Source organism: Lethenteron reissneri, chromosome 24, assembly GCF_015708825.2.
Source record: "Lethenteron reissneri isolate LAM-NWPU_2019-01 chromosome 24, ASM1570882v1, whole genome shotgun sequence".
NCBI lineage: Eukaryota > Metazoa > Chordata > Hyperoartia > Petromyzontiformes > Petromyzontidae > Lethenteron > Lethenteron reissneri.
This window is the reverse complement of record NC_083802.1, coordinates 15786825-15855204: the sequence shown is the minus strand read 5'-3', so window position 1 is coordinate 15855204 and position 68380 is coordinate 15786825. Positions and strand designations below refer to the sequence as shown.

Sequence of the window (68380 nt, the reverse complement as noted above, 5' to 3'; positions counted from 1 at the left end):
GCTTTAAATCGAAAATTATTATCATCATGATTATGAATGCCAATTATGGTATATACAAAAAAAGCCGAACCGAGTCTCAAGACGTTTTATTTGATTCCGGAGGGCGCGTGCCACAGTTGGGTTGTTTGAAATGTTTGTAGTAAATTGGTGTTTTGGCTTCATGCGGGAGGCAACTAGCGTGCCCGGGGGAAAATCCCACCACACACACAATTATCTAATTCCAAGTAAAATCTAAGCAGAACTCCAATATCTTTCTGCGCATATACACACACACACACACGCGTAAATAAATACAGCCATGTCCATATTGCATCGCCACACTAATATTACCGAGTAGCATCTGTTTTTAAGCGAGGAAAACTCTGGAGCAGGCTTCAACCTCCTGATTCTCATCAGCAGCAAACGCCGCTTGGCTTTTTTTCTGGCTCGCCGGCTTGCGGGCTTGCCTCATACCCACCCGTGTTATTGGCACAAGGCAGGAAGCATAGGTGTTGTGCGTTTGACCACCCGAGGGCACACGCTCTGGACGAAATTTCTAGGAATCCCAAATATGCGGGCGCCGCAAACTCTGCCTGACGAAGAGGCCAGTGCCGGTCCGAGATCACTCCCCTCCCTTTTGCCTTCGGAAAGCGGATCACTCCGCCCTAAACAGAGAAACGCGCGAGACGACACGTGGGGGAATTTCAGGCAATACTTCGTTGTGGAGACCGGCGCACACGTACGCTCGCTCTGGCCCAACTGGGCCCACCCTGGGCCGTGAGACTCGCGCAGAATCGCCGATGATCTTGACGCGGTCCTCCCGATCGATTTATTTTGGTCGACCTATTGAAGCGTCGCTTCGTCTTTGGCTTGACCATCTATCCCTTCCCCTCTCTCTCTCTCTCTCTCAAACGTATGTACGTATGTTAGACTTATGTTGCACCGTATGTAGCCAACCGTGATAATCGGAGGTGCGGGGAGAAGGACAATAAATTTAAATCAAACAAACAAAAACAGTTCTAAAGACGTGAGTTTTCGGTCTAAATTTAAAGGTGCATTGCACCCAATGGCTTCCTGACATCGGAGGTAAGAACGTTCCAGACGGCCGCAGAAGCGCATCGGAAAACGCGCGATGCGGTGAGCGCCGTTTTTGTTCGATGACCAGAAGCCAAAAGCCTCTTGCTGCTGCTGCTGCTCCTGCTGCTGTTGCTGCTGCTGCTGTTGCTGCTGCTCCTGCTGCTGTTGCTGCTGCTGCTGTTGCTGCTGCTCCTGCTGCTGTTGCTGCTGCTCATGCTGCTGCTGCTGCTGTTGCTGCTGCTCCTGCTGCTGTTGCTGCTGCTGCTGCTGTTGCTGCTGTTGCTGCTGCTCCTGCTGCTGCTGCTGCGAGGATGACCGACGTTCTCGCGATGACGACGGTTTATTTTCCTTGACGTGCGACGAACCCGAAGCACTGCCCGCAGCGTGGAAGGACTTGAGTTTGTAAAGTCGCTCGCTCGCTCGCTCGCCCGTCGTAGTCGTGCGTCATTTTCTTGGGAAGGAATTCGTCACGAGGCTGTCTGTGGCCCCTCTCAAGCTCCGTGCGTTCGTTTCTCGTGACGCCGACGGATTTGCCGGTTAAGCAATGGCAGTCAGGGGTAGGACACGAACATATCCTACTCGGAGTCAGTGGGGGGGGGGGGGGGTGGCAGAGGTCGCAACCGGGTACCCGATACCCGTACCCTACCCGAAACCCGGCCGGGTACGGATACCCATTTGCGACCCTGGTGCGGCCGGGTACGGGTAAGGAATAAAAACCCGTTTGCGACCTCTGGGGGGGGGGGGGGGGGGTCCGAGAGTAGAGATGAGGGGCTGGGGGGAGGGGTTTGCCCACTCCAGTTAGGGGGGGGGGGCTTGAAAGAGGTGGGGGGCTGGGGACCCCCCCAACCTCCTCCAACCGTCCCACCATATAACTGTAGGGCCCTGTAAGTAATTCGAGAATTTGAAATGTCGCGACCGTCCTCCGCTTCGGAAGTAGCCGAGAAACGCCTCTGCCCTGAGTAACAGTGACTATTCAGAGGTCCCAACAGCACGGGGAGGTTGTCGCGGTTGTGCTGTTGCACGGATCTCCGACGTGCTGTAGTCGGCTTGTACCGCGTGATGTCCGACGTTTCGCTCCACGTGCAAAATTCAAACGAGTGAAACAGGACAAAATGACCCCCTTATTAAATAGAGCTATGATTTATTTGGTTGTTGATCGGATCACGTGGCCTCTGTAACCACAAGAGACGCTGCTTTCGCAATGTTTTTGATCGTTTCTGGAATGAAATAGTCTGGATCACGACAATGGACGATCCCGTATGAACGTAGCCAACGATTCAAGACGTTCATTACCATGCGTGTATGCGTACAACGTTGACCAACATTGTTCGGTGCTGCTGTTGCTGCGTTGGCAGTGGTGCACAAACAGCAACAACAACAACTCAACACGTTCCGTGTCAATAATAACAACACTGGGACCCCACGGTGGCGAGATGTTGACGACCTCGCCTGCTATGCAGGAGGTCGCTGGTTAGATCCGGACCCTGACGCCCGTACAGTTTAAGTTTGCATCTCTCTCTCTCCCTGCGGTCGCGTGGATTTTTCTCTTGAGTCCTCCGGTTTTCCCCTCCGCAATTAGATTCAACATGACGCGTTTAGAGTATTTGGCTGCTATACATTTCCACGTGATGAGCCACTTCGTTGAGCTATCATTTGTGGCCAGGTCGCTTCTGAAAAGACCTATATAACTCAGTGTGCCTTACCTGATAAAATAAAATCATTCAAACTTTCGTTTAAGTAAAAAGAGAAGAAGTATATAATCGGCGACGTTTCGGGGTGATGACCCTTCCAGGCCGACGCGTGGAAGAGTAACACTCTCAAGAAAAGCTCTCTCAATCTCTTCCGACAGCAATAGAGCGAGTACGTAATTTATGGGGCTGCACCTGTTGCCCTTCTAAATGACGCGGGGCCACTAAACTGTCATCCTCCTTGGAGGTGATGCTCTTTAAATTGCTGTCACGTGAGCGATTGATTGATTGATTGCTTTCCCCCAGAGCCGGACGAGAGCCGGTTGGGACCGGAATTTTGTTGTCGCTGTTTGTTTTCTAACTCTCTCTCTCTCTCTTTCTAACCACAAACACGCGGACGAACAAGACAACTATAGGAAAGGTAAACACATCACTTTAAAATATATATCTAAACATATCTTACCAGGTGAAGGCTACTGAACTAGAAGCCTCTTTTTCAGCGGAGTGGCTTATCGTCGTGTGGATAGCTGCCACCCCCCCCCCCACGCCTCCCCACTGCTCAGTCACGGCCTGGTCACATGCTTCCGAAACGTCGTGATTTTTTATTTTGTTTTATTTTACTTGTATTAATTTAAAAATTTTACCTACGTGACTTTACCGAAAAAACCTAAGAATATGGTCACATCAGTTTCACATCATTTTTATTAATTAGGTATAACCCTGTGAGCCATGCGGCTCTTGACTCGGGCGCAACCGCAACAAACAAAAACATGAACAAGAAACATCTTAAAGTGACTCCACGCAACAGAAAAATCCAGGGAAAAACAGCAAAGTCTTCCATCAGTGTCACCAAGCCACCCTGAAGGAACCCCTATAACTCCAACCACCGCACCGACTCCCCAGTGATCATCCTTTGGTGTTTCTGCAGATGAACGCGTAGAGCTTTTCTTCTCTCTCTCTCTCTCATTGCTTGACATCGGATGGAGCACTGTTGTTGCTGCTGCTGCTGCATCAACATCGTGCGGGCGAGGGCGTTCCATTTCGTTGAGCTTTTTTTGCAGAGTTTACTTTAGTGGAGGTTTAGAAACCCTCGACGGAGGGACATTTGCCGCGATGTGAGTGTTGCCAAAAGGGGACAAAGCGTGGCTTCCTTTCTTTGTGTCGCTGTTGCGGCTGTTTAATTTCAGCTGCCCTGTGGCTTTTTGACCCGAAGAATGCCGGAGGGCTTAGACACGCGCACAGGTTAATGCGTTGATTGATTCACGGATTCAAGCAAAATATTTTCCCCGTCCACATTTGTTTTAGGCCACGTATTGATACTGACAGAAGTCAATCAGAATCAGAATATGCATTCACCCCGGAGGAATCCGATGAGCTATAAAGGTCTTGTTTTCACAGGTGTCCATTAAGGGGTGGGAGGGGGGTCAGAAAGTGACAACGGCAAATTCTAGATTTGAAGGATTCATACTCTCTGTTTTTTTCGGTAAAGTCACGTAGGTAAAAAAATTAAAATAAATTAAATCACGACGTTTCGAGCGCAACACAAGTGTCCTTCTTCAGGTGGGGACAACTTAGCGAAAGCACACACTTAATTTATTTTAATTTTTTACCTACGTGACTTTACCGAAAAAACCCCAAAAAAGTACGACAACGGCAAAGTGGCGTCGTCAAGAGCCTCCACTGGCCCGGATTGAACGACGTCCCGCGCGCGTGGCGATGGAACAGCGGAATCGAGACGCGCGCGGCGCCACTTGGTACACCATGGCATCGCGCCGATGGCTACGCGCTCGGGGGAGGAGGAGGCCTTCGTGGTTGACCCAGCAGCAGGGCGTTGCCGAAAGGTTAACGACGACGCGGTGACACGTGGCGACATCGCTGCCGGACGGCACTTTGCGTGGTCGTTAGCGCAAATTGCAGCTCACAGTCACCGAGGAGACGCAGGGACGAGCCGCCAACAATGGACCGAACTCTGCAGTTCCCCTCTCTCTCCATATATATGTATTAAGATGTGTCCGGCCAAATCGTGCGTATTTAAACACGTGGGGTGGGGGGGGCGGAAGCGCAGCACCTGGAGTAAACGCACGCGTGCGAGGCGCCAACACTCTATCCCATACAGAAGGGGCAGATTACATGAAGCACGGACCGCCCCCCCCCCTTATCTGCTGCGCCGCCTTCTCTCTGACGAACCCGGGGCTACGCACACGCGAATGGAGTTTCGCAACATTGGTGCGCGCGCGGTGTGATCCACTAACCCCTCGCTGCTGCCTGGAACAGTTGGCAGATGATTCCGGGCAGCCACGTGCAGCAGCAGCAGCGGCGGCAGCAGCGTAGCCACCACATCACGCAGCACAACACTGCGCCGCACAGGGACAGCCCCCCCCCCACCCCCCCCCCCCCACTTTGTCTAACGATGACAATTTACGATGCACCGCCACTGCCGTGTCCTGCGCGATTGTGCGCGTCAGCGAAACGTCGTGGACACGTTACTTTGAAGAGCACAGGCGGAGCGTCAGGTGTTTGACCTCGCCGTGACAGCGCCACGAGATGTATGCGCGCATTGTGGGAGCTCGTGCGTGTGTTGATTTATTTCGATTTGAGAGCGCACGCGCGCACGCACGCGCGCGCGAGTGTTTGCGTGGGAACACGTGGTGGTAGCTAAGGGAAGAAGAAAAAAACACGATCGATCAATATCGTTCGCGCACTGCATTCTTTAGCTCGACTCCGATGTTATGTTGCAGTCGGCATGGCCGGTGCGTGTGCGCGTGGGTTGTTGATGTGCGCCTCTGACAGAATCATCCGGAGTGCGCCCAAATCTCTCGTCACATCTCGGAAGCTAAGCGGGGCTTTGGGCCTGGCTGGGCCAGGTTTGGACGGCTGACCACTGTGCACCATGTACGCAGAAGGGTGGCTCAACACGTGGGGACACAAAGGTTTATGATATTTATTTTAACAAATCACAATTGGTTATTTTGCTTTAACAAGTGTCCAAAACGGACTTGTATTAATGCGCGCGTGAATTATCTTTTGCAATGAATTTAGGATTGTGTTTACTTAAGATCACAGGTATATATGTGCGGTCTGTTACGTGTGTTTGTACACCAGTGCCAACGTGGGCAGCGGCCGCGTCACCAACTGATCATAATGTGTTTGCTGTACTCTTACGATTGCACTCACTGGATCAAGTGCAGTGATGGCTAACAAAATCCACAACACGTTGTGTGTACAATCCGTGGCCTTCATAAAAAAATTGACCTTTGAATCGCCCTGAATGAGCCCGATCTTGCCAGAGAGCGTGAAGCTCTGAGCGCAGGGGTTGAGCCTGGTTAGGACTCGTGAAAGACCCAACGCAGGAGATCCCCTCTGGGTTTTGATCTTCCACGAAGCTCACGGTCCACCCTACATCGCATCCACTGCACGAACCATGGCAGACGCGGGCACCTGATGCACAAATGTACAAAATAAAAAAACTGTGGTCATCCAGATCAGCCCGTGACAACGTATGACGACGCAATGCCCGATGCACAAATACGAAGGAGACATCGTAGCGCTAACAGCCCGCCCGCTGCCCCTGACGCTGTTGTCTGGTCTTGACCACCTGAATGTGAAATTGTGATTGTTCCTTCGCATTTACATCAGCCGTGTTAAACGAGAAGACGGACTTGCATGGGAGACGGCATGTGGGTATCCGGTCTCGTATGATGTTTTACGCTGCAAGGTGGCCAAGAGAGAAAGGTCCAGCAATAAATGATTGAATCTATCTGTGTGGAGCTCTTCGTGTTATTGTCTTCTATGCGCAGTGGGCTTTCTTTGGGTGTTCGCTCACGCAAAGTGAAACACTCATTAAAATGGAATTGGCCAAATATCCCAAGGGTTCTAAACAAGCGTCTTGAGACTCAGGCTTTTACCGGGTAGATAATTGCCCGTGTTATTTACACACCAAGACAAAGATCCCCCATATAGCCTCTCATAGACTGTTGGGGCAAGTGCTGTTAGCGAGCACCGATAAAGGATGACACGGCACACAAGGGGGTGGATAACCAACACCACGCCCGGCCGCCTTTATCTCCCCCAGTGCGTATGTTTATACACTGCACTAGGTACTCATTTGAAGGCTGAGTCGACCTAGAGGAGGCCTGGGACCGGTTCCGATATTCGTCACTGCATGATGAAGTAGGTGTGCGCATCGGCGTGCTGTTGATGTTCTCATTGTTCCACCATCAGTCGCGCCACGGCGTGAGATGTTAACTACCTCGCCTGGTACACAGGAGGTCGTGGGTTCGATCCAGACCCTGACGCCTGCTGCTCTATATTTGGAGTTTGCATCTCATCATCACGGTGGCTAGGAGATGTTAACTACCTCGCCTGGTATACAGGGGGTCGTGGGTTCGATCCCGACCCTGACGCCTGCTGATCTATATTTGGAGATTGCATCTCATCATCAGGATGGCTAGGAGATGTTAACTACCTCGCCTGGTATACAGGAGGTCGTGTATTCGAACCCGACCCTGACGCCTGCTGCTCTATATTTGGTGTTTACATCTCATCATCACTGTGGCTAGGAGATGTTAACTACCTCGCCTGGTATACAGGAGGTCGTGGGTTCGATCCCGAACCTGACGCCTGTTGATCTATATTTGGAGTTTGCGTGTCCCTCTCTCTCTCTCTCCGTGGTCGCGTGGATTCTCCTCCGGTTTTTGTCGCTCCACGTTGAGAATCGCCGTGAGTATGTGGCTGCTGTTCATGTCTACGTGATGAGCCAGTGGGTTGAGCTGTTATTTGTGGCCAGGTCGATTCGTAAAAATAGCTGCATAGCTCCGTGGGCCTTACCTGGTATAATAGGTTCAAGTTTAGTTTCATAGTTTAGTTTATAAATAGTTGAGCAGTTCGGATCTCGAATAAGATGGGGTTTTTTTTTTCTCGGACCCTTCTGAAAAAAAAGAGCCGTAACACTTAGTGAGGCTTTCCTAGGTAGAGCAAGTATAATAAAATAATAAAGTACGTTTTACTTTTCAAGTTGACTGTTTTTGACGGATGTCTTGTGTTTTTTTTTTGTCATATTTGATCGTCACGTGGACAAATACCGCCCCCTAGCAGCAAGATTACATCCTGACTGGAGCAGACCAACCTCGCCTTATATGAAGAGGTTTGAACCTTTCTGGCAATAAAACAAACACCAAACAGAAAGCTTCGGCAAGGAATCACGTCTGCATTAATCGCATGTACTTGCGGTGAACATGCAAACAAAGACAACATGCTCTGATAGTATATGCATTGTCGTTGGAACTGATTGCACCATACCAGAGACAGCTTTCTTTAGAGGCTAGTCTCAAACGGTGTTAGACCAGCGGACGCCAGAAGGCGAACAGCACAAAGACAATGCCACTCTCAGGACATTGAGAGCTCGGGGTGAGCAGCTACATCACGGGACCTCCCTTGCCAATATGTTTTGTTTGTATGTTCACCACAAATGTATTTTGGTAATGCAGACATGATTCCAGTTGCAAAAGGTTTTTGTTTGGTGTATTAACATCTTAACACAATTGTTTTATTGCCAGAAAGGGTGAAACCTATTCTGATATTTTGATACTGGCAACGGAGGTCCCAAAACTTTGCCTTATACTGTATGCGTAGTCATCTACATCATTAGACCTCCTTTGCCATTACCAAAATATAATAATAGGGTTTTTCCCCTTTTTCTGGCAAAGGAGGTCTAATGATGTAGATGCTTACCCCGAGCTCTCATTACTTTTATAGTGCATTGTCTTTGAGCTGTACGCCTTTTGGCGTCCTCTGGTCTAACACCAATTGAGACGAGGCTCAAAAGAAAGCCGTCTGTGGTTTGGACCAATCAGTTTCAAGGACAATGCATATATTATCAGTGTGTTTTTTTGAATTTTGACCACAAGTATTGTGGTTAATGCAGACATGATTCCTTGTAAAAAGGTTTCAGTTTTTTTGCCAGAAAAAAGTGGAAAACCCTATTATTTAAGTGTATGCGTAGTGTTTTGCATTGTATTATTTAACATGGCCTATGGAAGATATTCAGTGGCGTGGTAACTACACGATCAGCTCAGAGGGTGCGGTAATCGGTCAGGTGGGGCCTCAATATTTGATTTGTCTCGCACCGAGGCTGTTATATATCGCAGACCTTCTTGCCCTGATCACAGCGCCGTTACGCTCACGGTCTCGAACATTTAGCGCTGCAAGGGCGCTTCGTCTGCGCACAATGCCGCCACTGGTGGTTGTCAAGGGGGCCCCAACTCGTAGCTTTGGCTACCAGTGTGTGGGGGGGGGGGGGGGCAAGGCACCTCCACGCTCGTTACACTACTGAGGATTTTGTATCGGGTATGTTCACTTGTATTTGACAACAGGAAATGGGGCACACGCTGGCGAGTGTGAATAAGCAGTGTGCGGAATTAGACTGACAGACAGGAGGAGGAACGCGTGGATCAGAGAGCTTTAGCAGGTTCGAGGCATTGCCGACCCGATCCCTGAAAGCGAACGGTGACGTCACAGGGTGTTCCGCGTGCAATGTGACGTCACTGTTCTCCGTGCGTTGTGACCCCCCCCACCCGTTCAACGTTAAACGGGCACGCGTTTAAAGGGTTGAACACGGAATGAGTAACGGTGCGATCTGCTTTTGCCGATCGTGCATTCTGTGGCTCGTTCGCTCAGCCCCTTGTGACAATTATTGTACTTTTGAGCTATCATTTGTGGCCTGGTCGCTTCTAAAGAAATGTAAGTTAATAGCTCAGTGGGCTTTGCCTGGTAAGAAACAACATTTTTTTGTGTATTTCTTTAAGTATTTTTGTTACCTTTCCTATACTTTGCACTGCTATCGTGTTGTTGTCTTGTTTGTTGTTATAAAAGGTGTGACCCGCCCCTACTGGACATCCGATTCCTCCTCGTTTCTAGAAATATTCTGATTCTGATTAAATTGATTATCCCGTAGGTACCTACTGTACATAGCAATCATCGCCCCCCCCCCCTACTGCGGCAGCTTACCATATTCTTGCGTTTGGCAATATGGTTCAGGAGCTCGATCCCATTGTCGAGGTCTGCTGGCCACGGCGAGCTGTTGAAGGAGCGCAGACTAACAGCGGCTCGCTGTACGGTTCCATAGTTTGGGTTGCATAGCCACAATCGCACTGTTCTGGCTGATGTCTCTCATTTTCCACTCACGAAGGAGACATGCGCATCGGCCTCCCGTTCATGATGTTCTAGCGCTGACGACGCCAGTGTGCTCGAGGAGGAATGTCAAAGCCGGGAGGAGGTGATGGAAAGAAAATGAACGAGGCTCAGTGAGGCCTTGCTGGGTAAATCAATAATAATACACAATAAAGTGCATTTGGACGAACATTTTTTACTTGACTTGGTGGGTGAGTGAGTGGGTTAATGAATAAATCAGGAGGTGAGTGAGTGGGTGAGTAGGTGAGTGAGCGGGTGGGTGAGTGAGTGGGCGTGTGAGTGAGCAGGTTAATGAATGAGTGAGTTGGTGAGTGAGTGGGTCAGTAGGTGAGTGGGCGGGTGAGTAGATGAGTGAGCGGGTGGGTGAGTGAGTGGGCGTGTGAGTGAGTGAGCAGGTTAATGAATGAGTGAGTTGGTGAGTGAGTGGGTGAGTAGGTGAGTGGATGGGTGGGTGGTTGAACGGGTGAGTGAGTGGGTTAATGAATGAGTGAGGAGGTGAATGGGTGGGTGAGTAGACGAGTGAGTGGGTGAGTGAGTGGGTTCATGAATGAGCGAGTAGGTGAGTGACTGGATGAGCCGATGAGTGGGCGGGTCAGTAGGTGAGTGAGTGGGTGGGTGAGTGAGTGGGTTAATGAATGGGTGAGGAGGTGAGTGGACGGGTGAGTAGGTGAGTGGGTGGGTGGGTGAGTGAGTGAGTGAGTGGGTGGGTGAGTGGATGGGTGAGTGAGTGGGTTGGTGAGTCAGTGGGTGAGTGAGTGGGTGAGTGAGTGAGTGGGTGGGTGAGTGGGTGGGTGAGTGGGTGGGTGAGTGAGTGGGTGGGTTCATGCCAGTTGAGTGTTGGTGCGTGTGACGTGAGCACCCCCTGCTGTCGTTTCTGTTGTTTTGACTCCGCGAATGAGACGGCGATCTGGCTGCCTCGGTGAGAGCGGAGGGGGGGGGGGATCGGAGTTCGCTGTAGCGAACGGAGGGGAGTCGAGGAATGATGGAAAGAGAGTTGCGTAACTCGAATGGCCAAAGCTACGAGTTGGGGGAGCCCCTTGGCAACCACGGTGGGACATGTTGTCAATAGTGCAGAAGAACATACACTTAATTACATTTTTTTTATGAAAATGCTTAATTTACGTTCCACGTTTTATTTTAATCCATACTCTTTGGTTCTTTCGGTAAAGTCACGTAGAAAGAAATTCAATTGAATAATAATCTGTGTTGTATTGCATTATATTTCCAAGTTTACTATGTTCATTTTACCTGATTATGGTTGCTTCTGCTGCAATCGAAACGTCGTATTAAATTATTATTTAGTGTGTGTGTGTAACTTGCCAACCCACCCCCAGTGGAGTTCTGTGAAAAAAGCTTCATAGCTTATCGGATTTCTCCGGTCTAAGTAAATTATTCTCATCACCTGAACGTACGGTTACTGAGTGGGCTTTACCTTGTAAGATAAAAAAATTTTTATTTAGGTTTATTTTATTTTTTATACTTTTAAAGTGATTTGTTAACCTTTTTGCCATACTTTTCGCTCCTGTCGTGTTTTTTTGTATTGTTCGTTGTTGTAAGTTTCTGGCCCATCCCTACTGGACATCTGTGAAAAAAAATAGCTTTATAGCTCATCGGATTCCTTCAGTGATAAATACATATTCTGATTCTCGATTTAAAGCTTTCGTGGCTGCAGGGATTCATCTTCTTGGTTCTGTCGGTAAAGTCACGTAGAATGGAAATAATAAAATAATAAAATAAAGCACAATAAAATAATTATTTTATTATGTTTTATTTTTATTAAAATAATTATTTTATTATGTGTTATTTTTATTATTTTATTATTCATCTTCTTGGTTCTTTCGGTAAAGTCACGTAGAATGGAAATAATAAAGTAATAAAAATAAAACATAATAAAATAATTATTTTATAAATTATTATAAAACAATTATTTTATAAAATAATAATTTAATTATGTTTTATTTTCAATAAAATAATTATTTTATTATGTTTCATTTTTATTATACTATTATTTCCATTCTACGTGACTTTACCGAAAGAACCACGAAGATGAATTCTGATTCTCACTTACCATCGCTTCCATTGGCTGTGCAGGGGGGGTGGGGGCGCTAAGATGGTGGAGGAAAAGGGGGTGAGGGGCGTGGTCACATATTTAAATTCTAGAGCTTTCGTTCGCCACGCCCCCGCTCTCGTCCAATCAGCGCGCGGCTCGCGCCTATCCTCGCTAGGCATTTCGGAGTCGCCCTCACAACATTCGAGGGCCTCGAGCGGAGCGGTCAACTTAGCGGCGTTTCGTTGTTAAAATTTAAAACCTCGGTTCGACCCGCTCGGGTTTTGTTCTAATTGCATTGCTAATTGTGCACAGCTTGCGCCCTCGTGTCGTCGGCCGGAGTCTGCGCGGACAGGTCTGTGAGCGTCAATACGTACCCATCCCTCCGTTAACCCACGACCTTTCGTCGTGACAGTTCTAACACATTGTGTACTGTCGGAGTTGGTAGTAGGACAGTGCGGTGGTAAATAACGTTACATTCACAATAACAACATGTGGCGTTGTTGTCAACTTGCTTGTGCGTGATGCTAAGAGCGTGTGGATGCGTAAGGTACCGGTGGAATGCGTTATCAAGAAACGCGAAACAAATAGTCGTTGTACAAATTTTACAAGTTAAACTTGTACAAGTTGTACAACTGAAGTTGTTATGGTCGCTTGGCTGTAAATATATGTTGTAATGTAGCGATACGACGCGCACTGTAGTGTTAAAGTATGGTCATGATTACAGGTGTACAACACAATAGCATTGTGGCAATAATGTCAATATAACAGCAGCAATAACAACAGCATAATGCAACATTGTAACATAACGCAACAGCAATAGTGTGTCACAATAACATACCTTTAAAGTAACAACAGCTGTAGAAGAAAAATATGACAACATGAATAGAATGCATACATTTCATAAGGCCCTGACCGTTATGATACATTAGTGCTGTATAAGAATAACAATGTTGCGTGAATAATGTTCACACATTGTACAGAATATGTATAACGATGTAACAACATATGTAATGCTACCCAATGATAACGCTGTACATCACAACATCACAACGATAATAAAATATACCCCATGCACTATAACAATACAACGGGCCAAGATGTATACATTTCGTAGGAGGTTTATGTTTGGTGACGGATCTGTGAGCAGGGGGTTGAAGTTTAATTTTATATTCATTATTGGAGTGGAAGGGCTGTTGTAGGTTTGCCACAAAGACGAACCCTGTTTGACTTATGGCCTTGTGTTAACAACCTTGGCACTTTGCGGGCAAACATACCCCCCACCAGGCTAGGGCTGAACGATTAATCGATTTAAAATCGAAATCGCAATTTGAAACAATGCCATTAGCAAATCGCAAAGGCTGCGATTTTTGGAGATTTGAAAAGTCCTATTAATGTACTTTCTTATTGGAATCGTTTTTTAATTATTATAACTTTATTTAGTTAACTTAATAATTGGTCAACTAAAACATTCTAATTAAAATATTTCAATAAATACATGTTGGAAGCAATTCACATTTTTTAAGTTCTCATCCTTGCATTATAATATATAAGAGCAGTTCATATTTTGATGGTATCACGTGGTAATGCTCCATCACATGTTTTAAATCTATTAAGCCCTACCCCAGGCAAGCTTGTCATACGCTTACAGAATAAACTGTTCCCACACTTCATATATCTCTTCTAAAGCCGCTGATGGCTTTGCTGCGTTGTTACTCGCCTGTCACGAAGCGAGAAACGCCGGCTACACAGCGCCTCTGTGATGATCATCACACGAATCAAAGCGTGATCTATTCACGCAACTCATTATTAACTCGTATTTTGTTCACAATGAGTTAGTTTTGTGATAAAAACGGGGGGGGGGGGGTGGGAGTGGGGTTTGGGTGAGATAGCGTAAATATAAATGTGTCATCACCACGACCGCTTGTGCCAGGATACGTGCACTTTAAGGCCACGTTATGTTGTCGAACGCTCCCTGGCAGGAGGTCACGGAACAGACCCAGTGGGTACCCATGGGTCGACTGACAGGTGACTGACCGATGCCACCACCTGTACCCCCTACTACCACCCACAGACTCAGAGTAGGCACAGGTTAAGCGTGTTACAATTGAACCCCCATTGATGATTTTATGTTTTTTTTAAGATTCAATGGCACGATTCGATTAATTAATAATCCGTTTTCCCCCCGCAATTGCCCTCAATGTGGAGTGTCTATTGGCTGCAGGGTTTGTGTGACCCAATTACAGTTGATATATCCAGATGAAAACACGTGATGACGGACGCTTGTGTTGCGCCCGAAACGTCGTGATTTATTTTTATTTTATACCGACGTGACTTTACCGAAAGAACCAAAGAGTACGACTGCATTCGCTGCGCTTTCGTGAGCGTGGAGATTTATTTTCACTCTGCAACACGATTTTTGTCCCTGGGTAGTAAGTGTTATTTTCTAATTGCTAATGCCTCTAAAGTATAGAAAATGGCTATTATTCCCCACAAACTTTGCTTTTGTGACCTATCCAGCCTCAACCCCGCTTAGATTCCGAGATCTTACGAGATCAAGACCCCGATATACAAGCCTTTTATTTAACTTCAGTTCTCTGAAGCGTTTAACTCTGACCTCTCACCTAGTTATTCCTGAGATGAGTTGCTTGGGGGTACACGCAGTGATTGCAGAGTGCACAATGCGTAATTGTCAAAGAACATTCTTGAAACAGCTAAACAGCTATAAAAGTTAACAATTGTTTGCTCCGCTGAAGATTGCCTGTAACTGCACAATGATTTAGATCTTCAAAAGTCACTAGAAGCATTTGAGACGAAATGTTATTTTCTGACGTTGAAATGGCACATGTGCTCTTAAATGCAGCGTTCACATCCGCGAGAACGTAAACTTTTTGTAGTGCAAGGGTCAGCAATGCACTGCAAGTAGTGTTTTTTTAAAGTATTGTTGCTGTATGACGTCTGTTTCTCTGCTGAACGATGTTGTCCTCCCTTCAAAAAGAGGCTCGTAGGCTCAGCTTCTATGGACATTCAATTCCAGTTCACGAGAGTGCACTCGGTTTAGTCTGATCTCGAGTTGAAGGACAACTTCAACTCAAGTTGCCATTGAAGGGCATCTTGACTTGTTTAAATACCAAAAAGTGGCCTCCTATGATTTTCCAAGTGTCTTTTAGTCATCACATAGGTTGGGCAAGTCTTTCCTAGAGAGCTCCATTGGCTGACACAATTCATCGTCACATTAAATGGGAAATAAAATTAATACATTTCCTGCCACCCACAGCATTCATGGGTTGACATGTATTTCACCTTGGCCCGCATTTTGACGTTGGAAATTCAGGCCATTTCTTGCAGCGAAATTGGCTACAATTATTTGGTCTCCTGCCCGAGGTGGTGGCCAATTCTCATGCATTGAGATTGTTTAGATTTGTTTTGGCTGCTATAAATTTCCACGTGATCAGCCACTTGGTTGAGCTATCATTTGTTGCCAGTCGCTTTTGAAAAAGAAGTTAATATCTCAGTGGGCTTTACATGGTAAGATAAAAAAAATTGTTTAAGTTTATTTTTATTTTTTCAGTGATTTGCTTACCTTTCTGATACTTTGCACTAATATCGTGTTTTTGTATTCTTGGTTGTTGGAACGTTCTGACCCGCCCCTACTGGACATCGAAAAGAGCTTTATAGCTCATCATATTCCACCTAGTATAAATACATATTATTATTCTGACGTTGAATGTCAAAGACTGAAATGCAATGTCGGGGTGGGCAACTCGAGTTAAACTGGGGTCATGTGGCTCTTACATACCAGTCAACCCCTTATCAATGCCCAACCTTATTACAGACCAATTCAGACCTTATTGGTCAACTCGTGCCCTTATAAATCTCAACGTTCATCCTACAAAGTTCCATCACAAGGGAGAAACACAAACAAATAAACAAACATATTTATTTTTGCCCGTATTGAAATGTCTCTACGCCGTATGGACCTGAAAACTCAGTTTCCCTGTGCACGATTACGGGTAAATCGTATGGGTTGACACGATGTGCTTTTGGAAATACAGAGTTAGTCTTACTGGGTTCTCACCTGGCTTTATAGAAAGGTCATCTGTGTGACTTAACAAGTAAACTAGTTATTTGGTGATACTCCATTGGCATTGGTGCGCAAGCACACATAACATACAACTCAACACGTTTGTCAGTAAGACTGTTGATTTAAAAGGGAAAGGTAGATAATGGGCGACGTTTTGGGCAACGGCCCTTCTTCATAGCTCATGGATAGGCCAGAGAGTTCGTGGAGCCACACTCACAAATAAGATTGATTGGCATGTAGAGGCATTGATTCATTCCAGGAGATAATTATGCTACCAATACATGCTTTTAATTGTGCATGTGAGAAAACAATACACTTAAGGCACCGATATGCTTATGTTAACATCAGGCTAATATCGCTAACAGAATTGTATAAATCAGACAAAACTATACAAATGAGGAGTAGGAAAGAGACGGTGAAAGCAAGACTAAAATATAATGAAGATTCCTCAATGGTATCCCAACCCAGAATCTTGACGATTCATAGAACCACTGTTGCAGAGTTTGTGGAGGGAATTAATAATTACAAATCTAAGCATTATTGCACAAGCATTGTGCTTCCTAGAGTGCTTTGGTTATTCATTAAAACAAATGCATATCTCATATCCAAGAGCCGGGGTCGATTTAAACCTTGCATGTTCCTGATCCATAGTTGGGGAAGGTGTTGGAGTGGGTGACATGGCTATATCCTTGGGGGAAAAAGGACGAGTGGTGGATTTGAAATTGAAGTACGGACATGTATAATATAATCGGTCAATGGATATGGGGCAGGGAATTCTACACCGTGCTGCGTGCCTCTCCCTGCCCTTGCTGGCACGCCTGCAGGAGCCATGTTTTCACGGAGCTGAGCGAGCTGCGTGTGTTACGTAATACAGCAACGCGGCAAAGCCCCCTGTTGGTCTTGACGGAGGAGGAGGAGGGATACATTCCGTTCAGTGTGCATTTTAATCTAACCCTTCACCTACTTAACCACCAGCGCTTGGTAAAAAAAAAACTCTCTGTGGATTTGAAGCGCTGCTTGCTACGTGTATTTACTTGTGTTGGTGTTGTTGTGCGGGTTTGTATCAGCACTGTTTAGGTACCTACTAAGCCTTGACAACAGTGGCGAGGGGGGATGAGAAGGTGGTACAAACTGTACTGGGGGGGGGCAGTCCCCCCCCCCCCCAGCGAACAATATGTACCAAAGCCCGCACATGTTTCTGGACGAGCCAAGCTTGTTACCGAACGCCACAAGCCTAACCTCTCTTTAATTCGATTGGACTTTGCAACAGCTTGGCAGGTGACAGCGGCATTGTATGAATGCTTCGGCCTTGTGCCAGTCGTCGCGTGCGTACCGCTCTGAGGCGTAAGCTGCTCTCAACTGGGTGCTCGTGCCGGTGTGGAGCGGAGAGGCGATGCGTCGGGGTATATGCGGGGGCAGTTTGATGGTATGTGGTTAAGCTTGAGCACTGCTGAGAAGCGGTTAACCCCACGTTGTCCGAAATTTCACAGAGCACTCATGACCAAATCACCCGGGGGTGCACCCCATCTCGTGAGACCTCGGAAGCTGAGCAGACTTGCTTGATCCTGAATTTGTTGCTTGAATTCGGCGACCACCCGTGCATTGGAGGCAGGTGGCAATGGGCGTTGCGTGCAGTAGAGGCCAGTGCAACAAACCCTGCTGTTCTGTGCTGACCAGCATGGTGAAGTATGGTCAAATGTCCCCCGGCGCATGAGGAGGAGGATGTCACCGCACCTCCTGATTGGCACGGTTGGGCTACGCACGGTACGATAGAAGTTCAACATGTGCTCGTACATACATCCAGCAGCGGATGGGACTAAAAAAACCGGGGGTTTGTACATGTAGCACGACTTTGCTGGAATCGGCGCGGTTGGCATTGCGAAAGTGACCCGGTATGGCCCGGCGTTTCTTTCCTTGTGACCGCTGACTGGCGCCATCGGGCAGGGGCATGTGACCCCCCCCTGACCCGACGTGACTTTACTGAAAGAACTAAAGAGTATGGATTCCTGCAGTCACGAAAGCTTCAAATCAAGATTGGGAATGAGTTGTTGCGCCCGTTGTACTGCACTATTTGGGGCCCCGTGCGTAGCTTCTCTCTGCGTATGCGGTCTCGGCCGGTGAAATATTTCACAACGGTCCCAGTCGTAGGCGTGTGGGGGTGTTTTGTCATGTTGAACGTAATTGTAGTTTCTTTGAAAATGTGGTTTGCTCAGGGAGTGTGCCAATAGTGATGACTTGCACACACATCTTTATTCACCATCGCGACCACAATTCTATCGTAAAAAAAAATGGTCAGCTTGTCTGAGTACGCTCAACACCGTGGTATTTATATATATGGGATCTTTTTGCCAGTATAAAAAAAATGGAGAAAAATAAGAATAGGTTTAAAGAAGACTGTCTCTGATGTAGGCTAATCGGCTTTCGAGGCAATGCAAATATTATCCGAGCATGTTTGTTTGCATGTTTTGTCACAAGTATGTGTGGTTCATGCAGACTTTATGCCTTGCAAAAAGGTATCTATTTGGTGTTTGACCATCTTAACACTGGTTTTATTGTCAGAAAGGGTAAAAGCTCTTCTTATTTTTCACCGTGTTATTTTACGAGTTTCTCCCTTAACAAGAAAGGTGGAAAAATGTTATTTCTCTGAACTGTAGCCTTTATTGGTGGCCATATATTGTCCATGTAAAGAAAACACTTCACGATTGCTCTAATGATCACCCTCATGTTTAAAATGTCTGTAATGTACGTCTGATATTGTGCAACTGCACATTTACATATTCGTATCTACGTGACTTTACCGAAAGACCCAACGAGTATGGAAGTAGTAGGCTTTGCTCTATCTGCTTTAGCATCAAACCCTACAGGAGGTGAATTGTTTTAGTGATTTATGAGGGTTGGGTATTTTTGAAGTGTTGGGCACATGACTTAAAGCACGTGTTGAAAGCGTAGGCTCATGATCAATTCCCACATGCGCGTGTTGACTGATTAACAACGATTAGAGTCGCGAAATCGTTTTAATCGTCACGCAAACTTTCAGCCGAGGACGTACAAGTTAACTCTTTTATTGTACGTCATGATTCTTCTTGTCATTTTATACTCGATATCGACAGGGGACATTCTGTGCTGTCCTCATAAGTTAAAATGCCATCGCTGATTGTGATCTCTATATATCGGCGGTGTGACATTTTTGTACGTTATATACTTTGCTTTTTAGGCAGACGTGGCCACACCGTGCTGCCTGTGCCGGAACATTGTGGTTGAGAGACCCTTTGGGGACACGGCTGCTGACGAAACCTACGTTTGACGAAACCTCATTTGACAGAGATGCAAACGTCACTTTGACTCGCGTCTTGTAGATGTGCGTGCGTGTCTCGTGGCGTCCGCCGCACATTTGAAGTTCGTTATTGAGAGAGAGAGAGAGAAAAAGAGACTGAAGTTAATTTCAGCCCGTGCCATCATGGCACTTGAGTAACACCGCTGTGACCATCGCTGCCTTAAGTTTTAAGACATTGCGTTGACATCACAAGGGTGTTGTGGTGGTACGCCTGGCCGTAGCGTAAGCGAAGCTTCAAACTTGTGTTGGACAACCCGAGACCCAACACCTGGGTAAGTATCTATAAGATACCTGTTATTTCGTTCCTTCCACAAGCCAGAAGTGTTCGCTGTAAACGTTTTGCGTGGGTGGGAGCAGAAAATGTACTGGTGATGTTGGTGATGGTGCTGGTAGGAGTGGTGATGGTGGTGGTGAAGATGCTCGTGATGGTGGTGATGATGGTGTGGATTATTGTGGTGATGGTGGTGCTGATGATACTTCTGCTGATTCTGATGGTGTTGCTTGTGCTGGCACTGCTGCTTATAGAGATCTTGACGATTTTGGTAATGACGCTGCTGATAATGGTGCTGGTGGCAGTGATGTTGGTAGTAATTGTTGTTTGTGCGGAGCAGCAGTGTCGCGGTTAGCGCACTGCGCTACGAGCCCGGTGACCCGAGTTCGACTCCCGCTCACTGCCAACACCAGTGACGATTATTTGAACCGGTCCTGGGCATCCTCAACATCGACTAGGCTTCAAATGAGTACCCGGTGCGATGTGTAAGCTTCGTCAATAGGTAGGCAAATCCAGCCGTCGTGGTGGTGGGCTACCCACCCCGTCGTGCGCTGTTTTTGCCATCCTTAATAGGTGCCCCAACAGTCCGTTCAGGTTCTACGGGGTATCTTTGTAATTGGTAGTGAAGGTGATTTTAGTTACATGTTCACGTTGGTCATGTTGGTGATGGCTGTTCGTGGCAGCAACAGCGCCGGTGTCGGTACGCGATGGTCGTGGCGTTGGCTGCGTTTTGTGATGGCCGTGTTGTAAAGATGGTGATGTTGGTGCGGTCGACATCTTCACTTGAAACCCGAGTTGCACTCAACGCAGAGGTATTTGACACGTGGGAGACACCTGCTACTCACACACACAGACGTCTACTAAAGTGCGTGCCTGTGTGGCTGTGTGCGTGTGCACAGCCTCCGTCCGGTGAATGCCACAGCTCCCGGTGGTGCCCGGTGTGTGCCGAGCTCACCCGGGCCACGTGACAGGGATTTGAGGTGGGGCGGTGGGGGGCGGTGGGAGGGTGGGGGGGCGGGTGGGGGTGGTGGTGGGGGCCCCGCGCTCACCATGGGGAAACACGCGGACGAACGCCGGGTGGATCTGGTGCCCGGTGACACCAAAACCGCCGTCCGCTCCACTCAGCCGCCCAACCAGGTAAGGTCGCTCACCCGCCCGCCCGGTCCCCGCCACAAAGAATGCTCCCGCAGCGTGCCGCGCTGGCGATTCTTTACAAAATGGATTGACTTCAACATCAAGCAGAACTCACCGATTCACTCCCAATCGCTCACTTCACTGGCAGGCGGTCGCCACAACATCGCCGATTTCCATCGCCACGGCAATGATTGTTACTGTCGCCGTGAAATGCGCCAATTTTATTCCCCCACCCATGTGGACGACTCGGGCCTACCAGACTGACCCGTTTCGTCACTGTGTCCGACCACAACGCTGCGGGTCGAAAATAAACTTGGAAATAGAAGACTTCGTTTTTCACCAAGACCGTGGCTTGCATCGCTGTGGTCCGCAGACCACCGGCGCGTTCCTATGCAAGGCCGTAGGAAATCTCCTGCGGAACTCTTGCCGGAACAATTGCTTTGACAAAGCAATCGTTTCTTTTTATCTCAAATGTTAGTGTTTGTGATATAAACTAAATATTTTTATTTCACCAAATAGGGCCCACTGAGCTATCCCTCTTTTTTTCAGAAGTGACCTGGCCACAGATGATAGCTCAACCAAGTGGCTTATCACGTAGAAATTTATAGCAGCCAAATGCTGCGAACGCATGTTTCTAAATTGTGGAGGGAAAAACCGGAGGACCCAGAGAAAAATCCACACGACCACTCGGAGAACATGCAAAGTTTAAATATACAGCAGGCGTCGTGGCCGATCGAACCCACGACCTCCTGTAAACCAGGCGAGGCAGTTAATGTCTGGCCACAGTGGCGCGCCCCCATAACATTTGGGAAACGTTACATGAAGCCAAACGCAAGAGGAATCGCAGGAAACTAAACAGGGGGAAATAGGGGTGAGTGGGGGGGGGGGCGGGCAGTATATGGAGGGCCTGAGATGAGCTCGAGCAGAAGTAAGTTAACGGTGGTACTGGCCGAGGTTTGCGTTCGCTGAGATAGTTCCTGCAGTCAAAAGGGGGGAATCGCTGCATGCTTTTGATCGCAGGCACGTATGTATGTGTGTATGTTGAACTCCTTTCGCGCCGTATGTAGCCAACCGTGCTAATCGGAGGTGCAGGGCGAATCAGAGGTGAGGGCATGCAATAATGAATTGGTTTAACGGTTGAAAAATCGGTCCTCACGATTACGATACGTGCATCGAACCACGCCTCCCGGGTCGATAAAACTTCGCGGGTCAAGTCAACGATGGTTGTCCTACACATGCTTCGACTCGTCCCCCCGCCATACGAATGCGGAATTTCCACCACTGGCTCAGGGCTGTGAACAGGAGGAGAACACCGCCGCAGTGCGCATTTGAGCAGGAAATCGCTTGAAGTTAACTTTTTATATACTAAGGGCCCTATCGCAATGCTGAAAAACATGTTTAGGACCGCACAGAGCCCACCTTCCGTGCGAAGAGGTTCCTCTGCCTGGGAGGCATTGCCAACCCTGCGCCGTAATCCGGGTGCGGTAATGAGTGGTGTTGCATAATGTGCCTTTGTGCTACGCACATAGTGAAGCTGATGAATGGATAATGTATCGAATTTTTTTGTTTAATCTTGACTTAAAGCTTTCGTGACTGCAGGAATTAATATTCTTTGGGTCTTTCGGTGAAGTCACGTAGATAGAACTATAAAATAATAAAAATGAAAATAAAGTGAATACATTTTATTTTATTATTAATAAAAATGAATACAAATAAAATATTTTTTTTAATTAACTTTCTTTTCATTTAAATTTTAATTATTTAATTGTTCTATCTACGTGACTTTACCGAAAGACCCAAAGAATATTTTTGTTTGAATTCAGAAGCGTATTTTCCTACCCATGACTAACTAACTGCGCTCTGAACCTCACCGATTGAGTTTGATTCGGCACCCCCACCCCACTTCACCCGTGACCAACACGGCGTGGGGAGGCCTTCATCCAGCAGTGGATTGACAGAGGGCTGTAAACGTAACGTATGGTGATCCCCCATTCACAGGTTTGTGTAGTAGAATAACCATCATTAGCCATGACCAATTCACCGCTAGATGAAGGCTTTCCCAAGCCATCGCCATCTCTCACGATCCTGCAATGTAGTAATCCAGCGAGCTCCTGCACGCGAGCTGATTCCATCGCTCCACCTCCACAGTGCACGTACTCTTGGGCATGTTGCTTATGAATATAATCTGCGATGCATCTCTGATCGTCTTAATAGTTTCCATATTTTGTGCAAAATTTGGATCGGAAGCATTTTAGTGTAGCTGCCCCAAAGTGTTTGGAACCGCCTACGTTTCGTGTGTCTTGGCATCCCTATTCTGCCATCTCTGTCCTCATTTAAACCGACTCTCTTAAAATCGCTAAAGTTTAAGTGTGAATGTAATTTTTATCTGTAATTGTGGAATGCTTTGACATTGTCTGCCAGCCGAGTCACCCTTGGAAAGAGATTTTGAGCTCAAAGGGCTTTACTCGGGGAAATAAACTTCTGATCCTGAAAAAATATATATTGCAATGCACGTGCTCCATGCAATGCATGTGTTGTGAGTGTAACAATACTTGTTGATTGTTGAATTGAAGTGCCATCGCATGCCCCGAGATCTCTGCGTTTGGGAGCAGAGCAAAGCTTTTATGTTTAATCCATTGCAGATTCCCCCCCCCCCCCCACTACACACAGCAGAACCACACATGTTTCTGCCAGAGCATATCTGCCCAAGTATATAGTCGGAGCAGGGCCAGAACAGATTAAGTACAAACCGGTTTTTATACAGTACGAGTTTGTGATTGGTGACTCACGCAGCATATGGAAAGGCCGTCATCCAGCAGTGGATTTGACAAAAGGGGCTGTGCATGTACACGCATGCCCATTGGTGACCGGGCGGCATGTGACCATGCACTCGGTTTGAATTCTTGAGCTTGAAGTCGAAGCAAGTTTGCGAGCGACTGCTTCCCTCCTTTTCATCTTGGCGGAGTCGCAGCGTCTCTCCTGAAATTTGCATTGTCTGGCACGCTAGTCCTTTCTGCTTAACACTTCTCACGAATATTGACTTAAAGCTTTTGTGACTGCAGGAATTAATATTCTTTGAGTCTTTCGGTAAAGCCGCGTAGATACAACAAATAATAAAAATAACAATGTTACGACGTTTCGATCGCAACAAGCAATCGTCATCGGGTGAAAAAATAGCGCTATATTTTTCGTCGTGATATTGTTATTTTTTTTTATTTTTTTTTTATCTACGTGGCTTTACCGAAATACCCAAAGGAAAAAAACTTCTCACCAAGTTCTCCTTCATAGGGACCCGAGATTAAAGACGGACGATAGGGCACGACAGTCGAAAGCCAGCATCTGAGACATCTGCATCGTATTGTGTTCGTGAGAGCAGCGATTTTTCACGGTGGTAGTGATGAAACGCCTGGCTGGCAGCTCGTAAAAATTCACCGAGCTCACCTGCCGAGGGGTTGGAATCCGGGAGGAGACCACCGCTGACGACGCTGCTCGCTGTGTTGCCGCAGGTGCAGCACAAGCCTGTGTTGAACTCCCTGGTGGGGGGCGCGATGGCAGGGGCCGTAGCGAAAACGTCCATCGCTCCGCTGGACAGAACCAAAATCATGTTCCAAGGTACGACAAAGAAGCCTCGCTGCCTTCGTTCGCCGTGAATGTTTCGCCGGCCGTGATCTATCCGCTGCTGCTCGATCAAAGCCTCCATGGTCCTGCAATATGAAAATCCACCTTGCGTCTGTACGTTAGCCCTTTTCTATCACTCCGTCTCCCCGGTGGACGCTCTGTCGGTCGTGTTCCCTCCCGTCGTGTTGCAGACGCGAGGCTGCAGGAGTTTCCCTCCTCGAATAAAATAAATGAATATGGAAAGCACACAAGCCCCCCCCCCACCTTCTTTTTGGCGATATTAATTTCTCGTCGATGCCCGTGATGGACGCGTCTTTGACGCCATGTTGGTTGTTTTGCTTTGCAGTGTCGTCCAATCGCTTCTCTGCCAAGGTGAGGCCTCGCATAAATTGCACCGCTCCCCGTTTTCAGTTGCACCAAGCTTGAGTGATTACCTCTGTATACGAAAGGATTCGACACAATTATTAACCTTAATATTTGTATTTATTTTTTGTCTTTCAACAAAAATCTGATTATTTATGTTGGAGGAATCCGATGAGCTATGCAGCTCTCTTTCACATAATGTCCAACCGGGGCAGATCAGAACGTGACAACAACAAACAATACAAAAACTAAACTATTATTATTTATTTATCCCGGTAAAGCCCACTGAGCGATTAGCTCATTTTTCAGAAGCGACTTGGCCACGCGTAGTGATAGCTCAACAGAGTGGCTTATCACGTGGTCATTTATAGCAGGCAAAATAATCCAAATAATCTACATGCATATAAAATATAACGTCCTCTTCCCCCGCTCCGAGTAGGGATGACTATCCCAGTCACACAAAGGTCGAGGAGTTGACCCAACAACTGGTCAGGTGTCAAATTCATCCCATCCCCCTAACCAACAGCAGTCGGATGATTGTTTAGCGATTTTTAGGCCACTAATTAATGATTTGTTTGTTGCAATTAAGGCAAAGATTGAATGATGTTGCTGTGAACGATTGAGGCCAAGGATGAATTGTATTTATTGCAATTAAGGCAAATAATTAATGATGTTTGGTGGTGCAATTAAGGCCAAGAATGAAACATGTTAACGTCTAAGACCAAGATTTCTGCCTCCGGGAAAAAATGGAAATATTTAAATAATCACATCTTCAAAGCCACACTCGAGTCTGTTCACATATATACACGTACTGTGTATGTGTATTACGGAAGGAACAATGCTTTTGACTTGTCGATTAATTACGAAGGATTACGATACATAGGTCAGAATATATATTCTTAATCTATGCAAATTATATGCCAGTGCAGCATGAAGGTTTGTGGAGTTTGGAAATGGGAAAATAGTGCAAACGAGATGGTAAATACGAGCCAAAGTAAATAATAAACGAGCCAAAATGGATAATTCTAGGAATGTAGATGAACTATAGCCTGGAACAGACCAAGAACAAGTGCTGTTAACAAGCACCTATGAAGGCCGGCACGGCACTCGAGGGTGTGGGTGGCCAGCACCATGCCCGGCCGCCTTTGTCTCCTCTATGTCGATGTTTACACACCACACCAGGTCCTAATTTGAAGCTGAGTCTACCTCGGGGAGGCCCAGAACCGGTTCAGATATTCGCCACTGTTATTAGTCGTGAGTGAGAAACGAACCCGGGGTCGTCGGGTTCGTAGCGCAGCGCGCCGAAAGCTGCACTACCGCCTCCCGGCCAGCGTCTTTAACTTGTGGGTCGCCCTCCTCCTAACAAACACATTCATCGCGGCACGTTCCACCAACTCCCGCATCCAAAATCGCAGTCGGTGGGCCGCGACCCGTGCCCTCGCCGCTCCCCTCGTTCCCCGCGCGATCCACGTGCACGGGGCCCGCGTTGTGTCTTTCGCGTTCCCGTTGGCAGGAAGCGTACCGCCTCATCTACGCCACGTACAAGGCCGAGGGCTTGCTGAGCCTGTGGCGCGGAAACTCGGCCACGATGGCGCGCGTCGTGCCCTACGCCGCCATCCAGTTCTGCGCCCACGAGCAGTACAAGCGCCTGCTCAGCCGCTACTACTACCCTACGGGCAGGTCGGTACCTGCGTGTGTGAGTGTGGGTGGGTAGGTAGGAAGTGTGTGTGTGTTCCTATGTGTGTGTTCCTATGTGTGTGAGTGTGGGTGGGTGGGTAGGAAGTGTGTGTGTCCCCGTGTGTGTGTGTGTCCCCGTGTGTGTGTGTTCCCATGTGTGTGTCCCCATGTGTGTGAGTGTGGGTGGGTGGGTAGGAAGTGTGTGTGTGTCCCCATGTGTGTGTGTGTCCATGTGTGTGTGTGTGTGTGGGTAGAAAGTGTGTGTGTGTGTCCGTGTGTGTGTGTGTCCCCATGTGTGTGTGTCCCCATGTGTGTGAGTGTGGGTGGGTGGGTAGGAAGTGTGTGTGTCCCCGTGTGTGTGTTCCCATGTGTGTGTGTGTTCCCATGTGTGTGTCCCCATGTGTGTGAGTGTGGGTGGGTGGGTAGGAAGTGTGTGTGTGTCCCCGTGTGTGTGTGTGTGTCCATGTGTGTGTGTGTGTGTAGAAAGTGTGTGTGGGTGGGTAGAAAGTGTGTGTGTGTCCAGGTATGTGTCCCCATGTGTGTGTGTGTGGGGAGCGGTGGCGTAGCGGTTAGCACGCTGCGCTATGAACCCAACGACCCGGGTTCGATTCCCACTCACGGCCAACACCAGTGACGATTATCTGAACCGGTTCTGGGCCTCCCCTAGGTTGACTCAGCCTTAAATGAAATGAGTACCTGGTGCGGTGTGTAAACATCATAACTGACGAGACAAAGGCGGTCGGGCGTGGTACTGGCCACCCACCTCGTGTGCGGTGCCGGCTTTCATAGGTGCTCCCAAATTACACTTGCCCCAACAGTCTGTTAGTGCTATACGGGGGATCTTTGTAGTTAAGAAGGGGTGTGTGCATTCATGCGTGAGTGTGGGTGGGTGGGTGTGTCGGTGACTTTCTGCCAATAATTTTTAAGTTTGTTTGCAGGTGATTTGTTTTTTACATTTCTTTTCATTCCACAGGAGAGTGTGGAGATACTCTCAGACATTTGTAATCACTTTGATTTTTACGAATTGCTCCACCCCCACCCCTCCGACACCACATCCCACCCTTTCCAGGCCTCTGCCCCCATTACCGCGCTTCCTCGCTGGCGCATTTGCCGGTGTGACGGCGGTGATGCTCACGTACCCGCTGGACATGATGCGCGCGTGCATGGCCGTCACGCATAAGGAGATGTAAGGGCATGCACCGTGTATTTGTTCATGTGTTGCGTCTTAGACTCAACACTGCCCACAGACTCACACTGCCTGTAGACTCACACTGTCTATAGACTCAACACTGCCCATAAACTCAACACTGCCCACAGACTCAACACTACCCACAGACTCAACACTGCCCATAGACTCAACACTGCCCATAGACTCAACACTGCCAATAGACTCAACACTGCCAATAGACTCAACACTGCACCACAGACTCAACACTGCCCATAGACTCAACACTACCCATAGACTCAACACTACCCATAGACTCAACACTACCCATAGGCTCAACACTACCCATAGACTCAACACTGCCCATAGACTCAACACTGCCCATAGACTCAACACTGCCCATAGACTCAACACTGCCCATAGGCTCAACACTACCCATAGACTCAACACTGCCCATAGACTCAACACTGCCCATAGACTTAACACTACTCATAGACTCAACACTGCCAAGGGACTCAACACTGCCCCAGTACATGAAGCAGTCCCCCTCCTTGACCGCCTTCTGATCCTCTCTTTAAGCCTCACCGCTTCTCCATTATGTCACCGTTTTGTAAGCTGTGTCAAGCACCTTGAGTGAAAGCGCTTTATAAATATGAATTAATAAATATAACGCGCAGGCTTTCGCGACCAATATTATCCATAATAAAGGGTTTTTTTTGGGTAGATAGCGTTAAAAAAAAAACTTTATTGCGGATAATAAATATTAATTAAATTCGATATCGTCGAATGTTCATGACACAATAATTGTATCGTGAAGGTTTGCCTAATATTGCTTTCATCGTGGTTATTGTTTAACTAGGTTGTATGGTGAGGGTTATTATCCGTTAAGTTAATGCTGTGTAATTTATTTTTCGGAGTAATTGACACCGTGTTGATTATAGGCGTCATCATTTTTGCCGTTCATTTAATTACTTAATCATTCCGCGTGCGACTTGCAGTGCGCGCGATATTAGCGATGTACAGATTGTCAAGTTCCAACGATTATCAGATGGCAGACTTACAGCAGAAACACGGTGTAACAAAACATTTCAATATGATTACAAAGCTATGGGAAACTGATCTCGTGATTACCATTGTTTTGTTACGTTTTATATTGTATCGTATTGGAATGCCATAAAGGTCGCTAATAAGAGAGGGCTATTTGTTCTATCTAGCTCACTCGGGGCAGGAAACCCTGCAGGGCAGTGGCAACAATTGCCCAAAACTCTGCGGTCCACCGGTAGGGGGCGATGATTGAGAGATTTGCCGGTAAATTTTTCTAATTTGCCAAATGTTTGTGCATGAAGCCAGCACGCATTGGCCCACTCTTGTCGAGCGACGTCACGGCATCGTGAACGTCCACTATTGACGCAGGCGGCGCGTATTTTTCTCCGGTTAACACAGGCACACACGCCGCGGTATTTTTTCGGGGCTGCCGTTGTATCGATCGCCACGGTGGTGAGATTGGGGTACCTCCCTTGCCTGGTATGGGGGAGGTCGTGGGTTCGATCTCGACCCTGACGCCTGCTGCTCTATATTTGGAGTTTGCATGTGTCTCTCCACCGTGGTCACGTGGATTTTTCTCCGGGTTCCTCCGGGTTTTCCCCCCCACATTTGGAATCGACACGCGTTTCGAGTATTTGGCTGCTACAAATTCCCACGTGATGTTAAGCCACTTCGTTGAGCTATCACTTGTGATGGCCAGGTTCCTTCTGTAAACGAGCTACGTTGCTCATTGGGCCTTACCTGGTGAAATAAAAATAGTTTAGTAGTTTATTCTAAGCGTCAACCTCCGGTCCGGTCTTTCACTCCCCCCACCCTTCCCCCCCCACCTTACCTCCCCTCCCACCCTTCCCCCTCCCCACCACCCCATAGGTACAGCAGCGTGGTGCACATGTTCGTTCGAATCCGGCGAGAGGAAGGGGTGGCGACGCTGTTCCGCGGGTTCAGCCCCACGATCCTGGGCATCATCCCTTACGCGGGCCTTAGCTTCTTCACCTACGAGACGTGCAAGAACCTGCACAGAGGTGCCAGCTGCGGCCAGCCCGCCTGCCCGCATGCCCGCATGCCGTTGCCTGCTCTGCCCGCTCCGCCCTGTCCCCGCTCGCGCTCAGTCCACCGGAGCTCACGATACGAGTTTGGGCCACGATTCTCCCCGACCCTTTTTCAGTTGTGTTACACTGCTTCAGGTTCAATGGATCGTCGCAGTTTAGTTGGTCGTTGTTAGTTGGTAGTTGTTTGTTGTTGATTGCCGCCACCTTTGTGGTGGTCTGTACGTAAACACGTGCGGCCCGTAGTGTTCCTTCGACGGCTGGATGAGGGCCTGCCGCGAAAAAACTTTACGTTGGAGGCGATCTGACTGTACTTCACCGTGCGGGTTGGTGAAGTCGGGGAGCGTAGACGTCGCAGGACGGTACGACTTTGACGTGCGCAGCTCTCCGCGTCGCCGGAAGGGATGAGACCGACGATGGAGTGGCAGCCAGAGGAGGGAACGCGCTCGTGAGGACGTCCTTCGTGGTGACTAGAGCGATGAGATGAGCTTCATGTGCAGGAGCCCAGTTGAATGTTTGCATTATGAGACCCTTAGGGATAGGCGATGGCCTGAGGAAGATTTCAACCAGAAGTGGATAGATGTCGGATGATGACATGAGATGTACATATGTGTGCCTCATTTCTGCCATGGTGCACATGTTCCACTCATGTTGTATGGCAACTTCAGGATGCATTCGCATTTAGATTCTGTAGAAATATAATCTATTCCATGGATTTCAATCAATGACTATTTTTCATCTCAAGAGCATTTGTCCATCCATCTGTCCATATATCCACTACTGGACATTTGTGAAAAAGAGCTTTATAACTCATTGGATTCCTCCAGTCTGATGAAATATTCAGATTCTGACATGTTCGTACATCCATCCTGTCTGTCCGCTCATCTATTCCATCTGTCCGTCCCTGTCCGTCCGTCCCTGTCCGCCGTCGGCAGACTACTCTGGCCGCCGGGAGCCCAGCCCGATGGAGCGTCTCCTGTTTGGCGGCTGCGCGGGCCTCCTGAGCCAGACGGCGTCCTACCCGCTGGACGTGGTGCGGCGTCGCATGCAGACGTCGGTGGTGACGGGAGGAGCGCGCATGGCACTGGTCCACGGGGGGAGTGGCCACGGCCACCCCGCCGCCACCGCTCACCCCATGCTGCTGATGGGCGAACCTCGCGGGGCCGGAGGGGCCTACACCTCGGTGCTGTCGACGGCGCGGCTGATCGTGCGCGAGGAGGGATTCCGGCGCGGCCTCTACAAGGGCCTGAGCATGAACTGGGTGAAGGGCCCCATCTGCACGGGCATCAGCTTCACCACCTTTGACTTCATCCAGGACGTCTTCCGCTGGCTCGGGCTCACGTAGTCGCGTTTGGGTGAGGGGAGGTGTGGGGGGGGGCACGCACCCCCTTTCTCCGTTCTCTTTTACTCGGGGTTTCCCATAGTCCATTGGTCGCATCCCACCCTGGGTACCGCCGATGTGCGTTTGCCAGTCTTCTAAAATTGTTCACAATTGCACGTTGAGTCGGCTGCTTGCCGGATGCGTCGGTCGGTCGCTAAAACCTGTTCCACGTTGACGCGGGGAGAGCCTTGGTTCGAATCCAGAAATGCGGTGTAAGTCACGTGGGGAAGAAGTCGGGAGACCAATATCTCGCTGTAGCCTTCAAATAGGCTGTTGGGGCAAGTGCTGTTGGCGAGCACCTGTTGAGATTTGGAAGGGCACTGCTCCCGGCCGTCTTTGTCTCCCCAGGGGCCAGGCACTCGCTTTGAGTGCTTGGGGACGCGTTTGGCGATCGTCGGACGCGCGTGACACGCGGCGACTGAATTTGCACTTGAACAGAGAAGGTGGGCGAGTCGTGGAAACGGCGTTCTGCGGTGGGTCACGAGGTCTGGAGTCGGGTAAACTTCGCTTTCAAGCGACCCCTGCTCCCTCACTCTGCCAGACGAGTGTGCGAGCGTGGGTCCCCCGATTGTGCCTTTTGCCAGCGTGCAACGGCTGTTTTACTTAATTGGGTTCTTTTGATTAAAAGTAAAACAAAAACTAAATATGTTTTTTTCAATGCAAGTCTCACAGTGCATCCCGTCTTCTTTTGCCCCAGACCCCCTACGTACCCCCCCCCCCCCCTAGCGCTGCGCTGATTTAACGCCCCGTGAACGTTGCAAGGTTTGGTACAAGCGCTCTCGGGGGGGTTTCGATGTGCGATGTTCGTGGGTCGAGAGGTCACAAGGGGGGTGGCGGGAGCTGGGACTGCCCTTTTGGCGGCGGCGGAGAACAAACGCCGCCAGTGGGCGGATCGCCGTGCAGTTGCGACGATCGACCGGCGCCTCTTTTTGCCGTGAGGTTTTATTTTTCCCCGCACAAAATCTTAGCCGGCGGGAAAAATGTAGTCCACGTTTCCAAGAGCCAAGTCCAAGCACACAATGCAACTTTGACGAGTCGGGAGGTGATCGTGCGAATTCGACAAATGAGACTCGTTGACCCACGATATGTTTTCGTGTGGCGCGTGCGATGGCCTTATTTTATTATGTAAAGTGTATTAAACGTTTAACGGCGAGAGAGGTAGAAAACTGCTTAGTGCTGATGAGTATTTTACTGCGTTCTTGTCCGTGGTTTGTTATGATCATGTGGAGCGTGCCAAGTTGACTGAACGGTGGCAATGAGTTTTTTAAAGATCAAAAGGGGAGAAGGCGATGTGGTTGTCGGTGGCTTTGTGTGATCGCAGTATTACACCCCCCCCCCCGTGCCCCTACCTCCTCTATAACTGCGTTTGTCCCGTAAATGAGCACTAGCACTTTTTGGACAATCATTTATAGAGATGACGCGTTTTAGAATTACGGGATGTTCAAGATTGCCGGGTGGCTCTGTGCGGTCAGAGCCGTGAGACCCCGGCACCTGTCGAGATCCTGGGTTCGTATATCCCGATTAAGAGTCGCCCCCCTCACCCCCCCCCCCCCACCCCATGATCAATCTGGATTCTCGTGTCTTGGCGAGGTGATGGGTCTCGCTCAACCTAGTCACCCCAACGATTGCAGCAACAAGGATAACAATGACTACAAAATAAATCCATCGCGTTGCGTTTGCTTTCGCGGGGAAAAGTGGACCCAGCCCACCTTGCTGTGTAAAACGATGAAAAGGTCGCACGGAGGATTTTTCGGTAGAGGAGTCCTGTGAAGCACTTCTTCCACAGTCGCTCTCCGACACGTGGGGCGAGATTCCCGATGGATTCTTGACATCGTCGTATGCTGGCCACGATGGCACAATTGTACTAAGTTTGAGTGAGAATGTTATGTTTATGTAATTGAAACATTTACGGAATATCTTTACAAAAACATTGAACGCGAATGGTACTGCCTCTTCACTTCGAGTATTATTGTTTTTTTCTTCCCCCTCCCTTTAATCCTGTACCAACCTCGTGGTGTATTCACAAGTTTCGAACTGCAGTCTGCCCTGTTGCCATTATGACGTGTGCGCGTGTGTGTGTGTGCGTGCGTGCGTGTGTGTCTGTATGGGGAGCGATAGTGTAGCGGTTAGCGCGCTGCGCTATGAACCTAGCGACCCGAGTTCGATTCCCGCTCACGGCCAACATCAGTGACGATTATCTGAACCGGCCCTGGGCCTCCCCTAGGTCGACTCAGCCTCAAATGAGTACCTGTTGCGGTGTGTAAACATCACCACTAGAGAGACAAAGGCGGTCGGACGATGGTGCTGGCCACCCACTCCCCTCGTGTACCGTTACGGCCTTCATAGGTGCTCGCTAACAGCACTTGCCCCTACAGTCTGTTAAGGCTATACGGGGGATCTTTGTCTTTGTGTGTCTGTGTGTGCGAGCGTGTGTGTGTGCGAGCATGGTGCGATAGTTGGGTTGCCACTCGACGCCCAGCTTCAGTGTTTTTATGCTCCGGTGCAACACGCGCGAAGTCCCAAACTCGAGTCCTTGCGGAGCCCCCCCCCCCCCTCCACACCACCACCACCACAATGCCACGTCTATCCGGGTTCACCAATGTACTCCTCACTCCAAATCAATTCGTTCCACGCTGCACACACCGGATGATTGTTGAACAGCGTGGTGGTGGGTGGCAAGGGCTGGCGTTTGGAAAAACCCTGCCGGTTTAACCCTCGCGCCGAGGTGACGATGTCCAACAGCACAGCGCTGCGTGAGCACACTCCAGACCGAGACGCCGTTTTCCGTACGCCGCTGCTGCTGCTGCTGCTCTTTATTAACGAGCCAAAACGAATGTGTCGTTGCCACGCTCTTGCTCTTGTCCATTTGTTGTTTGTTTTGATTTCCTTTGCCGTGAAACGTGACGCAGTAAAAGTCACAGAAGTGCCTTTTGTGTGTGTCCCCTGCTCGATGATAAGTTTAAATTTGGAGGGATGTCGGAAGGGGGGTGGGGGTGTTTTTAAAATACAATTAATTGTGTATATAAGCAACGTCGTAAATCCCTGTCGAATGTTTTCAATGAGTCTGTGTGTGTGCGCGTGTTATCTAGCGTGTGGGGAGCGGTGGAGCAAGCGGTTAGCGCGCCGTGCTACGAACCTAGCGACCCGGGTTCGATTCCCGCTCACGGCGGACACCGGTGACGATTATCCGAACCGGTCCAGGGCCTTCCCGAGGTGCGGTGTAGTGAACATCGCCACTGGGGAGACAAAGGCGGCCTGGCGTGGTGCTGGCCACACACCCGCTGCATGTGCCACGCCGGCCTTCATCGGTGCGCTGCTCGCTATCGGCAATTTTCCACCACAGTCTGTTCAGGTTGTACGGGGTATCTTTTTGTATCAATCATGGTTTGGCTCTGTGTTAAGGCATGAGTGGGTGGGGGGAAATTTTAGAGCCAAATCAAGTCACTTGCTGGAAATGGTCAACGAGCTGATGCAGTTACGATGATGACAACGTTTCGCCTGAGGGTGGCGCTCAATGATTGAAAATCGGAGAAGCGACCTTGTGGGGGTGTGGGGGGGGGGGTTGGGAGCAATCAGTGAGCGGACCTCATTAGAATAATCCCAGCTCCTCTGTGCTTTAGGCTGCCTTTGTGCGTCGCGAATTGAATATCCGCAAGCTTGCGATGCGTGTGCGCGTCAAATAATGCCGCGCCACGAATCTCGGCGGACCCGAGTTCGATTCCCGCTCACGGCCGGCAACGTTGGTGACGATTATCTGAACCGGTCCTGGCCCTCCCCTAGGTCGACTCGGCCTCAAATGAGTAGCTTGGTGCGTCAACATATCGCCGCTGGGGAGACGAAGGCGGCTGGGCGTGGTGCTGGCCACCCACGTATGCCGTTCTGGCCTTAATAGGTGCTCGCTAACAGCACTTGCCCCAACATTCTGTAAGGCTCGATGACATTTGCTTTTTCAAGACGCAGTCTACGCGCATTGGGCCCCACGCAACACCCCCCTCGCAGCCGCTAGAGGCCGCTACACTCACGACGGTCGAAAGTACCCGTCTTGTTGAACATGCAATCGAGGGTTGTGAATCGTCGCACCTGATAGCGCCCATGCCCTTCCTAAACGGACGCATCACCCGTAGGGCAAATTGTTCCTCTGAAACTTGGGCCATCCCTAGGTCGACTGTAACTGTTGGGGTGGTGAGCATCAGAACGACTGAATGGGCAGTGCGTGGTACTTGCACGTGCCGCGGCCTACAGAAGAGACGGGCGGTTGTGGAGTTGATTGGACTTGCCGATGAGCGGTACCGGCGGTGTCGAGATCGCCTCGGTGGAGGAGGAGGAGGTTCGTGAAGGACGCTGCCAGGAAGTTGTGAGCAACGCTCACAACAACGCCGGGCGGCTAAAACGCAGAGAGCTGGCACAGTTATTAGCACGGATGGTGCATCTGCCAGTCATTTCGGTGGGTGAACGCGCGGCACCTTTGGGTCTGTTCCGTGACCTCCAGCCAGCGGGTCTTCGACACGTCACGTGGCCTCAAAGTGCACCTATCTTGGCACAGGCGCCGTTATGACGTCACCGCCACCTCGTGGTGATTGGCGGGTGTTGTTCGAGTGCCAGGTGTTCGCAAACAGCGGTGGTCTCGGCAGTTTCGGACTTCCCCCGTACCTCCGATTAGCACGGCTGGCTACGTACGGTGCGAAAGAGGTTCAAGTTCAACGTACATCAACAGTGAGTGCACGTGGGGTGGAGCGGTGGCGCAGTGGTTAGCGCAATGCGCTACGAACCCAGCGAACCGAGTTCGATTCGCCGACCACGGCTCACATCAGTGGCGGCGGATGTCAGAACCGGTCCTGCTCGTCCCAGCCTCCCTTCGCGCGAGGTGAAGTATGGTCAAAAGGGCCGTCCATAAATGACGTCACGCACCTGGGGGGGGTCAGATTTTTTTGACGATGTGTGACGAGGGGGGGTTGATAAATGTGACGTCACATCAAAATGCGCAACTTTAAATAAATATAGAATTGTTATAAGAACACTAATTGTTAGAACAACGCTCCTACAACATCAGAGTGCAGCGCCACATTAAATACGCACTACAATGACAATAGTTTAAAGCGATTTGAAGCATGTTTATTTTCAAAATGGAAATATGGTTTTGGGGGGGGCGGACAGAGCTTTTGACGTCATATTTGAGGGAGGGTCTGACTTTTTGTGACGAGAGGGGGGTCAATCGTCCAAAATTGCGTGACGTCATTTATGGACGGCCCCAAAGGCAGCCCAGTGTATTGACAGAGGTCTGTACGCACTGTGTGTGTAGTGATTGTATTGTATGAATTGTATGGTTGTCTTTGTATGATAGTATATGCTTTCATCGCATGGTTGTTATTTTATGCTTGTGTTGTATAATTGCCTTGTATGGTTGCATCGTATGATTTTATTAAAGGATTGTAATGCATGGTTGCATTGTACGGCTGCATTGTATAGTATTGTGTGGATTGTCGTGTGAGTTTGTATTGTATTATAACATTGCATGGCATGGTTGTCTTCGATGGCTGCAGTGTATGGTTGTGTGATACGATTTCATTGTAGGATCGTATTCCACGGATGTATTGTAGGCAATCATTGGTTACGATGGTGATGTCCAGCGCTTAGTTGGAGCCGGAACAGACCGGACCGGCAATCGCTTTCGGCACCCAGCCGCATCCATTCCGCCTTGGCGTGTCCCCATCGTACCGCGTGGATGTCTTCATTCTTACAAACTTGTCGCTAAGCCTCACGGGAATGCTCCTCTATCGGGCATCAAACAGCAGAGAGGAGTATTATGGATTAAATGCGGCGTCCCTTGGTGGTAGTGCCTTACGCCGATAATTAATAATCCAAGCCAGCCGCTAATCGCAGCCGGTGATGACTACTAATGAGCTCAACATCATCGTGACCCCCCCCCCCCTTTTCTAAAGGGGAGACGCGGAGAATGAGCCCAGCAGACGTGTGGGTGACAGCAGCTGATGGTTTATGTTTGGTGTGCGTCACTATTTACCCCCACCACCACGCACCACCACGCACCCTCCCACGACCCCCCCCCACCTCGCTACCCTCCCCACCCACCCGCCTGCTGGACTGTCTCGCACCCCCGAAACACACGCACGCACACACACAAAGATCCCCCGTATAGCCCTAACAGACTGTAGGGGCAAGTGCTGTTAGCGAGTAGCACCTATGAAGACCGGAACGGTACACGAGGGGGTGGGTTGGCCAGCACCACGCCCAACCGCCTTTGTCTCCCCAGAGGCGATGTTTACACACCGCAGCAGGTACTCATTTGAGGCTGAGTCGATCTATGGGTAGGGCTCGTGACCGCTTCCGTGAGCGGGGAATCGAACTCGGGTGGCCGGGTTCGCAGGGCAGCGCGAACCGCCGTCAGCACAGGAACAACAACAGCAGCCGCCGATCGCGACGTGGGTGGTGGTGGCGGTGGTGCGACCACACCACTCGTGCTTGTGCCAGACTGGGTGCACTTTTGAGGCCACGTGAAGTGTCGGGAAGTGCTGTGGCGGGAGGTTACGGGACGTGCTCTGATGTTGTGGGTGTTAACTGGCGGACGAATCGGACACTTTGTTGTTTTACCAGGTAAAGCTCCACTGGGCCGTGTAGCTCTTTTTCAGAAGAGACCGGGCCACAAATAATAGCTCAACGAAGTGGCTTATCACGTGAACATTTAGAGCAGCCAAATCATCTTGACGCGTGCTTCTGAGCGTGGAGGGGAACACCGCAGGACCCTGAGAAAAAATCCACGCAACCACAGGGGGATGTTCGTGCAAACTCCAAATATATAGCAGCAGGCGTTGTCAGGGTCGGGATCGACCTCACGAGTCCCTGTATACCAGGCGAGGTAGTTAACATCTCCTAAGCCACCGCGGTCACGATCTTGTAATCTGTCTCTATGGCCGTCCGTTCGTGCTCGTGTGCATGTTTCCGTTCCTCCATCTCATATCAACTCTGCCCATTCTTGCTTCCGTCCACCCGTCTTGCGGTTCGCGTGCAAGTTGTTCCGTGTGTGGGAACACCCGTCGTGTGATTGTCCTTGCGCGTTCATGTGCGTGTCCGTTCACGTGACTGTGTATGTGTGTTCATCCCTTTGTCTCTGATAATTATTGGTCAGCCTCTGTGTCTTCTCGTGCCTTGAATGAATTCATCAGTCTGCCTGTCATTTCGCCTGAGCGTTCCTTTGTCTGCCCGTCTCTTTACATTCTCTACGCGTGTCCATTCATCTGTCTGTCTGCCTGTTGGGTCCAGTCACGTGCCTGTTCGTTCACCTTACCGCCTCTACATTTGTGTTGTCTCTCCGCCTGTCTGTCTGTCTGCCTGTCTCTGCACGTGTCTGATGTCTGCCTCCACGTGTCTGTATTGGGGTCTGTGTGTGTGTGGGGAGTGAGCGGTAGTGGAGCGGTTAGCGCGCTGCGCTACGAACCCGTCGAGCAGAGTTCGATTTCCGTTCACGGCCAACACCAGTGACGATTATCTGAAACGGTCCTAGGCCTCCCCTAGATCGACTCAGCCTCAAATGAGTACCCGGCGCGGTGTGTAAACACCGCTACTGGGGAGACAAAGGCGGCCGGGCGTGGTGCTGGCCACCCACGCCCTCGTGTGCCGCAGTGCCGGCCTTCATAGGTGCTCGCTAACAGCACTTGCCCCAACGGTCTGTTGAGGCTATACGGGGGATCTTTGTCTTGTGTGTGTGTGTGCGCGCCCCCGTGTCTCCTCCGCCGTCCGTCGCAGCTCATTAGGGAAGGAGCTCACGGAGCCGGTTCTGCTGGGACTGTGGGAACGCGACGGCGCTATTCATGGGCCCGGCGCGCGCGAACAATCAGCGCACAAAAAGCTCCGCCTTAGACTCCCCGCTCACGTCCCGAGCCATTCTAGCGGGGCTCGCCTCTCCGTGTCACACCCCCCTCCCTCACCCCCTACTGCCCCCCCTCCCTCCCTCCCATCTTCATCCCTCTCCTCCCCCCCCAGCAGCATCATCATGAGCAGCAGCAGCATCCTCCTCCTCTCTCAAGTCCCGTGCCGTTAGAGCTGTCGCACCACTCACCATCACCTCCCCAACACCCCCCCACAACCACTAACCCCTCCCCCCCCCAAATACCCCCCTCTTCCCCACCCCACCCACACCCCTCCATTAACACCACCCCCACCTCCCCTCACCATCAGCATCCTCCTCCGCCCCGTTAACGTCCCTCACCATTCGATCTGCCGGGCCTCTCTGTGTCACCCCCCCCCCCCGCCGCCTCCCCCCCCACAATCCCCCACTGACCCCTCCCCCCAATTCCACCGCCTCATCATCATCAGCATCCTCCTCCTGCCCCGTCTCGCCATGAATTAAAAGGGCTCCCTGTTGGTGCGTGCGTGCGCACTGAACGCGGCAGGGTGTGTGTGTGTGCGCGCGTGTGTGTGTGTGTCTGTGTGTCTTGGCCTCTGTAGAGGAGGCTCGTGAAGGACGCTACTGGGCAGTTGGAGGCAGTCGCCCTCCAACAACAACGGAGGGCGGAGGAGCGACGCTCACAACAACGAGCGGAGCGCCGGGTGGCTAAAGCACAGCAAGTTGGCACAGTAGGGGGCACAGGTGGTGCATCAACCAGTCGTCTCAGTCGGTCGACCCGTGGCACCTGGGTCTGTCCTGTGACCTCCTGCCAGCGGGCGTTCGACACTTCACGTGGCCTCAAGGTGCACATGGCCTGGCACAAGCGTCGTGGTGACGTCACCGCCACTTCGTGGCGAATGGCGGTTGTTGTGTGTGTCTGTGGGGAACGGTGGCGCTGTGGTTAGCGCGCTGCGCTGCAAACCCGGCCACCCGAGTTCGATTCCCGTGGCGAATATCTGAACCGGTCACGTGCCTCCCCCTAGGAGAGCCGAAAGAAAATAAAATACCTAAACTTGAGTACCTGTTGCGGTGTGTAAACATCACCACTGGGGAGACAAAAGCGACCGGGTGTTCTGCACGCTTACAGCACTTGCCCCGAACGTGTGTTCAGCCTTTAAGGGGGGGGGATCTTTGTCTTTGTTATACGTGGAATCCGTCGTCGGTTTTTTGAATGCATAGTAACGTGAGATCAATAAACGGCTGTCCTTTATTTAAACGATTGAGATTACATCGGAAGTAATGATCAGGTTTACAACAAAATAATAACTCACCAAACCGCGCTCCAACACCGGTAGTACCAAACTCGCCACACAGCTCACCAACATCAATACTAAACTCACCATAGCTTCACCACACAACTCACCCCAACACCAATGCCCAGGTGTGTGTGTGTGTGCGCGTGGCATTGAATAGTGGTTGAATTTGTTAACGAATGACTTTGCTTACAAACAGAGAGATCTGGGGACCACTGCACCTGACATCTTCTTTTTACGAATTGCAGGAGAAGCTGCGTGGAACGGTATTTGTCGAGGATGATGTACGTACGTATGTTGAACTTCTTTCGCACCGCACGTAGCCAAGCGTGATAACCAGAGATGCGGGGGAAGGACACACTAAACACAAAACGCAGTTCATGATGATGACGGTGGTTATGGGTTGCATAGGTGCTTGCTAACAGCACAAGCCCCAACAGTCTCTCAGGCTGTAAGGGGTATGTTGTCTTTGGTGGTGAATATGAACTGCTAAACGGGCGCGGCACGGGCGAGAGAAGAGATGGAGCTCGTGTGGTACAGGGGGGTGTGGAGCTGAGTGGACTTGCCGATGACCGGTACCGGCGGTGTCAAGATCGGCCTCTGTGGAGGAAGGCTCGTGAACGACGCTGCTACTGGGCAGTTGGAGGCAATCGCCCTCTTAACTACAGCGGAGAGAGGAGGAGCGATGCTCACAACAACGAGCGGAGTGCGGGGCGGATAAAAAGGAACAAGTTGGCACGGTGGGGGGGGGGGGGGTAGTGAATTTGTCAAGCCACGGCACCAGGGTCTGTCCCGTGACCTCCTGCCAGCGAGCCTTCCCCACTTAACGTGACAGCCTCAAAGTGCACCTAGCCTGGCACAAGCGCTGTGATGACGTCCCCGCCACTTAAGTAAGGAATCGCGGCTGTTGCTGTTGGTGAATATGATGGTGATGATGTTAATGGTGATGGCGGTGATTTTGATGATAATAGCGATTATGATGTTGGTTCTATTGATGATGGTAATAATATGATGGGAATAGTGATGGCGATGATTTTGATGAGTGATGATGATGTTGGCGATATTGATGATGATAATGATGAGAATGGTGATGAACTGTGGAAGGAGCTGTATGAGCCAACTTGTGCTGCGAGACAGGACAGTTACATCTGGAGGAACAACCCTGGAACACGCATTGACGATGCGGAAACACGATGTGGTTCTCATGAACGTCACGCTGCTTTCATGTTGGCCGACTGGGCAAGCCCGAGTCGTGAGTGCCAGCCAAAGGAGGGAAGCGTGCCGCAAACAGGGAGGCACCCCATGCCGTCCGTAGGAGATGGAGCGATACATTCGCTGCGTTAGCGTGGCAGGAGCGTGGGAGATGGTTTTCGTCTTGGGAACGCCTTCATCGAGCAGTGGATTGAGCATGGCTGCTGATGATGATGATGATGCTTTGGATTCAACTGCCGTGTCCCTTCCCTGTACAGGCGGTGGCCAATTATTGGATCCTTCCAGCAGGGGGCGCGCTATGGTAACGATGACACCCTCGCGTCTAAAATAAACTATTTAAATATATTTGTTTTTATTTTACCAGGTGGCGGTGACGTCACGGCGGTACTTGTGCCAGACTCGGTGCACTTCCGAGGCCATGTGAAGTGTCGAAGGCTGCTGTGGCAGGAGGTTACGGGACAGGCTCGGGTGTTGCGGGTTAACCGATAGACAAATCGAGGCACTTTCTGTTTGACCAGGTGAGGCCCCACTGATATATTTTTTTGTGTCAGAAGCCACCCGGCTGTCGAATGGTAGCTCAACTTAGTAGCGCATCATCGTATGCAGATTTGTGGCAGACGGATACTCTAAACGCGTGATGTTGATTCTAAATGTGGAGGGGGAAAATCCGAGGACCCAGCGAAATATCCACGGTGAGAGAGAGACACACAAACTCCAAATATAGAGCAGCAGGCGTCAGGGTCGGGATCGAATCCACGACCTCCTGTATACCAGGCGAGGTAGTTAACATCTAGCCACCGTAATGATGATGAGAGCGAGAGACACGCAAACTCCAAATATACAGCAGGCGTCAGGGTCGGGATCGAACCCATGACCTCCTGTATACCAGGCGAGGTAGTTAACATCTCACCACCGTGGCGCCCACATAGAATCGAACCGGCAGAGAAGGTGAGAGGATAGTAGAGTATACAGTATACATATACACACGTGTGTGTGTGTTGAAATAAACAGTCTATATACACACGTGTGTGTATATAGACTGTATATCAGGCAGTGCTAAAGCCAGGGTTTCCCAAACGCCAATCCTTGCCACCCACCACGACCACCACGTTCCGTCTTTCCGCTTTCACCAATTGACTCCTCCACATTCAAATACAAATGAACTCGTTCCACGCTGCACGTGCCGGATGATTGTTAAACACGTCCCACGTGACCCGCGGAGTAATCAACCGCCGTCTGCGTTTCATAGTGGTGAGCGCGCTGCGCTATGAACCTGGCCACCCGGGTTCGATTCCCGCTCACGGCCAACACCAGTGACGATTATCTGAACCAGTCCTGGGCCTCCCCTAGGACGACTCAGCCTGAAATGAGTTCCTGGTGCGGTGTGTAAACATTGCCACTGGGGAGACAAAGGCTCTCGGGCGTGGTGCTGGCCACCCACCCCCTCGTGCACCGTTCCGGCCTTCATAGGTGCTCGCTAACAGCACTTGCCCCTACAGTCTGTTAAGGCTATACGGGGAGATCTTTGTAAACGTATTCCACGTATTCCACGTACTCCACGTGTTCCGCGTGTGTGCACTATGCCACGTGTGTGTGCACGTGCGTGTACACGTAATCCACGTGATGTTGCGTTGTTTCGCGCGTCACGTGCGACGTCTTTAACAATCATTCAGGCGCGTGCGGCGTGGAACGAGTTGATTTGAAAGCAGTGGTAGTGGTGGGCCGCGAGTGGCGAGATGTTAACTACCTCGCCTGGTATGGAGGAGGTGGTGGGTCCGATCCCGACTCATGTAGGAGTCTGCGTCTTCTCCCCGTGTTCGCGTAGATTTTTCTCCGGGTCCTCCGGGTTTCCCCCCCCCTCCACATTCAGAATCAACGTCACGCGTTTAGAGTATTTGGCTGCAATAAATGTCCACGTGACGATAAGCCACTTTGGTGAGCTATCATTTGTGGCCAGGTCGCTTCTGAAAAAAAAAAGCGATTTCATTGAGTGGGCGTTACCTGCTCAAATAAGAAATAGTTCCGTTTAATATATTCTTGGTTCTTTCGGTAAAGTCACGTAGAAGGGAAATAATAAAATAATAGAAATATAAAAAAACAATAAAAATTCTCACGACGTTTCGACTGCAACACAAGCAATCATCAGCAGTTGTGTTCAGAGTACTGGAGCTTCGGAAACCCGGAAACCCTGGCTTAGGTTCAGCCAGAAGTGTGAAATGCTGTGACGGGAATTGTTTTGGCCACACCAGGCCAGTCACAGACCCATCTTGCCTCATTTTTGTCCCCAACCCTATAGCTGTTTGTAGGATTATAGCAATACTAATATGTGATAATAAAAAATAATACGTAACATTATATTTTGGATAGGCGTACTCTCGTGGTAGTGCCTTACGCCGGAAAGTCCTACTCTAAGACAGGACATCGTGGGATTTATGCCACCGACTCGGGACTGCAAGTGGAGCGAATTAATGTTTTGTATACGGGGATAATTAAATGCGTCGACTATTTTTTTCTTAAGATCAAACGGTCACAATTAATCCCTGCCCAAGCGAACTACGGGACACGACGCCCCTGAGCCAACGGGTGAACATTCCACGTTCCGGTGTCGGGAGACGGTTCATCCATCCGCAGTACGCTCGCCTGTTGAGTAGTACACTCGCAACGTGTTACTCGTTTAAACGACCACACAGGGATGGTGGGCTGAGGCTATCTCGCGGTTACACACAATTTGTGTTGATATAAATGTGGATGTGGAATCTCTTCTATATTTGATAAAGTCATAATTTATATATTTCTTAGAATTGTAAGCAATTAAACGAGATTTAAACAATCTTAATTGAACGAGTGTAATTATTATATTGTACTTATTTATTCGTTAATTTTAATTTGGAACATGTCACCGGATGTTGCGACACACACGCACACACATATATATATATATACCACGCACATTAAAGACAAAGATGCCCTGTGCAGCCTACATAGGCTGTTCGGGCAAGTGCCGTCAGCGAGGGGGTGGAAGGAGGAGCACCCACTCACGGCCGCCTTTGTCTTCCGATGCTGATGTTTACGCACCGCACCAGGTACCCATTTAAGGCCGAGTCGATCGTGTGGGAAGGCCCAGGACCGGTTCAGATATCCTCGCCAATGTTGGCCGTGAGCGGGAATCGAACTTGGGTTGCCGGCTTCGTCGCGTCGGGCGCTAACCACTACGCCACCGTTTATATGTGTGTGTGTGTATGTGTATTTATTCTTTAGCGCGCTGCACTACGAACCTGGCCACCCGAGTTCGATTCCAGCTCATGGCCAACACGAGTGACGATTATCTGAACCGGTCATGGGCCTCCCCTAGGTCGACTCAGCCTCAAATGAGTACCTGGTGCGGTGCATAGAGATCGCTACTGGGGAGACAAAGGCGGCCGGGCGTGGTGCTGATCATTCCACCACGTCGCGTGTCGTTCCGGCATTTCATCGGTGCTCGCTAACAGCACTTGCCCCAACAATCTGTTAAGGCTACACGGGGGATCATCGTCTTTGTTTAATATATATATACACACACACGTGCATTTATACACGTAAATATAAATATACATATAGTTCTAGAACTGAGACAAAAATATTACACGCATACATAAACACAGATACATTTACGCAAAAATGTACACATCGACATGTACATAGTTTATACATATACATAAATATTGTACATCGATAAACACAACAGTAAATATTACATTTATTAAAAAATATGAAAAAACAACCGTGTAAAAAATATATTATTAATTGCGCAAATATGCATATAAAACGGCAACATATGGTTCATGTTCAAATGTATACACTAAGCTAACACGATAATAGGTTAATATATGTAAACACATCTTATACAAACACGCTCTGTTCATATACTACGCACTCAATGTGCATATACTATGTACGTTACGGTTTTTAATTTATAGATTTTTTTTGCATTACCGGTAATCGCATGAATAAAAAGATCCGGTTCATAAATAAAAAAAACTAACCGGTTTGCCCCGTATATAGAAATATGTATTGAGCAATGGAACATATCACGTGCTTAGTTGAGTATACCGAAAGGCAGGGTTGACGATCTTGGGTTATCGATCAGTAACCACACATTCGACCTCCCGTCGCGGCATCTGCAACAACGGTGCGAGCTTTACGAAATCCCCGCACCGCCGGATGAGCGCGGCTTGCAGGCTACGTACGGCGCGAAAGAAGTTGGACGTGCAGCACAGGTACGCGCGAATACAAATCGCACCCGGAGGTACAGAATATGGGTTGGGTAGGCACGTGTGGAGCCAATTCGTACGCCACGCGGCGACTCGGGCGCGTTCGTTCACTAAAGTTAGACCGGGAACGGTTTTGTTTTCTTGTATCGTCTAACGACCGTAATCTATAAATAATATACCGATGGGCATACAAGCATATAGGTATAGCATACTGACAATACGTGGTCTATACTTGCGCGACTTTGCTGAAGTTATACGTAAAGAAAAAAAAATGTGAGCGTTTGTGGATATCAAAATGATGAAAAATATTGCTGCCAAATATTTCTCCATCGCAATACACACACCGTCCTGCATACACACGTACAAAGACACACACGCAGACTTACGCTCACACAAAGACAAAGATCCCCCTATAGTCTTTAACAAACTGTCTGGGCAAGTGCTGTCTGCGAACACTTATGAAGGCCGGCGCGACACACGAGGGGGTAAGGTAGCCAGAACCACACCCGGCCGCCTTTGTCTCCCGAATGTTGATGTTTACACACACCACACCGGGTACTCATTAAGGACTAAGTCGACCTCGAGAAGTAAAACACACAAACACACGTGTCAATGTATACATGCACACCAACACGTGGCAATACATATATTCTACCAACCAACTAAGCCTATCCATCAGCCATGGTCAAACCACTCCCGCACACGATCCGATTTCATCGCTCCATCTCCCCCTTCTCGGGACGTACGCTCAGACGCGTTCCATGCCTTGGCTGCAACTCCGTTATTTGGCGCCGCGCGTGGCGAGATGTCAACTACTTCGCCTGGTACACAGGAGGTCGTGGCTTCGATGCAGACCCCGACGCCTGCTGCTGTATATTTGGAGTTTGGGTGTCTTGCTCTCATCATCATCACGGTTGCTAGGAAATGTCAACTACCTCGCCTGGTACACAGGAGGTCGTGGCTTCGATGCCGACCCCGACGCCTGCTGCTGTATATTTGGAGTTTGCGTGTCTCTCTCCCCGCGGCCGCGTGGTTTTTCATCCTCCACATTTAGAATCAACGTCGCACTATTTCCACTCTGACGATGATCCACTTCGTTGACCTATCATTTTCGATAGCCAGGTCGCTTCTGAATAAAAATAAGAACTCCATAGCTCAGCGGGGGGACCTTACCTGGAAAAAATAGTTTTAGTTTAAATAATTGAGATTATTACTCTGGGCTCATCTTCTCTCGTACCTTCTGGCGCGCTCTGCCCAAGCCTCACTAACTGCTCCTGAGCAGTTTGGATGAAGTCGCAAAACCTGCGCGCGCCCTCTCGCCCAGGCGTTCCTCTTTCTGCCTCTCAAGTGCCGTTCTCGGCACGCGTCTCTCCGCGCTTCTTTGCGCACTTTTCATGTTTTTGGTTTTGCATGTTTTACCCTCTCGTTTCTGGCCGTGCAACGGCTTTTTCTGAACCCACGTGTCGCAGCAGGTAGTAAGTAGCACGCACCGATTGTAAACTTTCCTCTTGGAAGTTGATGCATTACGAATGCGTATGTTGGACCTCGTTCGCACCACCGTAGGTAGCCAAGCGTGCTCATCGGAGCTGCGGAGGGAGCACAGCGAACCAAACACAAAAGCGGTTCTTAATAAATTACTTTGCAATCTGGATTTAAAAGTGCACAGCTCCCAGTGGCTTCCCGATATAGAAAGGAAGAGCGTTCCAGACGGCCGCAGAAGCGCATCTGAAAACGCGGGATGCGGTGGCCGCCGTCTTTGCTCGATTGTTGAGCCACACGCCGATCTTGCTGCTGCTGCGAGGATTACCGGAGTTCGCGTGATGATGGTTTGTGCTCTTTGACGAGATGGGCAACGAAATATTCGTGGTTCATTTGTGGAAAGCAAACTTGGTTGTGTAACGAGCGCGAATCTTCAGATCAAGTTCGGATTTCTAAAAGGCACTCCTCTTCCTCCATCACCTCCATGGAGGTCTCTCTCCCGTCAGCTCCTCCTCCGACTGAACAACGCGAGCACCTGGCTAACCTGCATGAACATTTCTCGTGCTCCTGCCCCACTTAAGAGTTGTCATCACGCGATCATACAACACGTGCAACGAGCTAGCGATACGGGCGATTGCGTACGAGATGTAATTGAAACAACGTATTCATAAATTGACGAATTAATTCCGCAAACTAAGCGCGTGTTCACGCGTCTCGCTGGTTTAACTTGCATGTCCTCTACCGATATCTAACATACATGAAGTCTCTCTCGAAATATGTCTATCTACAATATGATTTCTATCTATATACTGTACGTATAAAATGCCGTGTGGGTATGTCTATCTCTGTCTAAATACCGTATAGTTAACGTATGTATTTAGAATACCAAGAATCTCTCTGTTAATATCTAAAGCGGCCAATTCTTCTGTCCGCATATAGTTTAGCTGTTTAACATTTCCCCGTTTTCCTCTCCACATTCCGTACCTGAAGCGCCCGGTATTCTACCCATCGTATATCTATCCAAATGAACTCCTCCTAAAACACCTGCTTCCTTAAAGCCCTCTGAATAGCCAAGCCCCCCGTGCACGAGATTAAACTCATCTCACTTGAGCTCCCTGGCTAATCAGCTAATCACTTCTGCCCCCACCGCCCCCCTCCCAACCGCAATAATCTTGAACCGGATCAGTAAAGGTGTACACAGGTGCGATCGCTTGGCATGTACGTATGTGTGTATGTATGTATGTGTATTGTTGAACTTCATTCGCACGGAACGTACCCAACCGCGATAACGGGATGTGCGGTGTTGGAACAATCACTCCACCTGCCTATCGCAAAACTCTGCACCCATTCACAATGGAATCGTCTCCCAGCACACAAGAGACAAAGATCCCCCCTGTAGCCTTAACAGAGTGTTGGGGCAAGTGCTGTTAGGGAGCACATATGAAGGCCGGAACGGTCCACGAGGGGGGGTGGCCAGCACCAACGCCGGGCCGCTTGTGTCTCCCCCAGTGGCGATGTTTACACATCACACCAGGTAATCATTTTAGGCTGAATCGACCTAGGGAAGGCCCAGGATCGGTTTAGACAAGACACACAAACACAGGATACATATAGAAAGATTCCCCGTATCTCACTCGCGCTCTCTCTATCTGCACCCACGTGGGGAGCCGGCGTGCCCCGACAACGCGACCACTCACGGCCTTGCGACTGTCGCAATCACCTGAACGCGTTTACGAACCGAGGCGATATCATCGCTACCCCCCCACTCCAACTCCCCCCCCACTCCAACCCCCCCCCCCCACTTCAACCCCCCCCCCCACTCCAACCCCCCCCATCCACCCCCCCCCCCACTCCAACCCCCCCACTCCAACCCCCCCTATCCAACCCCCCCACTCCACTCCAACCCCCCCACTCCAACCCCCCCTACTCCAACCCCCCCCCACTCCAACCTTCCCCCCCCACTCCAACCCCCCCCCCCACTCCAACCCCCCCTCCAACCCCCCCCCACTTCAACCCCCCTCCATCCCCCCTCCAACTCCCCCCCCACTCCAACCCCCCCCCCCCCCGTCTCGTCGGACGCGGCTCCTGCCTTGGGCTGCCACTCCGTTCATATTCTCGACCTCCGCTCCCCCCCCCCGCTTCACCCCCCCCCCCCCACCAACTCCCTCACCGCTCTTCGCAATGTTGTCCTTGATGGCTGCTGCTGCTGCTGCCCGTTATGAATGGACCTCCGCGGGACCGGGTAATCGACCCTTTCTCGAAAGCACTCGGCAGGTAATTAAAGAGCGAGAGCCTCTCGTGGCGATCGCGTCGCGCTCGTTGATTGGTTAAGTGTCCGCGGCGTGAAGTGTAAGGGACAATTTATAAACCGCAGGGGGGTTTTCTTTATATTTCACCCAAGGCCAATCGCCCGAAACGTCGATTCTTCATTATTTCTCGGTGACTGTAAACACGAGAGAGGCACCAAGCTGCCGGTTTTTATGTCGTCACAATGTATGTATGTTGGACTTCTTTCGCACCGTACGGAGAAAACCGTGCCGGAGTCAATCCACTGCTGGATGAATGCCTCCCACAAGCCTCCCATCACCATCATCATCCATGGTCAATCCGCTGCTGGATGAAGGCCTCACCAAGCCACCGCCACCATTCCTCGCTCTCCGGCGATGTCACGACCCACACGAGCCAATTCGGCATCACGATCTGGCATGGGTTACCTTACACGTGTCCTTTATGTTCATGTAGACTGTACGTGTTGCACTGCCTAGTTACAATGTTCGTTTGCTTTTAGACAACATAGGGAGGATTCTAGATTTGAAGCTTTCGTGACTGCAATGATTCATACTCTTTGTTTTTTTTCGGTAAAGTCATGTGTATCGGTTGATGGTAATTTAGTAGCAACGTGATCGAGTAGCGGTTTTACTACCAACACGTGGTTTGCTGGTGGGATGGTAGTTTCACATGGTCACGTTACGGGATTGTTTCGACACGTGGCCAGGTGGTGGGATTGTAGTATCACGGGATGCGGTGATAGGGGTAGCGAAATAATTAAAAGTGGATCAATATGCTCTGTTTTTAAGTAAACGGAGTGATTAATCAAGTGGGAAACCAATTCTCCGATTTTAATTATTTAATTTCTTTATTTTATTTAGACACCTTCAAAAGTTAATATTCACTGTTGCATGTAAGATAAAAAGAAAACAATTCCTTGCGAAAGTTAACAGCATATGAGGAAGGGCATTGCCCGAAACGTTGCCGATTTTGTATTATTTTCTTTCAGGGCAGTGTTGGCGGAGGGGGTTCTTGTGCACCCCTTGTTGACACAGCAGCTCCATCACCTACATTATTTTTAATTTTATAACAAGCACATTTTTCTGTTTTACTATTTTAAAACTATAAACGATGTTTTTATTTTACCAGGTTAGGCCCACGAAGCTATGAAGCTCTTTTTCAGAAGCGACTTGGCGACCACGAATGACAGCTCAACGAAGTGGGCTCGTTATCACGTGGACATTTATAGTAGCAGCCAAATACTCTAAACTCGTGATGTTGATTCTAAATGTGGAGGATCCGATACCTAGAGAAATAGCCACGCTACTACAGAGAGAGAGACACGCAAACTCCAAATATACAATAGGCATTAGGGTCAGGATCGAACCCACGACCTCGTGTATACCAGGCGAGGTAGTTAACATCTCCTAGCCACCGTGATGATGATGAGAGAGAGAGACACGCAGACTCTAAATATACAATAGGCATTAGGGTCAGGATCGAACCCACGACCTCGTGTATACCAGGCGAGGTAGTTAACATCTCCTAGCCACCGTGATGATGATGAGAGAGAGAGACACGCAGACTCTAAATATACAATAGGCATTAGGGTCAGGATCGAACCCACGACCTCGTGTATACCAGGCGAGGTAGTTAACATCTCTTAGCCACCGTGGCGTCCACTTGTTTGTTGTTGATTGTAGAATAATTCTTCAACGGCGACAAATGCAAACGAGTTTCCATCTTGACCGTGGAGAAGACGATTCGAGTGGATTCCGGTAAGAGGTGGAATCTCAACCAAACCATCACTCGTACACCCAGTGTCAATATACACAATGTGTATACACATACGTACATGCACGGTGTACATACACACACACGTACACGGGATGTCCACACACACACGTCCACGAGGTGTAAACCAGTGACGTGCGGTGAGGTCAATGGCTGGGGAGGCCAGATTCACACAAAGGGGGCGTGTCCTCACTGAGGGGGCGTGTCCTCACTGAGGGGGGCGTGTTAGACACGTCCCCCTCAGTGAGGCAGATGTGACAGCTGCCTCCCCTGGTGCTTTTTCATTGCAGTTTCATGACGAGACCAGCGAGCCTAAATATCTTTATACACATACGTGAAATAAGTTACCTGGAGCATGGAAGGCGAGGACATGAAATGAAGGGGTCTACAAACATTACATTGGTGACATACTGAGATAGTAACAGGCACGCGCTTATTGCCCGCGCTCCATCCAGTTACTGAGGGGTTGCGCAATCAGAGGTGAGGCTGAGCTCGTCGCTGCCTCACCTCGCGTCTCTTCCTGTATTTGCAGCGGAGCTCCACAAATTTGGCGATTTTGAAGATAAAAATGATTGGAATCGTAAAGAAATGACATTTATAACACCGATCAGTGGAAAAATCTTAATATTTATTTTATTTGATTATTCTTTTTTTTTACTTTTCGTAACAGCTATTTGCATTGGAGTATGGCAGGTGAGGCCCTGCCTCCCCTGACTGCACGTCCCTGGTGTACACACACACACGTACACGGGATGCACACACACACACGATCACAGGGTGTACACAAGCATTGAACTCCATCCACGTGGAGTTGGCGAATTTATTTTATTTCTGTCAGCATTTTTGGCGTAACCACGCCGATGCCTCCAATCGTCATTGTGTAATCATCATCGTCGTCATCTTCATCATCAAAAATATAAACGTCATCAACAGCGTGTGAATCTAATTGAGTTTATATATTTTTTATTTAACTACGTGTTATTAGTCAGGCTTGCTGTAGTGTATCTCTCGTGATGTTCGTTTGCGTGTGTCACTTTTTCTGTTCAATGTGTTTCACCTAATCCATGGCTCAAGATATTTTGCTCCTGATATGGCTCTCACCGTATATCACATATCCAGAATAGAGGTTTTTTTGAAGGGGTTAGATCGCGTCAATATAAATGTGCCGTGCAACCCGCCACCGCCCGACGCAGCCAATTAGTAAGGTTTGTCACGTGAACAAAACGTGGCAAATGCGTTACTAGTGCAGCACCACCGGTGTGTTGGAGAGTAAACCCACAGCATTTACAATCTGAGTAGCGTGACGTTTCGCCAGTAGTTACAACTAGCATCATCAGGTGACAGCCAGATTTGTGGAGACATCATCCTGCTTCGTACTTCTTTCGTCACGTAGTTGATGGAGTTAGTCTGTACAAGACTCGTTGACTACAATTTCGACAGATCGAATTTGCTGTGCTTTTAAAGGCGCCTTGCTTGAACCCAAAAACGCCCGCACCCTGTAACTACTTCTGTACGAGCGTTGCCGCCATTCCGTCGCCACGTGCGAATTTTCTTTTTTAGAAACGCGCCCTCGAAAAGAATTCCACGCGTTCAACACGATCATAAGCCCCGATCAGCCCCCTGTGCATGGATCTCTGTTTGAAATATGCACCGAGTACAGGCAATATTCACAGACGTTCTTGATAGAAATAGATCTTTCAACACCCATGTGTACTTGCGTGCGCGTAGATCAGGGGTGGGGAACGTCCGGCTACTGTGGTGGCTGGGTCACTGTACCTTGTTTATTGTGGTGGCTGGGTCACTGTACCTTGTTTATTGTGGAGGCTGGGTCACTGTACATTGTTTGTGGTGGATGGGTCACTGTACCTTGTTTGTGGTGGATGGGTCACTGTACCTTGTTTATTGTGGTGGATTTGTCACTGTACCTTATTGTGGTGGCTGGGTCACTGTACCTTGTTTATTGTGGTGGCTGGGTCACTGTACCTTGTTTACCTGGTGGCTGGGTCACTGTACCTTGTTTACCTGGTGGCTGGGTAACTGTACCTTGTTTATTGTGGTGGCTGGGTCACTGTACCTTGTTTATTGTGGTGGCTGGGTCACTGTACCTTGTTTATTGTGGTGGCTGGGTCACTGTACCTTGTTTATTGTGGTGGCTGGGTCACTGTACATTGTTTATTGTGGTGGCTGGGACACTGTACATTGTTTATTGTGGTGGCTGGTCACTGTACCTTGTTTATTGTGGTGGCTGGGTCACTGTACCTTGTTTATTGTGGTGGCTGGGTCACTGTACCTTGTTTATTGTGGTGGCTGGGTCACTGTACCTTGTTTATTGTGGTGGCTGGGTCACTGTATCTTGCTTATTGTGGTGGCTGGGTCACTGTACCTTGTTTATTGTGGTGGCTGGGTCACTGTACCTTGTTTATTGTGGTGGCTGGGTCACTGTACCTTGTTTATTGTGGTGGCTGGGTCACTGTACCTTGTTTATTGTGGTGGCTGGGTCACTGTACATTGTTTATTGTGGTGGCTGGGTCACTGTACCTTGTTTATTGTGGTGGCTGGGTAACTGTACCTTGTTTATTGTGGTGGCTGGGTCACTGTACCTTGTTTATTGTGGTGGCTGGGTCACTGTACCTTGTTTATTGTGGTGGCTGGGTCACTGTACATTGTTTATTGTGGTGGCTGGGTCACTGTACCTTGTTTATTGTGGTGGCTGGGTCACTGTACATTGTTTATTGTGGTGGCTGGGTCACTGTACCTTGTTTATTGTGGTGGCTGGGTCACTGTACCTTGTTTATTGTGGTGGCTGGGTCACTGTACCTTGTTTATTGTGGTGGCTGGGTCACTGTATCTTGTTTACCGTGGTGGCTGGGTCACTGTACATTGTTTATTGTGGTGGCTGGGTCACTGTACCTTGTTTACCCTGGTGGCTGGGTCACTGTACATTGTTTATTGTGGTGGCTGGGTCACTGTACCTTGTTTACCGTGGTGGCTGGGTCACTGTACCTTGTTTATTGTGGTGGCTGGGTCACTGTACATTGTTTATTGTGGTGGCTGGGTCACTGTACCTTGTTTATTGTGGTGTCTGGGTCACTGTACCTTGTTTATTGTGGTGGCTGGGTCACTGTACCTTGTTTATTGTGGTGGCTGGGTCACTGTACCTTGTTTATTGTGGTGGCTGGGTCACTGTACCTTGTTTATTGTGGTGGCTGGGTCACTGTACCTTGTTTATTGTGGTGGCTGGGTCACTGTACCTTGTTTATTGTGGTGGCTGGTCACTGTACCTTGTTTATTGTGGTGGCTGGGTCACTGTACCTTGTTTATTGTGGTGGCTGGGTCACTGTACCTTGTTTATTGTGGTGGCTGGGTCACTGTACCTTGTTTATTGTGGTGGCTGGGTCACTGTACCTTGTTTATTGTGGTGGCTGGGTCACTGTACCTTGTTTATTGTGGTGGCTGGGTCACTGTACCTTGTTTATTGTGGTGGCTGGGTCACTGTACCTTGTTTATTGTGGTGGCTGGTCACTGTACCTTGTTATTGTGGTGGCTGGGTCACTGTACCTTGTTTATTGTGGTGGCTGGGTCACTGTACCTTGTTTATTGTGGTGGCTGGGTCACTGTACCTTGTTTATTGTGGTGGCTGGGTCACTGTACCTTGTTTATTGTGGTGGCTGGGTCACTGTACCTTGTTATTGTGGTGGCTGGGTCACTGTACATTGTTTATTGTGGTGGCTGGGTCACTGTACCTTGTTTATTGTGGTGGCTGGGTCACTGTACCTTGTTTATTGTGGTGGCTGGGTCACTGTACCTTGTTTATTGTGGTGGCTGGGTCACTGTACCTTGTTTATTGTGGTGGCTGGGTCACTGTACCTTGTTTATTGTGGTGGCTGGGTCACTGTACATTGTTTATTGTGGTGGCTGGGTCACTGTACCTTGTTTATTGTGGTGGCTGGGTCACTGTACCTTGTTTATTGTGGTGGCTGGGTCACTGTACCTTGTTTATTGTGGTGGCTGGGTCACTGTACCTTGTTTATTGTGGTGGCTGGGTCACTGTACCTTGTTTATTGTGGTGGCTGGGTCACTGTATCTTGTTTATTGTGGTGGCTGGGTCACTGTACCTTGTTTATTGTGGTGGCTGGGTCACTGTACCTTGTTTATTGTGGTGGCTGGGACACTGTATCTTGTTTATTGTGGTGGCTGGGTCACTGTATCTTGTTTATTGTGGTGGCTGGGTCACTGTACCTTGCTTATTGTGGTGGCTGGGTCACTGTATCTTGTTTATTGTGGTGGCTGGGTCACTGTACCTTGTTTATTGTGGTGGCTGGGTCACTGTATCTTGCTTATTGTGGTGGCTGGGTCACTGTACCTTGTTTATTGTGGTGGCTGGGTCACTGTACCTTGTTTATTGTGGTGGCTGGGTCACTGTATCTTGCTTATTGTGGTGGCTGGGTCACTGTACCTTGTTTATTGTGGTGGCTGGGTCACTGTACCTTGTTTATTGTGGTGGCTGGGTCACTGTATCTTGTTTATTGTGGTGGCTGGGTCACTGTACCTTGTTTATTGTGATGGCTGGGTCACTGTATCTTGTTTATTGTGGTGGCTGGGTCACTGTATCTTGTTTATTGTGGTGGCTGGGTCACTGTACCTTGTTTATTGTGGTGGCTGGGTCACTGTATCTTGCTTATTGTGGTGGCTGGGTCACTGTATCTTGCTTATTGTGGTGGCTGGGTCACTGTATCTTGTTTATTGTGGTGGCTGGGTCACTGTACCTTGTTTATTGTGGTGGCTGGGTCACTGTATCTTGTTTATTGTGGTGGCTGGGTCACTGTATCTTGCTTATTGTGGTGGCTGGGTCACTGTATCTTGCTTATTGTGGTGGCTGGGTCACTGTATCTTGCTTATTGTGGTGGCTGGGTCACTGTATCTTGTTTATTGTGGTGGCTGGGTCACTGTACCTTGTTTATTGTGGTGGCTGGGTCACTGTACCTTGTTTATTGTGGTGGCTGGGTCACTGTACCTTGGTTATTTTGGTGGCTGGGTCACTGTACCTTGTTTATTGTGGTGGCTGGGTCACTGTATCTTGCTTATTGTGGTGGCTGGGTCACTGTACCTTGTTTATTTTGGTGGCTGGGTCACTGTACCTTGTTTATTGTGGTGGCTGGGTCACTGTACCTTGGTTATTTTGGTGGCTGGGTCACTGTACCTTGTTTATTGTGGTGGCTGGGTCACTGTATCTTGCTTATTGTGGTGGCTGGGTCACTGTACCTTGGTTATTGTGGTGGCTGGGTCACTGTACCTTGTTTGGGGTCACTGTACCTTGGTTATTGTGGTGGCTGGGTCACTGTACCTTGTTTATTTTGGTGGCTGGGTCACTGTATCTTGTTTATTTTGGTGGCTGGTCACTGTACCTTGTTTATTTTGGTGGCTGGGTCACTGTATCTTGTTTATTTTGGTGGCTGGGTCACTGTATCTTGTTTATTTTGGTGGCTGGGTCACTGTATCTTGCTTATTGTGGTGGCTGGGTCACTGTATCTTGTTTATTTTGGTGGCTGGGTCACTGTACCTTGTTTATTGTGGTGGCTGGGTCACTGTATCTTGTTTACTGTGGTGGCTGGGTCACTGTACCTTGTTTATTGTGGTGGCTGGGTCACTGTATCTTGTTTATTGTGGTGGCTGGGTCACTGTATCTTGTTTATTGTGGTGGCTGGGTCACTGTATCTTGTTTATTTTGGTGGCTGGGTCACTGTACCTTGTTTATTGTGGTGGCTGGGTCACTGTATCTTGTTTATTTTGGTGGCTGGGTCACTGTACCTTGTTTATTGTGGTGGCTGGGTCACTGTATCTTGTTTATTTTGGTGGCTGGGTCACTGTACCTTGTTTATTGTGGTGGCTGGGTCACTGTACCTTGTTTATTGTGGTGGCTGGGTCACTGTACCTTGTTTATTGTGGTGGCTGGGTCACTGTACCTTGTTTATTGTGGTGGCTGGGTCACTGTACCTTGTTTATTGTGGTGGCTGGGTCACTGTATCTTGTTTATTGTGGTGGCTGGGTCACTGTATCTTGTTTATTGTGGTGGCTGGGTCACTGTACCTTGGTTATTGTGGTGGCTGGGTCACTGTACCTTGTTTATTGTGGTGGCTGGGTCACTGTACCTTGGTTATTGTGGTGGCTGGGTCACTGTACCTTGTTTATTTTGGTGGCTGGGTCACTGTATCTTGTTTATTTTGGTGGCTGGTCACTGTACCTTGTTTATTTTGGTGGCTGGGTCACTGTATCTTGTTTATTTTGGTGGCTGGGTCACTGTATCTTGCTTATTGTGGTGGCTGGGTCACTGTATCTTGTTTATTTTGGTGGCTGGTCACTGTACCTTGTTTATTGTGGTGGCTGGGTCACTGTATCTTGTTTACTGTGGTGGCTGGGTCACTGTACCTTGTTTATTGTGGTGGCTGGGTCACTGTATCTTGTTTATTGTGGTGGCTGGGTCACTGTATCTTGTTTATTGTGGTGGCTGGGTCACTGTATCTTGTTTATTTTGGTGGCTGGGTCACTGTACCTTGTTTATTGTGGTGGCTGGGTCACTGTATCTTGTTTATTTTGGTGGCTGGGTCACTGTACCTTGTTTATTGTGGTGGCTGGGTCACTGTACCTTGTTTATTGTGGTGGCTGGGTCACTGTACCTTGTTTATTGTGGTGGCTGGGTCACTGTACCTTGTTTATTGTGGTGGCTGGGTCACTGTACCTTGTTTATTGTGGTGGCTGGGTCACTGTATCTTGTTTATTGTGGTGGCTGGGTCACTGTATCTTGTTTATTGTGGTGGCTGGGTCACTGTACCTTGTTTATTGTGGTGGCTGGGTCACTGTACCTTGTTTATTGTGGTGGCTGGGTCACTGTACCTTGTTTATTGTGGTGGCTGGGTCACTGTATCTTGTTTATTGTGGTGGCTGGGTCACTGTACCTTGTTTATTGTAGTGGCTGGGTCACTGTACCTTGTTTATTGTGGTGGCTGGGTCACTGTATCTTGTTTATTGTGGTGGCTGGGTCACTGTACCTTGTTTATTGTGGTGGCTGGGTCACTGTACCTTGTTTATTTTGGTGGCTGGGTCACTGTATCTTGTTTATTTTGGTGGCTGGTCACTGTACCTTGTTTATTTTGGTGGCTGGTCACTGTACCTTGTTTATTGTGGTGGCTGGGTCACTGTATCTTGTTTATTTTGGTGGCTGGTCACTGTACCTTGTTTATTTTGGTGGCTGGGTCACTGTACCTTGTTTATTTTGGTGGCTGGGTCACTGTATCTTGTTTATTGTGGTGGCTGGGTCACTGTACCTTGTTTAGTGTGATGTGGCTGCGTTGACCTTGGCTCCTGTGATTGGCATGGCTGCCGCTGCTGCTGCAGTAGAAATCGCAGCAGTTCGTGCACCGTGGTGCCGGCCACCGAGTTGATGTCCACGTGGCTGACGGTGCCCCCTGCCCCCTCCCGCCTGCGTTGCGCGTGTCCGCCGTGAGCCCCCCTGGACCCCCCTGGACCTCGGCTCGTGATGGATGCGGCCACTCCGGCCTTCGAACAATCGCCGAGTCGGCGCGTGGGGCGGCAATAAACGGCGCCTTTTTGACCTCTCCATCCCCCAGGTCGTGACCCCGTGACCTCGGCTACAAAGCGGACAGCAGAGGGCGGCGAGGTCATCGGAATACGGACGGGGGTGGGGGCGGGGGAACGGGGGGGTATTTGGGGGGCGGGGGGGAAAGGGAGCGTTGGGATGTGTGGTTGGGGTCCTACCTCTAACCTCCTCACTATCCTGAGACTCTTGATTTAAAGCTTTCGTGACTGCAGGGATTCATATTCTTGGTTCTTTCGGTAACGTCACGTAGAAGGGAAACACTAAAAGAATAAAAATATAAAACAATACAATTCTCACGACGTTTCGACTGCAACACAAACAATCATCATCAGGTGTGAAATCCACAGCAAGAAAATTAGAACATTTTCTCTGAAATCCACAGCAATAAAATTTGAAAATTTTCTTGCTGTGGATTTCACACCTGATGATGATTGCTTGTGTTGCAGAAAATTAGAACATTTTCCGTGAAATGTTCTTGCTGTGGATTTCACACCTGAAGATGCTTGCTTGTGTTGCAGTCGAAACGTCGTGAGAATTTTATTGTTTTATATATTTTTTATTTTATTGTTTCCCTTCTACGTGACTTTACCGAAAAAAACAAGAATATGAATCTTTAGACTCGTTTGTTTTGCACTGTGTGTTGAACTTCTTTCGCACCCTACGTAGCCCACCGTGCTAATCGGAGGTTGCGGGGGAAGGACGACAGGAACGAGAGGGATTTTTGAGGAGTCTCGTTTGCAGGAACGGTGGCGTATCCGTCGGGTGTGCAGGCGGTGCAACTGCACAGGGGTAGGAGGGGGTCGGGGAGAGAGAGGGACACGATTGGACAGGAGGCGCGTTCACAGTTCGCGATCGTTTATCGATTAGCAGACTTTCTAATACTCGCCCTGCGTGAATGCGATAAAAAAACAAATTTTGTTTTTGTAAGGGGCCGTTCATAAATGACGTCACGTGATTTTGGACGATTTTTGACCCCCCCCCCCTCGTCACACGGCGTCACAAAAAGGCGGCGGAGTTGAGGGGGGGGGGTGTGGCTAGGAGATGTTAACTACATCGCCTGGTATACAGGAGGTCCTGGGTTCAATCCCGACCTTGACGTCTGCTGTATATTTGGAGTTTGCGTGTCTCTCTCGCTCATCATCACGGTGGCTAGGAGATGTTAACTACCTCGCCTGGTATACAGGAGGTCGTGGGTTCAATCCCGACCCTGACGCCTGCTGCTGTATATTTGGAGTTTGTGTGTCTCTCTTTTTCTCTCCCCGTGGTCGCGTGGATTTTTCACCGGGTCCTCCGGTTTTTCCCCCTCCACGTTTAGAATGAACATCCACGCGTTTAGAGAGGATTTGGCTACTGCGATACATTTGTGGTCGCCAGGTGGCTTGTGAAAAAAGAGCTTTAGAGCTCAGTGGGCCTGACCTGGTGAAATAAAAAAACTAAAAATGTCTCGTTTAGTTGTCGTTATTTTGCGGCACGAGTCTTGTTCCTCCTCATGGCGAGTTCCAGCTGCGTCACGAGCGCCTTGACACGTCCGTTTCGGGGGAACGACGCGTGCGGGTTTACTCGAGACGGCCTTGTTTGGAACGAGACGGCCTTTGTTCGGAACCAGACGGACTTTGTTCGGAACGAGACGGCCTTTGTTCGGAACCAGACGGACTTTGTTCGGAACGAGACGGCCTTTGTTCGGAACCAGACGGACTTTGTTCGGAACGAGACGGCCTTTGTTCGGAACCAGACGGACTTTGTTCGGAACCAGACGGACTTTGTTCGGAACGAGACGTTCTTGTTCGGAACGAGACGGCCTTGTTCGGAACGAGACGGCCTTTGTTCGGAACGAGACGGCCTTGTTTAGAACCAGGCGGACTTTGTTCGGAACGAGGCGGCCTTTGTTCGGAACAAAGGCACTGAACGGGGACTTCGTTCGGAACACGCGCGATGAGAGACGCGTTTGACGCGTGAAGTCGTTCGCTCCGAACAAGCGGGCAGCTGTTCTGGTGACGTTCGCGCGAACATGGAACAAGACGTCCATTCTGTTCCTCCAACCGCGCCGTCGATTGTTGTCATTTGAGTGTTTTCAGTTTTTTTTTTCCCCCGGTGGACGTGAGAGAATGTTCCAAAGCCGTACTTGATGATGTTCAAGATTATCCACGTTGATACATTGTAATGTTCATCTAGCAGTGGATAGACCACGGATTATGATGATGGTCACCTCCTGTTCCCAGGGGTTGCAGCTAACTCCCTTGCCCCAGTCGTCAGGACATCTGTGAAAACTACTGGACATCAGTGATAAAGAGCTTGAGAGCTCATCGGATTCCTCCTGTGGTATAAATAAACATTCTGATGATGTCCGCGCCCTTGACTCCCTGGCCCTGATTGGACACCGCTCTCTACTGGTCATCACTGCATCTACGAAAAACACACAGATACAGAGATGTCTTCATCTAGCAGTGGACACACAGCGGCTCATTATAACATTGACTAGTATGTGTGTGTGTGTATATACGTGTGGGGAGTGGTGGCGCATCGGTTTGCACACTGCGCTACGGACCCGGCGATCTGAAGGTTCGACTCTTGGCCAAGGGGGGGGGGGGGGGTTACCATCATTGGCGATTGATAACCGGTTTTTTGGAGATTCTTTCGAGGTCGACGCGGCCATTAAATGCGTACCGGGAGCGGTGTGTCAACACCCAGGCACTGGGGAGACAAAGGCGGGAGAGGGCGTGGTCCCGTCACCACCGCCAGATCGTTTGCTGGCTTGCCCTCGATCGACTTAATAGGTGCTCGCTAACAGCACTTGACCCCCCCCCCGCCTACGCATCTGTTGAGCTATACGCGGCATATTTTTTTGCCGAATTTTATCGTTGTATATGGCGTGCGTGCGTGTGTATACTGTATGTGTGTGTAGGTGGGCGCGTATACTGCAGTGGGAGACGGAGCGATGAGATCGGTCAATGCGCAGGAGCGCAATTAATTTCGAGGGGCTGTCAGGGTACGGCAACGGACTGCGGGGAAATGGGGAGATTTCATCCAGCAGTCAATAGACCCTGGGTCATTATCGCAATGGCAATAATGATTACAATGCCGAAGGTGACGTTGGCATGCAGCACACGAACGACGAATCGTGTGTGGGGGTAAGGGGGCTTTCTGCCCCCCTTGGCAGTGGAGTCTCGCGGCCACGAGAGGCCGCTGCTGGGCGAAGATTTGGGGCCAAATCTCTAAAATGTCTGCGCGCTCCACGCGGCCCGGCAGCACCGCCATTATCGCTCCCCGTTGCACACCGAGCATCCCACCCATCCCATACACCGTGCATCCCACACATCTCATACAACGCGCATCTCATCCCATACAACGCGCATCTCATCCCATACCCCGTGCATCTCATCCCATACCCCGTGCATCTCATCCCATACACCCCATCCCATACCCCGTGCATCTCATCCCATATGCCGTGCATCTCATCCTATACACCGCGCATCTCATCCCATACAACGTGCATCTCATCCCATACCCCGTGCATCTCATCCCATATACCGTCCATCTCATCCCATACCTCGTGCATCTCATCCCATACAACGTGCATCTCATCCCATACCCCGTGCATCTCATCCCATACACCTAGCATCTCATCCCATACCCCGTGCATCTCATCCCATACAACGCGCATCTCATCCCATACCCCGCGCATCTCATCCCATACAACGTGCATCTCATCCCATACCCCGTGCATCTCACCCCATACCCCGTGCATCTCATCCCATACCCCGTGCATCTCATCCCATACTCCGTGCATCTCATCCCATACACCGTGCATCTCATCCCATACACCGTGCATCTCATCCCATCCCCGTGCATCTCATCCCATCCACGTGCATCTCATCCCATCCCCGTGCATCTCATCCCATCCACGTGCATCTCATCCCATACCCCGCGCATCTCATCCCATACAACGCGCATCTCATCCCATACCCCGCGCATCTCATCCCATACAACGTGCATCTCATCCCATACCCCGTGCATCTCACCCCTTACCCCGTGCATCTCATCCCATACCCCGTGCATCTCATCCCATACCCCGTGAATCTCATCCCATACTCCGTGCATCTCATCCCATACCCCATGCATCTCATCCCATACCCCGTGCATCTCATCCCATACACCGTGCATCTCATCCCATACCCCGTGCATCTCATTCCATACCCCGTGCATCTCATCCCATCCACGTGCATCTCATTCCATCCCCGTGCATCTCATCCCATCCACGTGCATCTCATCCCATACACGCGCATCTCATCCCATCCCCGTGCATCTCATCCCATACCCCGTGCATCTCATCCCATACCCCGTGTATCTCATCCCATACAACGTGCATCTCATCCCATACAACGTGCATCTCATCCCATACACCCTGCATCTCATCCCATACAACGTGCATCTCATCCCATACAACGTGCATCTCATCCCATACCCCGTGCATCTCATCCCATACAACGTGCATCTCATCCCATACAACGTGCATCTCATCCCATACCCCGTGCATCTCATCCCATACAACGTGCATCTCATCCCATACAACGTGCATCTCATCCCATACCCCGTGCATCTCATCCCATACCCCGTGCATCTCATCCCATACCCCGTGCATCTAATCCCATACCCCGTGCATCTCATCCCATACCCCGCGCATCTCATCCCATACCCCGTGCATCTCATCCCATACAACGTGCATCTCATCCCATACCCCGCGCATCTCATCCCATACCCCGCGCATCTCATCCCATACCCCGTGCATCTCATCCCATACAACGCGCATCTCATCCCATACAACGTGCATCTCACCCCATACCCCGTGCATCTCATCCCATACCCCGTGCATCTCATCCCATACAACGCGCATCTCATCCCATACAACGTGCATCTCATCCCATACCCCGCGCATCTCATCCCATACCCCGTGCATCTCATCCCATACAACGCGCATCTCATCCCATACCCCGTGCATCTCATCCCATACCCCGTGCATCTCATCCCATACCCCGTGCATCTCATCCCATACAACGTGCATCTCATCCCAAACCCCGTGCATCTCATCCCATACCCCGTGCATCTCATCCCATACACCCTGCATCTCATCCCATACCCCGTGCATCCCACCCACCCCGTACACCCCATGAACCCCGCGCATCCCATACACTTCGCTATACAACGCCACTGAGTTTCCTCAATTTCCTGGTGCCACTAATGCTGGGCTAGTGACAGTGGACAGGGGGGGGAACACCCCCCTCCGCCCCCCACTTCAAATCCTTGCACCAGGGCTCATGCCAACCAGCGCTATGCGCCACTGGACCCCTGGGTTAGAGTTAAAAAAGCAAACATCTTAACGGACTAAACGTCCTACCGATAAAAGTAAACACGTGCTTTACTGCGATATTTGGACTGAAACCAGCAATGTTTAATCACAATATATGAATATTTTAGCCCCTTTTCTTGCAATACAACAGTTGTGTTAAGATGTTAAAACACCAAACTGAAACCTTTTTGCAAGGAATCATGTCTGCATTAATCACAATATAGTTGTGGTAGTATATACTAGCAAAGCATGTTTTTCTTGTTTGCATGTTCACCACAAGTATACGTGGTTACTGCAGACATGATTCCTTGCAAAAAGATTTCAGTTTGGTGTTTAACATCTTAACACGGCTGCCAAGGGAGGTCCCATGGTGTTTCATCCACGTCTGCGTCAATCCACTGCTGGATGAAGGCCTCCCCGCCCCCACACACCGTGTCGGTCGTTGTGGTGGCCTGACCATACTTCCCCACGTCGGTGAATGCGGATCGATGAACAGACGTGTTCCCACATCGCTCGCCATTAACGTTCACCCTGGCCAGGAATCGAACTCGGCGTCGGCGGGTTCACAGCAAGTATAAGGAGTTGAGAAGCGATCTTCGACTGCTGCCCATACCCCCCCCCCCCCCCCCCAATAATCATCAGCCATGATCGATCCACCGCTGGATGCTCAAACGATGCTTGCGAGCGAGACCCAGGGTCACTTTATTGAAGTCGGTCTCAAGAGTGACCGCGTGCCGCTTAATGAAAAGGGAACGCATCCCGCCGATATCGATCGGCGGTCGTTTTAATGAACACCGCGAACGGCTTATCTACGATGGCGAATGGGCAATCGTCTTCACGCGAATTGCGGGTCACACGTGTTTCACAGATGACGTTTAACTCAATCCTGCGCGAATGGGAACACCTAGCTCCCAGTGACGGATCATCCTAGTAGCACAAGTAGCTACACGTGTAGTAGCTACACCACGTGTAGTAGCTACAACACGTGTAGTAGCTACAACACGTGTAGTAGCTACAACACGTGTAGTAGCTACACATGTAGTAGATACATATGGAGCAGCTACATATGTAGTAGCTACAACTACATGTGTAGTAGCTGCTACACATGCAGTAGTAGCTACTACATGTAGTAGTAGCTACACGTGTAGTAGCTACACATGTAGTAGTAGCTACACATGTAGTAGCTACACATGTAGTAGCTACACGTGTAGTAGCTACGGGCTCCGCACTCTCAAGGGCCCCGTGCTAAATGCTTCCAAGCTATCAATTCCGGTTCAATGATTCTGCACTTGCTCTATTACTATAGTACTATCCTGCCTTCAACTTTTACGAACGACTGTGTGTTTAAGGTGAGCGATTTGTCATATTATCTGGCTGTATAGCAAATGAAAAAATACTATTTACTATGCAAGTAAAAAATTTGTGTTTTAATATGTACGTGTTATATTTTATTTAGGGCCCCTTTATACATTTATGCTACAGGCCCCGCTCTAGCTTAATCCGGGACTGTTCGCTCCACTGATGCAGCCACCGGTCTAAAGTGGAGTTGTCTTCGATGAAGTTATCATCATCATCATCGTGATCATCGATGTACAATTGTAGCATTGCTCGTAATGACAGCTTCGGATTATTGATTGTAAATTGCCGGTGCTATTTATTGATGATTATGATGGCAATGTTGTGAAGGTAACGCGGTGGTGGTGATGATTAATGATAATGCAAATGCGATAAGGTATTGATGAAAATACATGGCGATATTGAATGATGGTGGTGATAAGTAACGCAATGGCAATGTTATCATGGGTAATGAATTAAGCTTTACGGTTCCTGCTTGTTGCTGACACGTGATGAAGATAATGGCATTTTTTAAATTGGTGTTTGCCGTAACAATTGTGTTGATGGTGGCTGATTATTTAAATACCATCAAATAATGATGGTTTATCTATTTGATGGTATTTGCTTGTAATGCTGCTATCGATGATGCGGCGTGGATTATTTTTGTTAATCACGACGACCGTATAATTGATGGCGAATCATGATTATTGATCTTAGATAGTGCTTATACATCTGTAAGGAGTTGTTGTATCACACACCCGATTAGCACGGTTGGCTACTTACGGCGCGAAAGCAGTTCAACATACATTACGCACATTACGTTGTGCTAATTAAAACTCCTCGTCTCAATGAACACTCATCCTGCTCAGAGCGATACCTATCGAGTCCGTCGTTTCGCACCTGGTAGCTACTTCAAGCACACATCGGAGAACTGTGTACTACTGGCGTTATTGTCATCAAGATAGGCTCAATAATCGGTGACATCATCTTAGTTATAATTTAGCTAACGGTTTGTATACTTTAATGCAAGTATTATAGTTTAAATATAGTGTGCATATTTAATTTGACTGTCCAAATTAAATGTTTAAAAGCTTGTAGATTATATTGTAACTGCACAACTAATTAAAATATATGTAGGTGTTTATATACTTGTTTTACTGTGAATGTAGTTGTTGGTTTATATACAGTAAAATATATAAAAACACTCAACACCATTGCATAGGCACATTTTATATATGGATATATTTAATCGTGACAAGGCCTTTTTGTGTGTGCATAATCTCCACTGAGGTGTTGTTGTTGTAACGGGTTGTATAATTGTGTGTTGTCTTGTGTCCCCTATACCTCCCAAAGACCTTCGCCTCTCACGGGCTCCCAATTAAATGAGTACATCGTGTGACTATGATTATTAATATGTAGTCATATATACTCTTAGTTCTTTCCGTAAAGTCACGTAGGTAAAAAATGAAATTAAAATTAATAAAAATAAAACAATAAAAATCACGACGTTTCGGAGGCAACACAAGCTTCCGTCTTCAGGTGGAACCGTCACAGCACGATAGCTGTATCAAGTGATACTGAAGACGGAAGCTTGTGTTGCCTCCGAAACGTCGTGATTTTTATTGTTTTATTTTTATTAATTTTAATTTCATTTTTTACCTACGTGACTTTACCGAAAGAACTAAGAGTATGAATCCTTGCAGTCACGAAAGCTTCAAATCTAGAATGTAGTCATATGTTATATTCAGTCAATGTATTCATTTATTGTTTGCTTGTGCACTTATTGTTTTTGCACCGATTTCTATTTGGCCGTTTCTGCGCCGATGTTGGATTTTGGTGATTTCTGTTTTGATATTGTCTTCGGTTTTCATTTCCCAATTTTTTTTTCCGGCTCTGATTTATTAGCTAATTCGCTTCATTGTCAATAATTGTTTGTGTAGCAATAATGTTGTCCATTTTGGGTCACCCAAAATCAATATTCTCCGAGTAAAGACTCTGTCCTGGTCTATTGAATTATAACCTCACCTGATTGAGCAACTTAGATTCTCAACTTAACTTGCAAAGTGTTCGAGAAATAAAGTGGGGGAAAGCAGGAACAACTGAATTCACAGTGTACAATTCAATTATAATGTTAATGATCATAACAACTATCTATTATATGTACATACAAAGCAGCCTTTGCGCGTGCGTGCGTCTTTGTGTGTGAAATTGGCATCAAATTGGCATCAAATTGCCACAGTGGGGGTCACAGGTGGTGCATCGGCCAGCCATCTCAGTCAGTCGACCCGTGGCACCTGCTGGGTCTGTGCCGTGACCTCCTGCCAGCCGGGCGTTCGACAACTTCACGTGGCCTTAAAGTGCACCTAGCCTGGCACAAGTGTCGTGGCGACGTCACCGCGAATGGCGGTTGTTGTTGTTGAAATCAAACTTGCTATGCATACTCACGGGTCGGCCGGTGTGTTTTTTGCGCACTATTCTTAGCTTACCTGGTCACCTGCAACACCTGCACAGACCCCCGTGCCCCTCCCCCCCCGCCGCTCTCTCGCCATCCGCAAAAGCCCCGGGGCATTAATTCTCACTGCTTCCGGCTTGCCACTCACGCAAACACGTTCTGAAATGTTGTATGCTAAACAATTACACGCGATCGCAACAACGCAAGTGCCTGCAATGTGTACCCCGTTATTTTGTGCCTATTATCATCCCTGCGTTATTAACGGCGAGAACGCACCCAATCCTGGCTTGTTACCGTCATCTCTGCACCGCACGGCTCACCTCGAACGCGCGCACACACACACTGACATATTTATTTAAAAATAAATATATCCACTCTTCCA

General features: G+C 49.2%; 1 protein-coding gene across 1 annotated transcript; it reads left to right on the top strand.

Moving 5' to 3' along the window:
- The first annotated feature begins 12172 nt into the window (after positions 1-12172).
- On the top strand, positions 12173-31759 carry SLC25A42 (solute carrier family 25 member 42). Its single transcript, XM_061558486.1, has 8 exons — positions 12173-12334; positions 20568-20805; positions 24309-24414; positions 24767-24792; positions 26297-26463; positions 27530-27646; positions 29540-29691; positions 30651-31759. The coding sequence occupies exons 2-8, from the start codon at positions 20719-20721 to the stop codon at positions 31058-31060; spliced, it is 1065 nt and encodes a 354-aa protein (XP_061414470.1). The 5' UTR covers positions 12173-12334; positions 20568-20718; the 3' UTR covers positions 31061-31759.
- Positions 31760-68380: the final 36621 nt, after the last annotated feature.

What these genes read in the sequence shown, in the direction of transcription:
- SLC25A42 (XM_061558486.1), top strand. Translation starts at nt 20,719, where the DNA reads ATGGGGAAACACGCGGACGAACGCCGGGTGGATCTGGTGCCCGGTGAC. An exon ending in TACTACTACCCTACGGGCAG is followed by an intron (nt 26,464 to 27,529) that starts GTCGGTACCTGC and finishes CACCCTTTCCAG; the next exon opens with GCCTCTGCCCCCATTACCGC. An exon ending in GCCGTCACGCATAAGGAGAT is followed by an intron (nt 27,647 to 29,539) that starts GTAAGGGCATGC and finishes ACCACCCCATAG; the next exon opens with GTACAGCAGCGTGGTGCACA.